This window comes from Sceloporus occidentalis, unplaced genomic scaffold (genome assembly GCF_023333645.1).
Source record: "Sceloporus occidentalis isolate IW3139 unplaced genomic scaffold, rSceOcc1.0.p SCAF_25, whole genome shotgun sequence".
Taxonomy (NCBI): domain Eukaryota; kingdom Metazoa; phylum Chordata; class Lepidosauria; order Squamata; family Phrynosomatidae; genus Sceloporus; species Sceloporus occidentalis.
This window is the reverse complement of record NW_028317005.1, coordinates 2,991,248-3,052,195: the sequence shown is the minus strand read 5'-3', so window position 1 is coordinate 3,052,195 and position 60,948 is coordinate 2,991,248. Positions and strand designations below refer to the sequence as shown.

Below are 60,948 nucleotides of genomic sequence, written 5' to 3'. Positions count from 1 at the left end.
CCCCTGGTACATGGAAAGAGAAAGCACTGAATCATACCTTCTCATCAACCTCTTCAGCATCCAGTCCTAATTTGACCTACAATTGCACCACAGATAACCTTTTCTTTGATTGTGTTATTACCTCTAATGGCAATATAATCAGAAAGGAAGACCTGGAGATCTGTGAACAAGCTTTACCGAAGAAGAAGAAATCATGTTAAGTACACCCTTCTGCTCAGTTTATTAAAGGCATACAGATTTTGTTCAGACTGTTCGCGTTCAGTGGCCACTCCTTGGGGAGGGGGTACTGTCAGGAACCACTTTTTCGCTGCCTGAACCATGGCTTTTTTTTATACCTGTGCCGTTTAAATCTGCTACCACTAGTAGCCTCCCTCCGCCCTCTGGAGCACTCAGAACTCAGGTGTGCCTTGTTACCTGGGTTGAGCCCTAGCCAATACATCCAGCTGATCCTTGTTACCTGGGATTACCCTGCCTTTATGAACCTGCCCTGCCCTTCAGTCAGGGCCTTTGTATTGAAGTCTATGGACCTTCCTGCTGTGGCTCTGCACCTGTACTGTTCCTGGTTCCCTGCTTTGGGTCCTTCCAAGCGGGCTCCCTGCCAAAAGACTTATTACCGGTATTTTATTTTGCCATACGTCCGGTTTCTTGCCTAGACTGTAATACCCTTATTTGCTGGTACTGTTATATACATAAAATACACTGCATTACCTGGACTTCTGCTTGTGGTGTCTTTGTTTGCATAATTATGCACCGTGGGTTACAGGCTGAACCCCAAGTATCCCCTGCGCATGGGCTCCTACCCGACCTGATCATCCTAGTCCTGACACATATACAATGTGCTAGACATGACATATGATACAGTATAAAGTTTTTATGTCTAGAAGACCTTCAGCTTCCTGCATTATAAACTGTATACACAAAGCAAGGATCATTGACAATGCATTCGACATTGTAAGAGAGCACGCATATGGATACAAATATAATACATATCACAATCTATGCACTTAGCAAGTACAATGTATGGGTCAAGAAATAAGTCTTTTTAATTTAGTTAGTTAACAGACATAAGGGAGTACTAACATTTGTGTAGTGTGTGCATGCTGTTCAGGCACTCTTGTAACTGCACTGAATAATAGGCCACACGTGAGTTAAGTTAGAAAGAGAGAGATGTATTTGTGTTGTGGGTGACTAAGTGTATGGTAGTAATGGATTGGGGCTCTGAAGAAATAAAGCACCCATGATTCAATAACCATAGGCTCACCCTTACTAGGACAATAGCGATGTTGGTGTTTCAGACAGCTTAAATGCCTTCTAGTAATGATGTCAAGCCAACAGGGGGTTTTAATAAAGACATAAGTTTACCTATCCCTTGAGTTACAACACATATATCAATGACATTGACTCCATGCATTTGCTTCTCAAACATCTTCAAAATTCTAAAAACAAATCTGACATAAAATTTCAATTAATTGGTCATTTTTTATTCATCAATGTCTTCAGAAAGCAGTCATCAAATCTGTACTTTAATCGCTTTTTTCGAAGAACATGAAATCCTGCAGTAAAAAAAAAATGCAATTGACATTTTAGAATGCAAAATCTAATCACAATAACCAATATATACAATCATTTGTCATATGTTTATAACATAACATAAAACCCATGTGGCATTCATTGGGTATAAACAAACAAGGAAAGATATAACATGAGTAACAGAAAAAGACACAGTGAGTGGATGGGATATGTCTACAATAACAAGATCAAATTTCCTGCAGACCTAAGATATAGAGAGGTAGTGCTAAATATGGTACATTGTACAGCTTCAGGAAAAACATGTGGACCATTTGGAATATATATTTGCCCCTTTCCCCAACCAATCACTAGATGCTAGGCAGGAGATCTCTTCAGCCAAACACATCTCCCGACAACATCTGTCAGCACCAGCACTAGTTTGGCAAGGATTGCAAGGAGGGTTCTCATGAGATGCCTCACAGAAAGTAAGCCCATTGATTTCACTGACTGGATGATTGTTAGACCTTGGAGGAGACAGGGAGCTGCAGCTTCTCTTTAGTAAGTAACTGTTTTTTTTTCTATTTCTACATTTTTAAAAATGCATATTAAAATATTCACAACTTACTTTAATATGCATTATTCTCTGGTCAAGCTGGCTATAGGACTTTAAAACTGTGCCTTTACTTTTAAACTTACAGACATCCAGAAAGTCATGCAGCACAATGAGTGGCAAAACTTAGAAGATCAACCTATCAATCTTGTTAAAGCAATACTTTTTCAGTTACTGTTAGAATTTTGATAAAAACATTTATATGGGATATACTGCTGGTGGTCAATTACATTTTCAAGATAAATATAACTTTATATCTGCAAACACATTCACTTAAACCTTTTAAAATGGAAACAGAAGAAACAATGCAAACATATTTACTTAATTTTAACAATGTACCCTATTAATGGGTCACTAAAAACTTACAATAAGGAAGCAGGCAGCAATCACGACTGCTTTGACTTTCACATCAAGGTCCATTGGAAACCGAACACCAAAGTTGTCTGCATCTGTTAAGGCTTCTTTTACAATACCTGTCCACTGTTTGGAAACGTGTCCAATTGTAGAGGTTTCATCTAAAGTCATCAGCTAAATATCAAAAATAAAATAAATAATCCAATATTTAAAAAATAAATATAGCTTAACAATGCACACTCATAATAATCGCAAGACAATTTATGAAATAAATTATAACATGATGTTAGAATTTATATATATATATTACCTCAAAGTTGATATCTGTGCAACATCTGCAAGGGACACATGGGCCACAGATTTTAAGTAAATTTTCCTCTCTCTCGTTCTGGATGGTAAACTTTGGCAGGTAAATATGCCATTCCTGTTTTACATAGCCAATTGTGACTCCTGGAGGAGCCTGTACTTCAAGCTGTATGAAAAAAAGAGAGATTAGTGTTCTGTATGAATATGGAACTGGATGGTTCCTCTGATGCATAATATTTTTTTTTTTAGCTTCCCCCCCCCCATATTATTTTTAAATATTTTACTAATCACATTGTGATTAGAAAGCTGGGCTCCATTGACTTGCATGCTTGCATGCAGTACCTGTATTCAACCTGCAAGTGGAGCCAGAGTTCATTGGTCTCTAGCAAACTTTTCCAACTTTGGTTTTTTTTTTTATAAAAAAATTACTCGCAGTGGCAGTTGTGACCGCTCACCAGAGCGGTCACGGCGCATCCTGAGGTGGGTGTTTGGTGTTGCTGAATGCATCGCTATCGAGGCATTTCAGCGAGACCATTGAAGTTTACGAGGTGATCGTTGAAATGAAATGTCATCGGTCATCACCGTTTTGGCGAACTTGCGAGTTAGACTTTTGTCCAATCTCACAAGCATTCGTACTTTAGTGAATAGACGCCTGTGAAAGTACTTTTCCTATTGAGATATAAAAGAGTTTTATAATTTTTGCACATTGATAATTAATGTTTATGGTTAAGCATTAACAACCTTTACGTAGTTCTACCAGGAAATATAGCATTTTTTTGTAATATAAAGGGATGTTTATAACATGAAAAGGTTGGCAACATTCAACTTGATGGGCAATTACACCACAGTGGCCCAGTGATAAAAGCCCAAAACACTTTGGCAGACAATATTAATCTCCCTACCTATTGTACAGCTCTGTGGAATATGTTGGAGCTATATAAAATGATATATGAATAATAATAATAATGCCTGATGAGTGAGTCCAAAGACATTTTTATATTACTTTCTTAGAAAGGGCCAACAGTGGCAATTGCCAATAAAATACACTGTTTGTATTAAGCCGCAATCCATCTACATTATACCCACTTTACCCTAATGCTCCTTGCCAAGACCATAATACACTACTATTAAATTGGTCATGCAAAATAATCAGTAGTGCAGGCAGTGATTAACCCTTGCCCCTACAGACGGCTTTATACTCACTTTCTGTAAGCAGCATGGACAACAGCATAAGGAACATCTGCACGGACGAATTCATTTCATGACTTCACAGCCTGTGTTGTCAGCAATGGTCATGATAAAGCAACGGGCTCCTCCAAAGCAATTACGATTACAGCAATCATTTTCCTCTGTGGCAGAGTATACCTTCTGCCCCATACTGTTTTTTATTTCAAACATACTGTTTGCTACACAACAAGTAATCACTGAAAAAAAGAGCACATTTAATACAAAAAATATCATAAAATAAATTACCGTAAGTAATCATGTGCCAATTAGCAACCTGGTAACCAAACTATGGCCAATCCTAAGAGAAACGCATTGGTCGTAATTGTGCATTCATCATGTTGCAAGGAGTGAAAGATAAGCCCTGATATATCTACTGCTCTACAAACGATGATGATTACACTATTGTATTGATTATGGACTGTCCCTATGCATGCGAAATAACATATGACCTACAGGGGGCCTAGTGAGCTCAGTGACGTCGAGTGCGTAAAGATGGCTGCCGCATACTCAATGAGACATGTGCTTTTGAGAAAGGAAATTGCCTAGTGAGAACTGTGACGTCGAGTGAGTAAAGATGGCTGCCGCATACTCAATGAGACATGTGCTTTTAGGAGGAAGTGAGGATCTTTGGGTCACTTCCTTACACAAATAACCACCTGTAGTGACCGCCTCCTAGAAATGACCATTCGGTATTGGCTGGCTTACTCCCGTGGGTGGATACTGGATTTAAGGCTATTTAAGGTTCTACCAGTTAGTTTAGAGGGAGTTTCATGACTGGGTCGGAAGAAGCCAGGTGTCTTAGTTGAGGAGCCCATTTACTTCAATTGAATATGCGGCAAGGAACTCTCCTCATTGTTTCAACTTTTATGCTGAGCCATTTATCCCGTGTAAGCTGCTGAGTCTACTAATAGAGCTAAGTATATTTGTATTGTTGTTTTTTGTGTATATCTATTATACTGTTTAGTTTTGGTTTTTTCTTATACATGATATATATATCTATATATATATATATCTATATATATATATATATATATAAATATATATATAGGGTTTCTTCAGCAATGTATGTCTAAAACATTTGATTGATGTTTGTTGTTTATTTTTAGTAAAGATTTTTGTTTATACTTTCATTGAGATTTTGCCTTGTCTGTTTATTCAAGATATTCACTGATATTTATGTGATTGACCAGTATACTTATCTATATTTAAATTTGGGTATTTGCATAACTGTATAAATTTACATATTCCCATAACAATTGGCGTAGTCAGCAGGATACTGCACAATCACTAAATATAGAATATTTGAGTGAAATACTGTGATATCTTTTTATTTGTTTTATATATATATTTAGTTTGTTGTGGTTGTTGTTGTTGGCTTGTCCCAAGAGTAGAGATGCATACTTTGTTTAGAAAAAGTAATAGAGCGGGAAGGAAGGAGGAATCTAAGTATGGGACAATTCCATTGTGGGCCAGTTTAGCAAACTGGAAACCCATTGCTGAAGAGCTAATAAAATATGCTGCTCCAGTCTATCCGGACCCTGGTACTGAACTTGGTACTCAGGCATTGCGATTAGACCTAGGAGTATACTCAAAAAAAGAGCGGAAAGCCGCTGCCACCACAGGGTGGTTAGTTGTGCAGGCCCTTAGCCGCGAGGTGCAGAGAAATGAAGCACTCGAGAAAGAGTTGCAGGATGTGAAAGATTTGTTAGTTATGACTAAAGAATGCAAGCGTACTAATGCTTGCCATGTAACTGCTTTAGAAGAGAAATATGCTAATTTAGCGATAAGCAAGGTTAACCGCAGGAGGTTACAGAAAGGCAGAAAGCCATTGCCTGTAAGTAAGGTGCGAGCGATGATTGCGAATCCAACATGGGATCCTGTATCATCAGATGAGTATGTATCCTCTTCCGAAGATGATAATGACGTGGACAGGCGACAAGCCCGTCCTATCATTACACAGCAGCGGAAAAGGAGACTGCACCGTGAACAAGATGGGGAGTATGGGTTGAGAGATGAGATGAATGAAGTGGTAAAGGGTTACACACAAACTGAGCTCATGGAACTGGCAAAGGTGTACAAACAGCAAGTTGGTGAAAGTGTAGGAGAGTGGCTGTTACGTATGTGGGATGGAGGAGCTGACAGTGTGCTGTTGAATGCGAGGGAAGCATTAAGTATGGGGCAGCTAACGCTGCATCCACAGCTAATGCAGGTATTGCGCAGGGTGAGGGAGATTGGAGGTAATTTTTCATTATTTGATATGGTGCGCCATGCAATACTTTTGGCATTCCCATCTAACAGTGACATTGAGCCAACTTCCCCCTGGTCAAAACTAAGAGATGCCATCACCCGCCTTAGAATTATGGGATGTGTGGCGGGATTGAACAAGGATAACTGGGAAGGCCCAGACATAGAGGAATTCACAGCTAATATGCGGTCTCGATTTTTGAAAACTGCACCGCAGGATATGAAGGCATCTCTGTTATCTTTGCTGGGCAGTTTGGGGAATGGTGGAAAGGTACACCAGCTCACCACATATTTAACTGAGATTGGGGAATTGGAGTTAGAATCTAAACCTAGGAAAGGTGTGTTTGCTGCTAACAGGATGAGGAAAGAGGAGGTGCAACCAGAGAAGGGGGAGAAACAGGGAAAGTTTAGGAATAAAACCAGACAAAGAGTAACACGCAAGCAAATGTGGAATGATTTAATTGATGCGGGTGTACCTGAAGACCAGATTGATGGGATTTCAACGTCTGCCATGTTTAAAAAATGGGTGGAGGTTGAAAAAAGGACTAATAAAAAGGTACAAGTGCATGTGGCGTGCAAGGATCAGGTAGACAATACCACTCTCTCTGCCCCATCTGTCCCAAAATCTCCTCCCCCTAGTTATTTAAAAGCCACTCCTCCCATGCCTACAGCCACACAACCATTGTCCACGCCTTTATTCCAAAATTATGCCCCCTATGCTGTGCCCCCATCATCATTTCCAGCCCCAGATAACACTCATCCACATTCATACTCGCACATGCCCCCACTTTTCCCGACACAATACGGTGCTTGGACATACTCTCATACTAATTCCAAACAGAAGCAAGCACCGCTAGAAAACAATGGTGAAGTTAGATCCTTGTATCCTTTAAAAGATCTGATGACACATGATTTGACTAATTGGGATACTGCCTCAATACAATGACAGATTGGTGGTCCTCCGGCGGTACATGTTTCCCCTTTAACCGCTGGAGACAGACGCCCTTATGTACCTTTGAATGTTTGGTGGGGGACAAGACCAGGACCGACAAAGATTTTAGCTTTAGTTGACACAGGAGCAGAAGTGACGGTACTACATGGTAATCCATCAAGGTTATCAGGACCCTGTATGAGGATAGAATGTTTAGGAGGTAGAATTACCAAAGCAGTCCAGGTTGTTGTTGCTATGTCAATTAATAAAGGACCGCGATTTAATGCTAAAGTGTTGATTTCAGAATTGCCAGACAATATTTTGGGAATCGATGTGTTACTAGGGCAGAGTATTGAGACGCAGTGGGCAAATGACTCAGGGATTAAGTGGATCTTCCACATCCCCTATCATCCTCAAGCCTCGGGGTTGATTGAAAGGTGCAATGGGCTTTTAAAAGAACAAATTCGGAAACTATCCCCAAGTAGGACATTGAAGGGGTGGGATCGAGTGCTCACGCAGGCAGTTATGATTCTAAATAGTAGACCAATAGGACAGTTTTCACCTTACGAAAGGTTGACCGGACAGGTAGAGACACCAACAGTGACAGTCCGTTTAAGGTTCAAGGAATCTTTTCCTCAACAGGTGGGAAAAAACAAATTTAAAGTGGTCATCCAGCATCTTGTTGAGATTAAAAAGGGGGGTGAATGGGTTACATACATCCTTCCCATGGGTGGGATATTGCCAGAAGGAGCTGAAGTGACATTTACCCTAACAGAGGAACTACAAGATGACGATTGGTTGACCACAGGGACGGTAAAAGTGTCATCAGATCTTTGGGAAATCCTGTTGACCAGGGGGTATGCAGGCCAGATATTACAAAAAACAGTACTAGGCGTGGTATCCATTTGGATCCCACGGAAAGTATTAGTGACGTGGGAGGAAGGTAATACCTTACAGACAGGCTCCAAAGTATGGGTGCTACCCCGAGCAGGTGAGCAGGTTAAACAGAAGGGAGAAATACTGTCAGATGGGCCTGGTGATACTAAAGCTGTATTGATAAGTGGAGGTACTCACCCTGTTTTCTTTCCTTCCAACAGATTGGTGGCTATATAGACAAGTCGGATCCCTGGTCCTCCAACTCATACCTGAATCTATTGGCCAGTTATTCGAGAGCGTCAAACAGCACGGAGTGCTGGATTTGTGGGGCCATATCATTCAGCGAGGAAAGCAGCTACCCGTATGTAGGAGTGCCCTGGACGTTGGAGGAGTTAAAACAATATAACAACACAGGATTCGGCTGGTACAGAGAAAGAGGAAAGCCAAAATCAATGGACAGATTGAACATTATTAACCGCCCCCAGGAGGGTGCCATTTGTATCAGCTCCCATAACAACGGAGCCATTGCCACTAAAATGGGATATTCTAACTGTACATCTGCCTGGGTAAATGCCTACGGTAATGACCAACACTGGGCAATGACTGTCAAAGACTCCAGCCCAGTGGTAAGAGTAATAAGTATGACCCCCCATGGTGCAATAAAAAGACTAAACTTTCCTTTTATTTCTATACTCTTAGACACTTCTTTTACTGGGGCCCCAGATAATAGTTGCAATGTCCTTCCCAGAGGTGTATATTTTCTATGCGGTAATTGGGCCTATAGGTGGTTGCCTAGCCAATGGGAAGGAGAATGTTACATCGGCTCAATCATCCCGGCAATAAGGAGTAAAAATAACTTTCCAGAAGGCATGATTAGGAATAAAAGATGGAGTCCATTTATCGGAGAACATGAAGCTAATTTGGGAGTTGTATTTCCTGGCTGGGGAGTATATTGGTCATTAAATCGACTAGAAGCCCTAAAGAAACTAGTGGATGAAGCCCTGGACGCAACAGTGGATTCTATTACCAAACTATCCCAAGAACAGGTGCAAATAAGAGCAGTGGTATTGCAAAACAGACTCGCATTAGATTACGTTTTGGCCGCTAAAGGAGGCGTTTGTGCGCTAGTGGGGACTGAGTGCTGCTCGTACATTGTCAATAACTCTGGTGCCATAACACATGATATTTCAAAGATAAATGATATCAGGAAGAAACTCCAGGATCCACCGGATAGTGGACCTTTTGGCTGGTTGGGTAATTTAGGGACAAAAGTGATGCAATGGATAGTGGTGGGTGTTGTTTTATGTGTAACAATATATTTTGTAGTAATTTTGATAACAGGTGTGACAAAGCGAGCTATGAAGAAAGTAAGACCGATACGGGAAATATATGAATTATAGTTATTACTTATGTAATGGGAACAACAGGTGGATTGTATTGATTATGGACTGTCCCCATGCATGCGAAATAACATATGACCTACAGGGGGCCTAGTGAGCTCAGTGACGTCGAGTGCGTAAAGATGGCTGCCGCATACTCAATGAGACATGTGCTTTTGAGAAAGGAAATTGCCTAGTGAGAACTGTGACGTCGAGTGCGTAAAGATGGCTGCCGCATACTCAATGAGACATGTGCTTTTAGGAGGAAGTGAGGATCTTTGGGTCACTTCCTTACACAAATAACCACCTGTAGTGACCGCCTCCTAGAAATGACCATTCGGTATTGGCTGGCTTACTCCCGTGGGTGGATACTGGATTTAAGGCTATTTAAGGTTCTACCAGTTAGTTTAGAGGGAGTTTCATGACTGGGTCGGAAGAAGCCAGGTGTCTTAGTTGAGGAGCCCATTTACTTCAATTGAATATGCGGCAAGGAACTCTCCTCATTGTTTCAACTTTTATGCTGAGCCATTTATCCCGTGTAAGCTGCTGAGTCTACTAATAGAGCTAAGTATATTTGTATTGTTGTTTTTTGTGTATATCTATTATACTGTTTAGTTTTGGTTTTTTCTTATACATGATATATATATATATATATATATATATATATATATATATATATATATATAAATATATATATATAAATATATATATAGGGTTTCTTCAGCAATGTATGTCTAAAACATTTGATTGATGTTTGTTGTTTATTTTTAGTAAAGATTTGTTTATACTTTCATTGAGATTTTGCCTTGTCTGTTTATTCAAGATATTCACTGATATTTATGTGATTGACCAGTATACTTATCTATATTTAAATTTGGGTATTTGCATAACTGTATAAATTTACATATTCCCATAACAACTATGTAGATACAGATGTTTTTTTTTTACAAATGTTATTGTCTGTAAAAGCAGATTTAGACCTTGTGGGTGGATACCATATCAGAGAAATGTATAGTAAAATGCGAAAACTCAATAAAGGTAATCACAATATCAATGCAATATATGGGATTAGCTCATGCAAGCTCACACTTTTGTGAATACATCGAGTCAAATGTTAAATGTATGTTTGGAAAGTGCAATTAAATATGAATTTCTTTGATACCAACTCGTTTTAAGTTTTTGGATATACCGTACTTAATTACTCATAAATTAGGCATGTTGACTAGATGTGTGAAAGTTTTTCCCTACATGCCCCTAGAAATGACTTGATGGCTTAATGAGGGGATTTAATGAGTTTAAACCCACCAAGACAATGTTACTTGGTAATTGAATATATCTAAGACAAAGGGTGAAATAGGGCTTTTATATGAATATGAGTTTGGAAAATGGTAGTTCTCTTTGACCTATGGGTTAACTATGGGCCATATTAACATTAATCCCTGAGTGTTATATGCAGGGCTGAAGAAAACAGGCTGTCTCTCCCATTGAGCATCCATTATCCTGGGTGAAAGTGGAAGACACAGAGCTGGTAAGAGTGCCAGACTTATTGTTAAAATGTTTTTTATGTTTGTATTGTTTGACTGGAAAGCAAATGTTTAGCCAGTTTCCTAAACAGGAGTAGGTTTTTTGGATTGACTCCTGTTGCCCAGTCACTTCTAAATCCACAGAATGGACAGTGTGCTAAGGTTACAATTCTTTAAATAAAAATGTAAAATCTCATCGGGTCTGAAAGCTTCACTGAACTATGATCTTAGATGTATCCCGACAAGTGCGATACCACTAGGGTCAGAACTAATGTAAAACCGTTTAGTCTCTTGCTGTTGCAATTTGCTTTGAAACTACCACTACTACTACTACTATCATGATTTGGAGTACTTAAACTGGTTTAGGTGATGGGGACCCCAGCACATTTGAGGAGAAAAGTGTATTCACTCGATGACAGCATGACAGAAAATACATTACTTACCTTCTACTAGATTAACTCCCTGGTGAATTAAAAGCTGGTCTATCTGGAAAATATGATATGTGTAATTAGTCAATTACCTGCCACACTGTACAATTTTAACTTATAAAATTGTTTTGTGCCCTACTATTAGTACAGGTTTTAAGCATGACCAGAATGTGTTACAAAGCAATAGAGTCCTGCAACTGTATGTTGTAACAAGCGCTCTCCTGTGGGAGGAACACTCCTAGTCTCTCTCTTCCTCAATAATAATAAGTAACCCTCGATAATAAGTAATATACAGTATGTTTTGTTTATCGGAACCAATTTCTGTTCTGAATTGATATTAGAAAACCCTCCTATTTTTTGTTGTTATATTTTCTGTTAAAAGTAGAATTCTAAACAAAACAAGAAAAAACACACTCCCAGTAATACTGGAGTTGGAATTAAATCCACTGATTATGTAATGAAAAACACTACTCTGAATACAATTTAAACTTAACATTTAATCATACACCTAAAAGCAGAGAAAGAAACAAAAAAAAGGAGTGGGGGATGGCACTGGTAAGTACATTTTTATGGTCATTTGAGGACTGTGACGGAAGCCTCCATCACTGGGACCACTGGAGAAGCCTGACTGCCAGCCTAATCCCTATTGACTATGGGCCCTGGGTTTGTAAAGGCTTCTGTGGCTACCCCCAGCAGTATCATCTCATCACTGGTTGAGGGGATTATCTCCAGCAGACAGCCAGGATCTGCCACCAGGGAGTGACCACCATTCTTTCAGTTTAATGTTGTATAAATCAGTCTCCCCCCCCACCTATTGTATTGTTAATCTCGTTACTGCCCCTGTTGTCTCTGGGAGGCAGATTAAGGGGGCGGTTTGTGTCCCAATATCTTGTTTTATGTAAATGTGTGTTTTGCTGGTTATATCCAGCTCTGTGTGTCCAAAATAAATCAGTCTTCGTTTGGTTTTACCCTACACTGAGTCTCGGCTAGTGACTGGGGAACCGGGGAAAGTGTGTTGTCCCAGGCTAAGGAAGCACAAGACAGCGGAGGTAGTCGGTCGGACTAGCCAGCTCTGTGACAAGGACCTTCTATTTGGGGAAATGAGGAGGGAGAAAACTGCATGATACCTAAGACTTGCATAAAGCAAAACAATTAGATTTTAGTCTTTGGTAATCTCTTGAAGCATTAAGTTTTAGAGAGATTTGGTATTCCAGATACCTGGCTGAGATACTCCAGACCTGGCGGAAAGCCAGGGATCATTGGAGGTGCTGGCATCAATTCACCTGTGGGGTCATTTGGCTGACCAGGAACAACAGGTACTCCTCCATAACCACTATTGGGGGGATTTCCAGGCAGACCTGTTTTGTGAAGAAGTCATTTTATGTGTAAAATCAAAATATTGATAAATTGAATAATTAAATTATTAATTGCAAAAGCATATATTGTATAAATTATATAATACTCAATGTTACCATAAGTTTAATGCATTGTATATAGAGGACGATCCTCTTCAAGGTTGCACATGTTATGGTACCTCAGGGATTGGTACTGGGACCCATCTAGGGATGCAACTAACGATTATTTTAATAATCGATTAGTTGGCCGATTATTTTTTCTATTAATCGATTAATCTGCTAAAAATGCAATTTTTTTTATTTAAAATAATTTAATAAAAAACGTACAATTTACACTTTCATCTCTTTATTGCAATGGCCTCTCGCTATTCACCTTCTTATTTTACTGACATAATAATAAAAGCTACAAGAACCCAAACACAGTGTTTCTCAAACTAGGTTTTAATACAAAGTTATTAGTAAATATGAATTCATATGTTAACTATTTTTCATATTTAATAAAAACTGAGAAAAAAGCCTTGTTTACATTTTCTTTTATTTACCAAACTGCCCCCAGTTATGCACATCTGACCCCCAGCTTGCCACTCTGCCCCATATATGCCTTATACCTCTTATATGCCAGAGATTCCACTGTGCCCCTGATATGCCACTGTGCCCCCGATATGCCTTATTCTCCTTATATGCCAGTGATATCCAACTGAGCCCCCTGATATACCTTTTACCCCCAGATATGTCTTATGCCCCCCTGATATGGCTTATAACTTGCAATATGCCACTCGCCCCCATTTATGCCTTATACCTCCCTATATGCCACTGTGCACCCTGATATGCCACTCCGCTCCCCATAAATGCCCTGCACCACCCTGAAATTCTCCCTGATTCACCACTCTGCCTCCCCCAGATATGCCACTCTGAAATTCATTATACCCTCCATACACCACTCTAACTCCCCCAGATATGCCACTCTAACTCCCCCAGATATGCCATTCTGCCTCCCTGAAATCCATTATACCCCCCATACACCACTATAACTCCCCCAGATATGCCACTCTAACTCCCCCAGATATGCCATTCTGCCTCCCCCCTCCCATACACCACTCTGCCTCCTCCCCCTCCCATACACCACTCTGCCTCCTCCCTCCTCCCATACACCACTCTGCCTACTCCCTCCTCCCATACACCACTCTGCCTTCTCCCCCTCCCATACACCACTCTGCCTCCTCCCCCTCCCATACTCCACTCTGCCTCCTCCCCCCTCCCATACACCACTTTGGCTCCTCCCCCTCCCATACACCACTCTGCCTCCTCCCCCCTCCCATACTCCACTCTGCCTCCTCCCATACTCCACTCTGCCTCCTCCCCCTCCCATACACCACTTTGGCTCCTCCCCCTCCCATACACCACTCTGGCTCCTCCCCCTCCCATACACCACTATGCCCCCCCCTCCCATACTCCACTCTGTGTCAGGCTGGTAGGAGCAAGGAGAGGAACCCAGTATGCAGGCTACCTTCCAGGAGATGAGGGAAGGTTTAGATGATAAGGTAAATCAGAGACGATCCAAAGGTCAGGGCGGGAGAGAGCAGCGAAGTCCGAAAGCCGAGCCAAAATTCAGGATTGGAGAGATCAGGACAAACAAAGTACAAAGCCAAGGGTCAAGCCAGAAATCACAAAAATCGGGAGCGCAAACTAAATAGCTCTGTCAAGGAAAATAACTGAGCACTGAATGAAACTCAGTGCCAGTTTTTAAATCCTCCACTAGATGTCGCCCCTCCTCCTTGCGTGATGCCGTTGACGTGCATTCCCCAGGCTACGTCGTGCAGGAAACTAGAAGAGGCAGGAGGGGGCGCGCCTAACACAGTCTGAAGGAGCTGGTTCCGGGAAGATGGAGGATGCGGCGTGGGAGACAGTACCTGCTATCGGCGGGTACTCAGGTGTGTTACTGCGGCGAGGATTCTCTCGCCGTGGACCCTGACACACTGCCTCCTCCCCCCTCCCATACTCCACTCTGCCTCCTGTCAGCAACGGAGGTTCACAAGACACAAGGGAGCCGGGTAGAGAGGCAGAGTGGCGTATGGGAGGGGGAGGAGCCAGAGTGGTGTATGGGAGGGTGGGAGGAGTCAGAGGGGTGTATGGGAGGGGGAGAGAGACGGAAGTGAGAGACCGGCCGACAGTGAGGGGAATCCAGGTCCCCTGCAGCGTTGCGGGGGATCTGGATTCTAGTGTTATAATCCAATCTCTGTTTGAGGTCGGATTATATAAGGATAAAATCGATAAAAATCGATTCGACTAATCAATAATGAAAATCGTTGACAACGATTTTCATTATCGATTATTATCAATTTTATCGATTCGTTGTTTCAGCCCTAGACCCATCCATCTGAATGTTTTTATTAGCTATATTAAAGACTGTTTAATTAGCTATATTACAAAAGGTCTCAAAGGTAAGGGTAGACATTCCTTAGCGAGTAAGTCAAAATCGAATCATTCAAGTAATTCACAAAAATTACAGAGTTTAATGTTGGTAAGTTTAATGTTGATAAATCTAAAAATGCACTTGGGACGTAAAACTCCAAAGTCAAAATATAGCACTGTCTATACTGTACTGGGGATTTAAAAGTAATTATTTCTGAGTTAAAAGGAAGTAGACAATGCAACAAACGATTACAAAGAGCAACCAGGGTGATGGGTTGTATAGCTAGAAGCATTAGTAGTGAAAAGGAAGAGGTGGTCTTGTCACTCCTCAGATATGTGGTCAGGCCTGAGGCTTTACCTAGAGTATTATGTACAGTTCTGGAGACCCCATCTCCAGAAGGATACTGAAATTCTAGAGACACTAATAAGTGATGAATGATTTGCCAGATAAAAAATATCAGGAAAGGCTAAGGGAAATCAACTGTATAGCTTTGAAAAGAGGTCCAGGGGACCTAACCTGTACACTTCATTGCACACTGTAAAAGACAGAGAGTTTTGCTTTCAATGTACTCATTTTTAATCATAAATGACCTTGGCAATCTCCAGGTGGGGCCTGATATCCATGAGTTTTCTGCACATTTGCAGCAGGGTATCCTCGTGCATGGTAACGAGGAGCAGGATACTCTGTTGGCGGATACCCATGACCTTGATTTTCTGGTGTAGGGTTATCAGCACTTGCAAATCCAGACCCAATTTTGTGGTCACATCTGTTGTTTTTATCTATTCATAAAAAAGAAACATTAACAGGTTAAACAAAACATTCAATAATTTTTTTATAGATTGAAATCACAGCTTTAGGGGATATGACCATCTCTTGTTGTTTACTTGGGAACAAATATGTAATATCCTTTGAGTTAATTATGTTTTTGTAATATTAACTGAGTAGTGACCAGTACCTTCAAAGCATCTTGTTATTTGAGTCAGTGACCCGCTGCCCAGCTGAGCCACCTTGCTGTCCTGCCTTTACAACTTGGTAAGGACTGAGTATGCAACAGGGTGTTCAAGGTTTGGAAACAGGTTGTGTCAAATGAGGGCAGACCTATCAAGCACCTCTACACAGGGTGAAGTGAGATGAAAAACAGTGCTTTGAGTGGCTGACATTTTGTTTTATTATTTTTTGCAGTCTGTAAGTTCAGCTAAAAAAAATAGCAAATGGCAACTGTACAATTAAATGTGCAGAAATGTGATTGATGGACAGGTCTGTTATCTCATTTTAACTTAGACATTCAAATGTATATAACTATCACAGGTACATACTTCTTTCTCTAGCATTAAAAAGAAGCTTTAGTGGCATTGTAATCAATTCATTAAATAGTGACTAAACAAACTATAATACATATATATATATATATATATATAGATATATATATATATATATATATATATATATACACAATCACCAAAATAATAATAGCACATGCTGGCCTGGCCTTCAAGTTCCATCAACTAAGAACAATTTCCACATTACCATTCATTTCCATAGTCTTGACGAGGACGAGAAATCCTGTGAAAATAAAAAATATATGAACATTCAACAATAAAATCTAGCGTCACTATGGTCAAGCTATTTGGCAGCGCAACACCTCCTTAATAGGCAAAGCCCTGGCATACAACATATGTGTTTGACGGCATGGGTAGGAGGTAGGGCCGGGGCAGGCCAAGAGCAGTAATAACAGCAGGTAAAGCACACACGTAGTTAAGACAGTCCAATGATCAAGTACCGTTAAAAAAGAAAAAATGGTTCAGCACTCAACTCCCAGGAAGCTGGGTGCTAGCAGGAAAAAAGGGACAGCATAAAACCTCTTGAAGAATACGAACACAGAAAAGAATCCCAGCACTCCAAACAGCTTCCAATCCTTAGGTTACTTTATTCAGAGAAAGCAAAACAAAAAAGCTTGACAAAGGCCCTGTTTGGCTGAAACGTTGCTTGAAAAACCAGGTTTTCAACATGTTCTGTAGTCAGGGCATTTACCTGACTAAGCTATCACACTTGCCTATGAAAAAATAACCTTTGGCACACGAGGTATTTCCCATGATGCTTAACATATCAGACTGGCTAAGAGTCGTGGGAAATGTAGACTCAGCAGCTGGAACTAACCGTAGCTGCAATACATGTTTAAAAACTACCTTGTGTCTGCAGCAAGCAGAGTTAAGGGGTGTAGATCACCTAGAGGGAAGGGGGAAGAGAGCACAAAAAACACAGCAGGGGTATACAGAAATAAAATCCCCTTTGCTGCACTCCCCTGACTATAGGGCATTTTTTCTGCTCTCTGTGTCAAGTAACCCTACTCTAAACAGCCTACTGTTTCTCCCTCCCCTGCTGCAGGTTGAACTAAAAAAGATCAAAAAATTATAATAAAGGCTTGTTGATGTCATCTATTTCCAAGAAAAAGTTGATGAATATTGAGTGAAGTGCAATACAAGTCCATTAATTGACCCCCACCCATTAGTCTAAATAGAAGCAGTAGTAGAAGCACTAGTAACAGCAAAGGTACGCCAGTTTATATATATAACTGCATCTGTGTTAAATACTAGCGGTTGAAAATAGACAGCTGTACTACAACTATATTGAGTTATTACCAGATCTGAAGGCTACTTATATGTGCATATAGGTAGGTCTATGGGATTAAAGATTAAACATCATATGGAACATAAATAGAAGATAATAGATACTCACCTTTATTATCTGGTCACGGGGCACAGGATTCAAATGAACTCCTTTAAAGCTTAACCTTAGTTGCAGAGAAACTGCTACCTCTATTGCACCTATTCCAATCTCTTATGCAACTTGTAGGATGATGAAAAAAAATAAAAACCCGCTTTTGTGGGACACAACTCCCATCACCCTTACCAGGTTGCGTCAATGATGTTGGAGGGGCTGTATGTGTGTATGTGCAGAGGCGGGCTGGTCGGGGGGGGGACAAACGCGTCTGTGTACGTATGTGCAAGTGTATGATGTTGGACTGGCTGTGTGTGTATGTATGTGCAGGGGCAGACTGGCCAGGTGAGCAAAGCTGCTCGGTCACAGAGTGCGAGCAGTACAAAATAAAGCTGCAAGTGAGGAAAGGGCACGAGTGAGAGGGTTAGGGAGGGAGTATATTTTCGTGTCTGATCATGAATGTGTATGTGTGTGTGTATGTTAAAGTATTTAAGCATTAATGTGTAAATGTGTGTGTGTGAGCATGGATTCATATGTCTAAGTATGTGTGAGCATGGATGTGTAAGTGTGTGAAAAGGGGCTATGTGTTAGCACAGGACTGTAAGTGTAAATATGAGCAAGCACGGGTGCATATGCGTGTTAGCTTGGGTGAGTGAGCTTGAGTAAATGTGAGAGTGTGGCCACTTGGCTTTACCTATGCCATGGGCCAGAAGGTGCCAGCCCTCCTCTGTGTAAAAGTTTCAAAAAGCTTGGGAACACTAAGCTGCTTTCATGGAAAAGGAGGAAATGTGTAGCTGTGCTAACATAGTTGCAAAAGGGTTTTCTAATGATCAATTAGCCTTTTAAACCTAAACTTGGAATACCTAAACCCAATACGCCATTGGAACACAGGAATGATGGGAGTGGTAAAGGGCCTCTGTACGCCTGTTAAGATTTTTCATTAAAAATCAGCCATTTCCAACTACAATAGTCATTTACTACTGCAACACTCTTCTGGTTGGCACTCCACTGTCTCGACTCTCTCCTTTACAGTCTATCCTAAATGCCGCTGCTAGGCTCATCTTCCTTGCACGTCGCTCCTCTTCTGCTTCCCCCCTCTGTGAAACCCTCCACTGGCTCCCAATTACCTTTAGAATTAAATTTAAGATCCTGGTACTGACATATAAGGCCATCCATAATACTGCTCCTCCGTACATTTCTGACCTCATTAGCAAATACTCTCCTACTCGATCCCTACGTTCCTCCCATGGGCTAAGGCTCTCCTCCTCACTCATCACCTCTTCCTTTTCCCGTCTACAAGATTTCACTCGAGCTGCCCCATATCTCTGGAATCTACTCCCAAGGAACCTTCAGCATTCTCCCTCCCTCCCAACTTTCAAGAAACATCTAAAAACCCACTTCTTCAGAGAAGCATACCATCTTAGCTGCTAGAACTTCCTTGTCATCGATACAACCCCAACAATACCTCTCACCCTTTCTCTATGCCTTATGTTTGTCACCCCATTTCCCTCTAGATTGTAAGCTTGCGAGCAGGGCTCTCTCCACCAAATGTATCGGTTTGTCTTAGTCTGTCAATTCTTGTCTTGTCATATCCCTTGAATTTATGTATTGTATTAAGCGCTGCGTAAACTGTTGGCGCTATATAAATAAAGGATAATAATAATAATAATAATTTACAATATTAACATATGGCTGCAAAACAAGCCCAAACCATCACCCCTCCACCACTCTGCTTGACAGTTGGTATGAGGTAGAGGACTGCATTGGGAGGCGGGTCCCGGTCTTGCTGGGGCTGCAGGCGGGAGCGGGCGGTCAGGCACTGTACCTGCGGGTCCCGGTAATCCCGCGCAGTCCCGCAAGGCTGTCTTCTCGCTGCTCCATAACAGTGTCTCCTATCTTGCTCCGCCCAGAAACAAGGCGGAGTCACGTGATGTGACATCACTTCCTGTGACTCCGCCTTGTTCCTGGGCGGAGCAAGAGAAGAGACGCTGTGAGGGAATAACTTGCGGGACTGCGCGGGAAATCAGGTAAGGAGGCGGGCGTGATTGGCCGCAAATGTGGCGGGAGCGGGCGGGATTGGCCACAAATGTGGCGGGAGCGGAACACCCACATTGCGGGAGGGGAACACCCACATTGCGGGATCGGGCGGGAGCGGGATTAAAAAAGCAGTCCCGCGCAGGGCTCTAGTATAAGTGATTGTGCTGACATGCTGCGTTTGGTTTTCACCAAACAGGGCGCTGTGCTTTATGGCCAAGCTTCTTCACTTTGGTCTCATCTGTCCAAAGGACATTGTTCCAGAAGTCTTGTGGTTTGTTCAGATAGAACTTTGCAAACCCAAGCCGTGCTACCATGTTGTTCTTTAACCCCTTTGTGACAAAGGCTGATTTTACTTTTTGTACCCTCCGTGACAATGGCCGTTTAACATTTCTGCACTGCTCGTGTTTAGCTGTAATTTTCTTCTTTCCCGTTTACTGAACCCACACAAGTTATATATTGGTTTTTTCAGGACAAGAAGGGCTTTCTTTAGATGACATTGTTTTGATTTTATCATATTATGTACTATTAAAAAAAGTAGAAAATATGGTGAAATATTTAGAAAAAAATGACTTTTTCTAACTTTTAGTTGAAAAATCTTTTACTCATCTATAAAAGGTAATGAAAAAACCTGCTAAATAGATTCTACTATTTGTCCTGAGTTTAGAAATACCCAATGTTTTTATGTTTTTTGCTACACGTTATGGGGCAATAAGTACAGGTAGCGTTTTGCTATTTCAAAGCCATTTTTTCCAAATCTGGTAATACTTCCCCCCATGTGCCATTTTGGGTATGGAAAATCATATATTTTTGAAAACTAGACACCCCAGGGTATTTCAAATGCTAGTATTTTAACTCTTTCCATGTACCATATCTACCACCAGTCTTTGTCAAACTTTGTGGTAGTCATTTTTTTGCATTTGTTTTTTCACACACATTTTACTTCAGGTATGAATAAACAGGTTCTAGTATATGTCACTATCATGAAACACCCCAATATGTGTTCAGCAACATCTCCTGAGTACAGCGATACCTCACATGAATGATTTTGCCTGGCTGTTTGGGGGGGACACATTTGGGGTATGCGCATTTTTCAATGTTGAACTTTGGTGTTTGGCGATCAACTGCCTATGCCCTACTTGTACCACATTTCAGTGTGCCCAATAAAACCATATATTTTTGAAAACCAGACACCCCAGGGTATTTCAAATGCTGGTATTTTAACTCTTTGCATGCACACATTTTACCACCAGCATTTTTTCAAAGTTTGCAGTAGTATTTTTGTGTGTGTATTTTTCCCCCATACAGTCGCTGGATGTCGTATATCTTGATTTTTCCAAAGCATTTGATACGGTGCCACATAAAAGGCTGGTACATAAAATGAGAATGCTTGGGCTAGGGGAGAATGTGTGTATGTGGGTAAGTAACTGGCTCAGTGATAGGAAACAGAGGGTGGTTATTAATGGTACATACTCTGAGTGGGTTACTGTTGCTAGTGGGGTACCACAGGGGTCAGTTTTGGGTCCTATTCTTTTTAATATATTTATTAATGACCTTGTAGAGGGATTGTATAGTAAAGTATCAATCTTTGCAGACGATACTAAGCTCTGTAACGTGGTTAACACAATAGAGGACAGTGCCCGATTACAAATGGATCTGCATAGGTTGGAGGCTTGGGCTGGGATGTGGCAGATGAGGTTCAACACAGATAAATGTAAGGTTATGCACATGGGGAAGAAAAATCCAGGCTGGGAATATGTATTAAATGGGAAAAGGACTTAGGAGTTTTAGTTAACAGTAAATTTACCTGTAGCGACCAGTGTCAGGCAGCTGCTGCTAAGGCAAATAAAATCATGGGGTGCATCAAAAGGGGCATAGATGCCCACGACAAGGAAATAATTCTACCACTGTACAAGTCACTAGTCAGACCACACATGGAATACTGTGTACAGTACTGGGCACCAGTGTACAAGAAAGATATAGTGGAGCTGGAGAGGGTTCAAAGATGGGCAACCAGAGTAATAAGGGGAATGGGAGGACTACAGTACCCAGAAAGATTATCAGAATTAGGGTTATTTAGTTTGGAAAAAAGACGGCTTAGGGGGGATTTAATAACTATGTATAAATATATAAGGGGACAGTACAGAGATCACTCCCAGGACCTATTTATACCCAGGACTGTATCTATAACAAGGGGACATCCTCTACGGTTGGAGGAAAGAAGGTTTCTACACCAGCACAGACGGGGGTTCTTTACAGTAAGAGCGGTGAGATTATGGAACTCTCTGCCAGAGGAAGTGGTAATGGTAAACTCAATAAAAGAGTTCAAAAGGAGCCTGGACGTGTTTCTTGAAAGCAATAATATTACAAGTTATGGATATTAGATTAATAGGGGCAGAACGTTGATCCAGGGATTTATTCTGATTGCCATATTTGGAGTCGGGAAGGAATTTTCCCCCTGGTATGGGGCAATTGGCATCTGCTTCATAAGGGTTTTTTTGCCTTCCTCTGGATCAACACAGTAGGGACACAATATGTATATAGGTTGAACTTGATGGACTTTGGTCTTTTTTCAGCCTTATGAACTATGTTACTATGTTACAGCTACTTTATGTATGAATTTACAGCTCCTGGTATATGCCGCTGTCACACGACACCCCAATATGTGTTCAGTAACATCTCCTCAGTATAGTGATACCCCACATGCATGGGTTTGTCATTTTTGGGGGGAACTAAAAGGCCACATGTGCATTTTTCTAATTGGAAATTAGATGTGTGGCCATCCTTCGTCCCGTGTTAATTGGTACATTGTTGAACCCGGCCAGTTCAATTTACCCCATCAAATCATAAATTTTTTAAAAGTAGACACCCCATGGGGCATTTAATATGCCAGTATTTTAACTCTTTCCATGCGAGAATTGATTTAAGTTAAGGTGCTAATTTTAGGACTTGCTCACAAAAATATATTTTTTATATATATATTTTATTTTTTTGCCTTTTTTAAAAAAAATGTTTTACATTTTTCTCAACTTGAAGGTTCCCCTGATAGTGACATCAGTGGGAAATAATTTTTAAATTTTACTGTTTCTTAACTATTTTTTTCTAATTATTATTAATTTTATTTTATAATTTATTTTTACTAATCACACTGTGATTAGAAAGCTGGTTGAATGCAGTATCTTTTTTCCCGGGCGGTCGCCATCTTGCGGATGGGGAAGATCACTTGCAGCAGCGGACGTGCCCGGACCGTCAATTGTCATTAAGTGGTTAAGAAAAGATTCTCTCTCGTGGCATCCCTTTTAAACAAAGTGAAAAGGAAAGAGTGATACTCAGCGCTTAAAATGAAAATGCCAGATATCTGGTGTAATGACACAACTTGAACAAGTATAATACCTTAGTGCTGCAGAACCAACACACTGACCACAAGTGTGTAAAGGATAATACACAAAACAAAGAAATAAAGTGCTGCGCAAAATTTACAAACGACACCACAATATGTGCGAAAATTAAATAATACTTAAATTAATTAAAATGGATTCTTCAATAGGTTCCTCTGTTGGGAAGCCCATAGAGCCCCTTCTGGGGAATGGAGTTTCTTATATAAGAACACTTTAACGCTCCCGTGGGAAGGACCGGAATAATGCTGTGTTGTAGCAGGAACAACTTGGTTCTCTCAGGATTCCTCTGTGTCCACTTCCTCAATGGGCGTATTCAGCACAACGCGTTTCACCAATCGGCTTCCTCAGGTGCATCCATGCATCCAGTGAGAAAGATTATTTAAAAGTGGAAAAGATTCAGGACTGTTGGCAATCTTCACCAGGAGTGGATATCCCAGCAAATTCACCCAAGGTTAGACAGTGCAGCCTGGGAATTTGCAAAAAGTTACACCAGTCTCTACAGGCCTCAGTTACAATGCTAAATGTTAAAGTTCATGACAGTACAATTAGCAAAAGTACATCCATGCACCTGAGGAAGCCGATTGGTGAAACGCGTTGTGCTGAATACGCCCATTGAGGAAGTGGACACAGAGGAATCCTGAGAGAACCAAGTTGTTCCTGCTACAACACAGCATTATTCCGGTCCTTCCCACGGGAGCGTTAAAGTATTCTTATATAAGAAACTCCATTCCCCAGAAGGGGCTCTATGGGCTTCCCAACAGAGGAACCTATTGAAGAATCCATTTTAATGAATTTAAGTATTATTTAATCCCTTTTAAACAAACCATACTTGTTCAGTCTTTTGCTAATTGTACTGTCATGAACTTTAACATTTAGCATTGTAACTGAGGCCTGTAGAGACTGGTGTAACTTTTTGCAAATTCCCAGGCTGCACTGTCTAACCTTGGGTGAATTTGCTGGTATATCCACTCCTGGTGAAGATTGCCAACAGTCCTGAATGTTTTCCACTTTTAAATAATCTTTCTCACTGTAGAATGATGGACTTCTCTAAGATCATTGCCCCAGTCCAGTAAACCGCTAAAACTTCTGCTTTCATAGAGGTCGTCACACTTGCTGATGATAAATTACCGTATTTGCTCGATTATACGACGACCCTGATTATAAGACGACCCCCCAAAATCTAAATATTAATTTAGGAAAAAACCAAAAAGCCTGAATATAAGACTACCCTATAGGAAAAAAGTTTTACTAGTAAATATTAATTCATGTAAGCAATTTTTTCATATTTAATAAAAGCTATGATTGAGAAAAATATATTTTTTTTATTTCCTTTTATTTGCCAACCTGCCCCCCCAGTTATGCACATCTGCCCCCAAGGTTGCCACTCTGCCCCCAGAAATGCCTTATACCCCCTATTTGCCACTCTGCCCCATGATGTGCCTTTTAACCCTCTATATGCCACTCTGCCTCCAGAAATGTCTTATACCCTCCTATATGCCACTCTGCCCCATGATATGCCTTTTAACCCCCTATATGCCAGAGTGGCATTTAGGGGTTAAAAGGCATTTCTGGAGGTTTATATATATATATATATAAATAAAACTGCTAACAGCAATCACACTCCTATCAAGCTAAGGCAGCCAGTACATGCTGGAACCTGGGGATGATAGGAGTGTGAGTACAGCCTCCCTATGCCATGCTACCCCCCCTTACACATCCATGCTATCACACACACACACTCATTCACAAACATTTAAATACTCATTCATTCCATTAATCACACATACTTCACACATTAATCACAAAAACCCTCCCCCACCCCCTTACCTGAACGGCAGATCTCTCACTCAAAGACTTCTGCAGGGGCCCGGCTGTGCGAGCAACTTCTCTGGCCCCGTCCCCAGAGGAAGGAGGGGGGAGGCAGAGTTATGTGACACTCTTCTAGCTTCCTGTTCTCCTGCTGCTCGCGACCAAAGCATGGCCCCAGCAGACATTTTTTTGAGGTCTAATTAGAAGACGACCTCGATTATAAGACGAGGGGTATTTTTCAGAGCATTTGCTCTGAAAAAAACCTCGTCTTATAATCGAGCAAATACGGTAATCAAGGGTATTTGATATAGCAGCTACTTAGCATCTTAATTTATATGCAATCAGCAAGGGTGGACTCAGTTTTTCCACACATGGCTTCTCCTTTTTGGCTTTATTTTTGTTGAATAAGACATGACATGCGGTAATATAGCATGTGCTGTTGTTCACCTGATGTTTTATCTAATCTTTAGACCTGCTAAGAAGGAACAAATGTTTGTTCTTATGTCCCGATATATAAAACCATATTTTTACTTTTTACATTTCTTTTGATGGGTGAGTTCTACATCCGGTGATCATCCTCCCTAAAAATCAGTGATTAGGAAGCTGTGCTCCACAGCCCTGCTTTCCTGATAGCACCTTCCGAGAGTCCCTGCATGATCTTTGTTACATTGTTCAGTACTTCCGTCTGTGTCTGCTGTAAAACCACATAAACAGAATGACCAAACTTCAGGCATTCAAACACATCAGGTGAGGGCCAGAGATGTTGGCTTTCTGACAGAAGAGAGGTTAAGCTTTTATCAAGCACTGTAATGGTGATTTTAACCCATAACATATTTGGTATGTCACTGATAATCAAGAGGTTAGTATTTACAGTAGCAGATGCAAAAAGGGTTAGACACTACCAAATCCAGCATATTGTCCGCAATGGAGAAATTACTGAAACATTGGAAATACAGTATGATACAAATAACTTTTAAACAATTTAAATTCCTTACCTTACACAACCTACAATTTTTATACATGTGCACGGGTCAGTGTGGCCTAACACGGATGGTCCAGTTAAAACATCCAGAGGTCACACGTGACTGTTTTTTTAAACCTAGCTCAATGTTTAATATGCATTCATTAAATTGTGACACAATGTAAGCACAAATTTCAGTATATTTGTTTTGAAATTGATAAAAATAAAATGATTTGTTCTGATTATATTGGCAACTCGGTCACTTAATGTTCAAGAGAGGTTTTGCTGCACACAATTACCGAAACAACTGAAAAAAATGTAAAATGTTAAAATATGTTTAGGTACTAACAAGAAAATGATTTTTAAAACAAATAGTATAGTTTTTTTTTATGGTCTCTACAGATGAATATCATAGCATAGCGGTAGAAATACTGAGAAACAAGTTAGCAAACAAGATAATTATTTGGGATGGTTTAGATAGGCTTTATCTTTTTGGGTAGTTTAGGAATTCTTTACATAGTTTTCCTACAAAATCAGTACCGACACATTAGGGAAGACCCTGTAAAGACCCTGGGGGTGTCTCTCATGATCCCCCTGTTGCTGATCACATGTACCTTGTGTTTAGCATGGACATCAAAGTGTCAATAGGGGCAAACATAGTCCTTTCCTCTTACAAAAATGAGATCTAGGGAGTGAAAAAAAATAAAATAAAAGTACAAAATATTATAAAAAGGACTCAGGGGTGTTTTGTGACCTCAAATCATATTCCACTTCTCTTAAAAAGAATGGTGAAAAACAAGTGGAGAAATTTGAAAAAGTAAAAAAAAAAAAAAAAGGTGTGAAATAATAAAACATTAAAAAGGTAAGTACAGTTTGCAGATTTCAGTCCACCAGCCATAAATAATATTTTATGATAAATGAGACAGAAGTTATGGTTGTGACAAACATATAAAAAAATGCTAGACGTTAAGTAAAATAGCCTTGGTCCTTAAAGCAGTAAACACTAAAACTGTAAAGGCAAAGAAATGACACATACCAGATTAGTGCTGATAAAGATAGTACATTTTATTTTACAGAGAACAAAAAAAGAATGCAACAGATTACACACACATTCACAGTCCATGTGATGAGCTGCAGGTAGGCAGCAGAGGTAGAAAAGGCATTTACATATATAGTAGGGGTACTGCTGTAGGTCTAATCCAGGGCAGCACTCAAATCAGCCATTTCCCTGCACGGTTTATCTTTGGGAAGCGATATCCCATTACCCCAGCACAGGGTGACTATGGGAGTCTGTCTTTAGCTGACCAGTTACAAGGGAGTGCATTTAAACCAGCACACAGAGCTGCTATCCCCATAAACCTGCATCGCTAGACAAAGATGGATATACGGTACTGCTGATCAGTTCTGACTAAGGCACAGGTGTCATACCTAATGGAATTATGTTACCAGTCACTAGTCTGATCACCATACCAGGGTGTATTCATGGAAATGGAGATTTCAAGTCTTGTAGTTTCCACTTCACATTGAATGGCATACCCTGTGTCATTTCCCCCGAGAAGGGATCAGAAGTTCAATCCGTCAGGCATCTTTTAAGAAATCTTATTGAGTTGGTTATGTATAATAAAGGACCAGCCGAGCCCTTATAACATTATTATTTTTGCAACATTTCGTGGAGAGAAAAAAAACACACACATTGCATTAGAACATGTCTTATTTTCAGGCACTACAGTTATACATATAAGTAGGATGGCAGTGATAATCTGCTTGGGGGAAAAGACACACAAGCTGTGTGGAGTAAAGGTGGCACTGTGGGACATGTTGCATCGAGAAATTGAGGGGGTCCCAGGGCAATTTTCATATCAGGGCCCTGTGGTTTCTAGTTACACCCCTGCTATGCTTCCAACTTTGTGGGAACATTTTTCTATTCCAGCATGACTGGCCCCAGTGCACAAAGCAAGGTCCATGAAGACATGGTTGGATGAGTTTGGTGTGGAATGGCTTGATTGGCCCAGACAGAGCCCTGACCTTAACCCCATCAAACACCTTTGGGAGGAACTGGAGCGGCGTTTGCGAGCCAGGCTTTTTCATACATTGCCTGACCTCACTATACAGGATGAATAGGCAAAAATTCTCTACACACACACACACACACACACACAATTCTGCTGCCACAATGTGTGTGACGTGACCCATATATAGGTCTTACACTTGCAGTCAACGTTGTCATCCACACCACCATACCATCAGGTTAAGAATATTAAGAATTAAGTTTCAAAAATAGCGTGTTTTTTTTTTTATCATTTCTAGTTTTTGTTGTGTTTTCAGACAGCTGTATAGATACATAGCTATTTTATGTGTTGTAGCTCTGTTATGTAATTCAGTCTACTACTCTAATTCCTTATCACAATGCCAGAGGTATAAAATAGAATGACTAAGCACATTTTTTTTCCCCACAGGACTTCCCCTTTAACAGAAAAAAAAAGTTGAACATTTGCGGTAGTGTATGAGTCGGAAAACACAAAATAAGGTACAGAATAGCATAACGTATGATGGTTATTAGGTCACAGAGTAAAGAGCGTAGAAGGAAAAAGCAAACAAAAAAACTAAAACTAGAATGAATCACAAGCTATCATATGTAAAGTTTTGGTAACACGGCTGAAACATTATGTCCATTTAATTTGCCACCAAAGTGGTTAGTTGCTTTGCTTTCTTCCTTGGCTACCTTTGAAGTTTCCTTTCATGATGAGGTTCCGAATGGAGTGATATGTATATCTCTAGATCGGGTTGTATGTAGCCATTAGATGAAAAGAAATACGATTTAATGACATATAAGAACCATTTGGTCAATCAAGTCTGCGTGTTTGCCTCGAAAGGACCCAGACCGTAATCAGTCTAGGGCTGCAACAACTAATCGATATAACTGATAATAAAAATCATTGAATCGATTTTATCGATTATAAGATATGGGTTTTTTCAGAGCAAATGCTCTGAAACATACCCCTCATTTTATAATCCGACCTCAAATAGAGGGCGGATAATAACACTAAGATCCAGATCTCCCGCATCCTCCCCTCTGACAGCCAGTGGGGGGTGTTTGTGCGATGCGCGCAGATAACCTCCACTACTGTCCTCCACTTCCGCCATGGGTTCTATGAAGGCACCGGAAAGTTACGTCATGCTGGTGTCTGGGAGGGCATATCAAGGGCACAGCGGTATATAGGGAGTACAAGGCATATCAGGGGGGCAGAGTGGCATATTTGGAGTGCAGAGTGGCATATTTTGGGGGGCACACTGGCATATCTGGGGTATAAGGCACATCAGGGGGAATAAGGCATGTGTGGGAAGGGCACAGTGGCATATCAGGGGGTATGTGGCATATGTGGGAAGGGCAGAGTGGCATATGTGGGGATATGTGGCATAGCTGGGCTCAAATGTGCATAAGTGGGGGGAGCAGTTTGGGAAATAAAACAAGAAATGCATTTTTCTCTATTTTTTTATTTTTTTTCTGCTGTTTGTTTTTAAATTATTTTAAATAAATTAAACATTCACATTTATTTATTTGATTAATCGAAAAAAAAAATAATCGGCCAACTAATCGATTATGAAAATATTGCAGCCCTAAATCAGTCCTTGGTCTATTAGATCCAGGGTATCTTTATGCCTGTCCCACGCATGTGTAAATTCCCTCACTGTATTAGCCTTTACCAATTATACTGGTAGATGGTTCCACTTATCCACCATCTGCTCAGTGAAGTAAAACTTTCTTAAATTACAGCTAAGTCTCTGACGCCAGTTTTAGATTATGACCACTTGGTTTTCTCCTTTTTCTTTGTTCTCCTCCTTTGAAATAAACATCCTTCCTGGACTTTGTTAAACCCCCTCATGTATTTAAATGGTTCTACCATATCTCCTCTTATCTCTTTGTGCGTAGTGGCTTCCATTACTCTGTATTGAAGTTATGGGCTCAGTTCTAGTGTTTCATTATCAAACGCTTTTTGTTTAAGTGCGGTTAATGGCTTTTCAGATGCTTACTGCAATATTTTCACAAATCTTTTAACTAGTTCTGTCCACCAATTATGTACACAAACAATAACGATCGCTAATGAGAAACTACATTCATTCACAATTTTACTCTGTCAGCGTATTCACTCACCGACTCATTCTTGCCCTGCAGTCTCACAAGCCTGTACTATACAATCTACCGTCTGCTTTCTCTCAGTACTTAACCTCTCAATCAACAGTTCACTTGCCCATGGTGTTACACCAGGAACTCTGTTATAAACTTCAATTAATTGCTTTTTTTCTACACAGGGGAGAGTCCAGTTCGCAGACTTCTCTCCCCCTCTTCTTTAACAATATATAGGCAAAAAAAAAGTCAGTTAGCATAAAAAACTAGATATCTGATGATGCAGATTACCAAAAATAAACACATAAATCCTACAGATACATAAATCCTGTTTAACATTAAGACCAGATATAAAGTCACATATAGTCAGGAGGTATGGTGAAAAGAGTTGCCATTATAGTCATAAATCCTTTCTAACTCGGCCTGCAAGTTCCTGCTATGTATTATTTCTACAGAGGTCAGGATAGGGACAACTCTCCAGGTGTGGAAAACTCTGGATTCTTTTGTAACAAGGCACCTAGAGCAATAACATACCACACATACACATTTAATCATACAAATGTGTATGTTGCTATTTAATGATAGCTGCAAATCACAAAAATCTTCAACTGCCACACCACACACACACACACACACTAATATACCCACACACATACTAATATACCCAAGCAAACCCAGGCAGGCACACAAACATACCCAGTTAGACACACAAACCTACCCAGACATGCACACTAACATACCCACTCGGATACTAACATACCAAGACACCAACATACTGTACCCAGACGGACACACTTACATACCCAATGACACGTTCGCACATTAATATACCCAGGTATACACTCTTTCACCAAAATACCCAGGCACATATGCTAACATACCCAAAGACATTTTCACACACTAAAATACCCAGAAACAAACTACCATACCCAGACACACGCTAACATACCTACACAGACACATGTTCACATACCCAGACTGAAATGCTTACATACACAGATACACGCTTACATACCCAAAGAAACATGTTCACGCACTAACATACCCAGACACACAGACTAACACCTAAGGGCCAGCCCTTCTTCTGGAGCGCCGCCAGATAGAGGGAGATCAATGATCTCCCCAACCGGCTATGCTCCTCCAGCAGTGGGTGGGCTATCCCACCATGAAAGAGGCACCCCCAGGTTAAGTGTTCTCTAGGCCAGCACCTAACTTGCCTATAAGTAGAGTCAGCCCTGTGTATATTAGTACAGTAAGTTCAGACAAAGGACAGTTTTAGTGATTTTACTTAGCAAAAGGAGAAAACAGGAAAGCAGTATGCGTATGACATCAATACTCCTGTTGGCTGAATTCATAGGTTAGAGTATTAACCCCCGAGTCCATGCATTTGATTTAATTAAATCAGTGAGAAATACTTCTCAATATGATGCCCAATTGTAGCAGCAAGATAAAACTATTGCTACTTTTAAAATAGGTGGCAGTACTCAAAAGATTTGTCTCTGTTATGGTATGTTCATTGCTTTTAATTAAAACTAATAAAGAGCTGCATTTAATCAACTTTAATTCTTCTGGATATTTACTGCAATTGGTGCATTTTGTTGAGATTGTAGATCTTGTCATGGATCTGGGTGTTGAGATCCTTATTTTCTAATAGTTTATTACTGCACTTAAAAAAGTGCTGCCCTGCATGTGACATTTTGCAGGATCATCTTGGGTAAGAGAGCCATATGATCATATCTGGAAACTTCCCAGGGCTACCTGGTACTCTCCTTCTTCTGACAGATATGCTTTGTGAGGGGGCAGACAAGCCACAAACAAGGCCATGCCTAGTTTTGCAAGGGGAGTGATTAATCATGAGCAGGGCTGCAACCAACAATCATTTTCATAATCGATTAGTTGGCCAATAATATATTTTTTAATAATTTAATAAACAAACTGGATGTTAAAAACAAACACCAGAATAAAAAATGTCCTAACCTGCACCCCCCCCCCAGTTATGCACATCTGAGCCTGGGCTTCCCACTCTGCCTCCCAGATAAGCCACTCTACCCTCCCCAGATATGCCTTATATCCCCTATATGCCATAGTGCCCTCTGATCTGCCTTATACCCACCCTGATTTTTTCCTGTGCCCTGATATGCCTCATACCGCAGATATGCCACTCTGACCCCAGATATGCCTTATAACCCCCTATATGCCACTGATATGCCTTATACCCTCTGATATGCCACTCTGCCCCCTCCCCCCAGACTTTTCCCTCCAAACTCCTTGGTGTCTAGTAGGGGCAGCCGGTGAACATCTGCACGATGCGCGTAGACAACTTCTGATGCTGGCCTGCACTTCTGCTGGGGCCTTTATGACCGAGCACCGGAAGGTCGTGTGACGCCGATGCTCCATCATAGAAGCCCCAGTGGAAGTGCCGGCAGTAGCGGAGGTCCCCTGCATCTCTGCCTCTTTTCCTGTTCCACAGCTCCTTGACTTCCTGGTGATTTTTTCAACTAAAAACATTTCCTCTAATGTGATATACTCACTGCTTTCTAATGTTCTAATGAGACCCCAGTGCACATGCACAGAGAGCACGCCCATTGATTTTAAGCAGTCAATCGGTGTGAAAATAGGACCATCAAGCAGGTGTTGTGCTGCATCTCTGGGACTGCAGCTTCTATTATTTTCAATACAGGTTTCAAAAATGCATATTAAATTACATGTAAGGTACCTTAATATGCATTCTTTGTTGGTAAGGCTGACGTGACAATAGACTGTCCGTTTAAAAAAAGAACATCTTTTCCCTTAATAGGTTGAGTCATTCTATGCTAAATAAAAACATCACAGTTGAACATTTAAAGTTTAAAGAGTAATTTCATCTACTGTGAAGTGCCTCTCTCTATGTAATCCAGCATTCTACTGGCTTTTTGAGGTGCTTCATTGCATTGTCTGCTTACCTTTAAGTCACCAGCAATAATTACGCCCAAGTCCCTCTCTTCCATTGTTACCGACAGTACAGTACCACCATTCTATATGATGCCTTGGGCTTTGTACATCCCAAGTTTGCCATTTCAGTTGTTACATCCGGAATGTCTACCGTGTTGCAGACCTTTGTATCATCTGGAAAAAGACATATCATACCAATAAGGCCTTCTGTAATATTATTAATAAAGATATTAAAACGTACAGGTGCCAATACTGATCCCTTAGGTACCCCACTAGTGAAAAGTCCTTCTGCCTCCTATCACTCAACCACTGGCTTATCCATTCAACTATTATCCATACCCACAGACTGCAATTTATTTATAAGTCTTCTATGATAGACAGTGTCAAATGCTTTACTAAAATCTAGACAGACTATATACAACAGCTCCTGCCTCACCTATTATTTAGTTACCCAGTCAAAAAATAGATTTTAAGTTTGACAAGATCTCCCTGTAGTAAACCAGTGCTGTTTCTGATCATGCAAACCATTTACTTCCATATACTTAAAAATCAATGTTTTCATATTGCTGACCAGCCCAGATAAAAGCTCTGCTCTGCAGTACGGAGGATGTATAACTTGCATGAATCTATACATCCCACATACTGCAGGGCAGCACTTTACCTCAGGTTATCAATGTGAAAAAATTATATGTGCCCAGGAAAACATGGCTGGTGTTGTGATCTTACTTGTCCAGCCCCTTGATTGCACTCAATGGAGTGCCATTTCTAACGCTAAGTGCCAGGAGGCCCTCAGCAGTGATTTCTGGACAGAGTCAGCCCAAGACATTGCATGAAATGCTGCCCGACAAACACCAAAACCACGCTCATACTCTCTCACTCACTTAACGTCTTCCTGCCAACTGCTTCAGTGTCCTGTATACTTCCTCACAGCTCCGCCTTTTCTCTTGCCTCTTCTGTCTTCTTACTTCCTCTTCATAGACTCACATTCATACCCAGACATACCTACATACCCAGATGCACACTCTAGCATACACAAAGACATGTTTACACACTAAAATATCCAGACACAAACTAACACACCCAAACAATGTTCACACACTAAAATACCCAGTTACTCACTGACATACCCAGACAATGTTTACACACTAAAATACCCAGACCGACACTAACATACCAAGACAATGTTCACACATAAAATAACCACTCCAGTTACTCACTGACATACCCAGACAATGTTCACGCACTAAAATACCCAGACACACGCTAAGATACCCTAACAATGTTCACACAACAATATGCCCAGACACACACTGACATACCCAATCACTCACACTAACCCAGCCACAAAGACATATGTTCACGCACTAACATACCCAGACACACATACTAACAAACATACCCAAAGACACACTTTCACATCCTGACATAATCAGACACACTTTCTCTAACAAACCAAGAAACAAAAGCGAACATACCAAGAAACACACTAAGAAACATGTTTTCACACTGACACCCACAAACATACCCAAAGAAATGTGTTCACACACCAGCATAACCAAAAACACATGTTCATTATACCCACATACAGTACAATACCCAAATACACACATACCAAAAGACAAATGTAAACACACTGACATATCCACACATACGCACTGATATAGCCACACACATACCAATATACCCAAGCAGACACACACCATCAAAAATACCCCCTCACACACACAAACATACCCACTCAGGCACACTAACACACCCAGACATGGACGCTTACATAAACGATGTAATGGGGACGCTTACATAAACACGTTTGCACACTAATATACTCAGGCACACACACTTTTACTAAAATACCTGCTAACATACCGAAAGACATTTTCACACACTAAAATACCTGGACACATACCAACATACAAAGTCACTCACGTTAACCTACCCACACAAAGACACATGTTCACGCACTGACATCCCCGGGCACACATACTAATATACCCAAAAACACATTTTCATTAAAGCACCCACGTACAATAGCATACCCAGACACACATAACCGAAGACACATGCTCGCACACTTATATATCCACACACTCATTATAATATACCCAATCACAAGACAGACACACTAACAAACCAAAACACACACTCAAACAGCTTACACACTTTACTCACCACGTTGCCTCAGCAGGCGCTAACTGCAGCTCCCTTGACTCTTGACTCAATGACGCTGCGTGACCCCGCCTTCTCCCAAAAATTAAAGAGACAAGACCGGAAAATTAAAGAGGATGCCGGACCTTACCGCTTTATCTCTTCCGGATCCGCCAATGACTTTGGGGCAACATTGCGACGGCTGGGTCTCATGGACGGTCGGTCCTGCTTCTTGAGCGCCGCCTGTTAGAAGGAGATCATTTATCTCCCCAAAAGGCTCTTCTCCTCCAGCAGTGGGCGGGCTAGCCTGCCGCGGAGATCAATGATCTCCCCAATCGGCTCTTCTCCTCCAGCAGTGGGCGGGCTCGCCTCCCGTGGAGATCAATGATTTCCCCAATCGGCTCTTCTCCTCCAGTTGGAATCCCTGTGTAGAAGAGGGATCGGGCTTAGCGCTCGGCTGGAGGCAGACAGGTTTTCCTCTGTTGAGTTGCAGACGGCTGTCTGCTGCAACCTTGGGCTTTCTCTTTGGCCTCATCTGATTAGCATACCTGGGAACTTCTGGGCTTCCGGCTACCTGGAGCCTTCCCTTGTGGGACGTGGCCCCGCTGACGTCGGGGGCGTTCTCACTGACCGCAGCAGGAAACACTCCCATTTAAAGGAAAAATGGGCGGGGAGCAGGGCGTGTCAAGAATCGGAGGATTCGGGTCTTGACCAGGAGAACTGGAGGAGCAGCGCTCACCCGACAATCTCCGGGTCAAACCCGGAGAGTTCCCAGGTATGCTGATTAGGCGATGGGGGAGGGGGGTGCCTGCAACCATACTTCTTCAACTTAAGTCAGAAATATGATAATCATTCGTAACAGAAAATATTTTAGCATTTCATGTTTCAAGATATGGCTGTTAGTGCAAGATACTTATTGCCAGACCTCCTTTTTGAAGTCATAAGAATTTTATCCAGTTTATTGCAGGCTGTTTTAATGGGCTGTCAGTGAGGGATGTTCTGCCTTTGCATTTAATTTCTATTTCAGTAAAACCATCAGGGAAAGTGGTACACATTTTAGTATTGAAGAATTAGGTTCCATTTGCTGCAAACGTTAACCATTACCAACAGTTTTGTTTGTCAGCGCTTTTAACAGAATACAAATTCAACATCAATGTAGTTAAGATGTACTCAACCTTTGAACTCCTTTTTTTACCATTCAGGCCATAGCCATAGCCATATCCAGCTGCAATTAATGTTTCTCAACATTACTTGTGTATCTTTAATGTTTGGTGGACACCATTAGCAAGGACCAAAGCGCATGTGAAGCAATAGTGCTATTCATACTGTTTGCAACCCATACGTCCTGTCAATAGACCAATGCACTAAAAGCAGCGTAGAAGCAAATTTTCATAATTGATTAGTTGGCCAATTTTTTTTCCATTAATCGGATATAAAAATAAATGTAAATTTTTCATTTATTTAAAATAATTTAATAAACAAACAGGATGTTAAAAACAAACAGCAGAATAAAAAAAACTTTAATAAAAATGCATTTCCCAACCTGCCCCCCTAGTTATGCACATTTGAGCCCAGGCTTGCCACACTGCCTCCCACATATGCAACATACCCCAGATATGCCACTCCACCCTCCCCACATATGCCACTCTGCCCCCCACAAAGACTTACCCCCCGTGCTCCAGACTCCTTGGTGTCTAGTAGGGGCAGCTGGTGAACGTCTGTGCGATGTGCGTAGACAACCTCTGCTTCTGGTTGGCACTTTTGCTGGAGCTTCTAGGACTGAGCACAGGAAGTTCATGTAACACCGGTGCTCCATCATAGAAGCCCCAGTAGAAGTGCCGGCAGTAACGGAGATTGTCTCCACGCTATATATACCCTATATGCCTTATACTCCCTGATATGCCACTGTGCCCCCTGATATGCCTTATACCCCCAGATATGTCAACCCGTCCTCCCCAGATATGCCATATACCCCCCCAGATATGCCATAGTGCCTTCATAGATTCACAGACTCGTTCACAGCACACCAACACCATACTTTTATAAATACATTAATAATCTTCACTGCCCCCAGGATTTAGCTTCCCCTTAGTTTGCCCCCCCCTTTACCTCTAACTGCACCTTAAGTTAACCTTATTAAATTAATTAAATTAACCCTCAGTCCTCAGCATTAAATTAACCCGAACAACCCCATCAACAATAACTGCCCCTAAATTAACCCTAAACACCCCATCAACCATAACTGCCCCTAAATTAACCCCCACTTCCCCTAACTTTCTGTAACCCAAATATTAATTTTATACTCACAATTAGATGAATTCATGGGCCACGTGGACGCTATAGGAAATGGGCGGGGCCAATATTCAGAGTGACTGGTAAGTAGTAACTGCTGTGAGTCACACTGAGTGAAATGGATTATAAAACAAGGGGGTTTTTTTCAGAGCATTTGCTCTGAAAAAAACCCTAATTTTATAATCGATAAAAATCTATTCAACTATTCGATAATGAAATTCGTTGGCAACTAATTTAATTATCGATTATTATAGATTAGTTGTTGCAGCCCTAATATATATATATATATGCAATGTATAGAGAAGATGCCAATTGCTCTCCGGTAGTGTGCACAAAGGGCAATATTTGCAATCTTGGGGCAAAGTTTAAAGAAAGCAGCAATAGCATATTTAAGCTCCATGCCCAGCATTTTTCTTAATATGGCTCTATGGGAGCTATTTATAAAAAGAGTTTGAAAAGTGGTTTTAACATCAAAAAGTGTTTTTTTCACCCAGTAGCCAATCTTTCGTTAAAATAAATGGGTCATAACTTGTCTATGACGGGGGGCGTGGCCAACCGAGTTCCAAAATGGACGCGTGAGCTCTGAGCTCCGTCTACCCTCGTCCTTTATACTCACCGAACGGATAATTTTCGCCGATGATGGGCAAATCTAACAGGGCTGCGGCCACCCCGAAGACACACGGCATGAGGGAGACGCAACCACTCACCTCTGTCTGTTCCTACTTTCACGGAGCCGTCGATCAGGACTCGAGGGACTCCCTCCCTAGGCCTCTCTCTCCTCCTGGCAGCCCGCAGAGCGGTGTTTCGGAGGATGTGGTCTCCACACTCCCTCCTGATGATCGGGGGATGCCTACCCTGGACTCTTCTTGGCAGAATGCTCTCAAGCTTCTGCCCACGAAAGCGGACCTCATGTCAGTTGTTGATCGTGCGACACGTGGCATCCACGAGGTCCTTACTGAGATCAAATCGGACATGAAACACATCGGGGACTGCGTGGCAACGCTTGAGGCAGACACCACTAAAATCTCATCGACGGTGGACCTTCTCTCTGCCCAACTTCAAGATCAGGCAGGTACCATTGTGGGCATTACCCGGCGCCTCGACGATATTGATAATAGGGGCCGTAGAAACAATCTACGAGTCCGTGGTGTCCCAGAGACGATCGAGCTACCCGATATCATACCTACTTTGTGTACGATCTTTAATTCGTTGCTGCAGAGGCCCTTGGATGCTCCGATTAAATTTGACCGTGCACATAGGGCACCGAGGCCTCGATCGGCTGACACCCAACCACCTCGTGATATTATCTGTCGGATACACGACTACTCTACCAAGGAGGCTATTTTGGCGCGCTATCGCCCGACGAATTCGGTCGCTTGGGAGGGCCACAAGATCTTGCTCTTCCCCGATCTCTCGCCGGACTTTGCGGTTTCGGCGCTCTCTTCGTCCCATCACGGAACTCTTACGCCATTCCACGATCCCCTATCAGTGGGGTTTTCCAGCGGCTTTACTGGTCAGGCAAGACGGATGTACCTTTTCGATTCGTCAAGTGTCCGATATTCCGGACTTTCTTGATCGTCTTGATCTCCCTAAGGTACACGTTGACGACTGGGAATACAATTTCACTGCACCACCGCGACTTTCTGATCCTGCCCTGGCTTGGACTCCGGGTCAGCAGCGCCGCAAACGTCAACGCAATACGAAGGATCTGCCTGCCGCTTAGGCAACGCACTCTACCTGTCCATCATCCCATATCTGAGGTTCCTCCTGTATACATCTACACCGTCTCTTTGCTCACCTTCCTCCGGGATATTGTGGTTTACGCCTGGATCGCCCTTCTCTCTGCGTACTCACCTTGCTGGGTTTCCTACACGGGTCTCCTTCGCGGCTTTCGGGCTTGGATTGGATGCTCCTCTGACTGACTGTTCGTCTTCGCCTGTTCGTCGGAGGATAAGTTGTGGGCATTGTTGTACTGATGTTTCTCCTCTCCTTCTTCTCCCCCCCCCCTTTTTTTTTTCTCTTTTTCTTTTTCTCACCTTTTTGATGTCTTTCCTTTCCTCTGTCTCTATCTGCGGCATGGTGGGTTGGAGTTCCTTTTTGGGACCTACTTTTCTGCACCACACATTTGTTTTCTATTGTCCCGGGGGGAGTCTCCCTATGCGACGCTCCCATTCACATTTTCTATTCTCTATCCCCCCCTCTTCTACTTCTGTTTTGTTCGGTGACCTTTATCCCCTTTTCTTATACTTTAAACATCGAGGGTATACTTGTTCTGCCTGATGTCTATTGATTCACTGTTTCCTGTTGGCCTATGCTGCCCTGCCAGAGCCTGCCGCCTCCATGCGCTTTGCTTGGTGGTCCTGGTCTTAGATCGTCTTCTCGATCTGCTGGCTCACCTTTCAATGCTTTGGCATTTGACGATTGCTTCGTCTTGGTTTTGTGTTTTATTGTTATGGTTTTTGTTCTTTTTCATTTTATTGAGCGGTATCATTTGTGCTCCTAAGGGGTTACTGCCATCCTCTCGATGTCTCCTGATGTGATCCATTTTACCTCTCTCAACGTTAGGGGACTTAATAAACCCCAGCGACGCTCCAAATTGCTGTATGTTTTGCGCTCTTTGAAAGCTAAGATTGCATACATTCAAGAAACGCACTTTCTGGCTACTAGACAGTTTAGTTTGTCTGATAGATACTTTCATACTGTGTATTGTGCCAGTTGTTCAGATTCTAAAACCAAGGGGGTTGCTATTTTGATTCAAAAGGACATCCCCTTTAAGGAGCTTGAGATATGGCGGGACCCTGAGGGACGTTACCTCTTTCTTAAATGTTATATTGGTCAACAGAAGGTCACTATGGTTAATCTCTATGCCCCCAATAGGAACCAAGTTCCTTTTTTGGTGCGTGTTCTGGCTAAGTTATCAGTCTTTCAGGAAGGCCTTACGGTCTTGGGGGGAGACTTTAACATGGTTCTAAACCCCACCTTGGACTGTTCTGCCTCGTCCTCACATATCTCTTATTCCAATATCAACAGAGTGAAAAGGCAATTACACCTTAATCAGTTAGTTGATGTGTGGAGGGCGCAGCACCCTAGGGACAGGGACTATACATACTTCTCGTCTCTCCATAACAGGTACACTAGAATTGATATGTTCTTTCTCTCCCATCACCACTTACCTTTCCTTCTCAAAACTGATATAGGTGTCCAAACTTTCAGTGATCACGCCCCTGTACACCTCTCCCTCGCCCTCCCTGATCTCCCTGCCCGGCTGTGGTCCTGGCGCTTAAATGAGAATCTTTTGGGTAACCCCCAAAACGTGGAAGCCCTGTCTGGTTGCCTCCGTACTTACTTTCAGGAGAATTCATCTCCGGAGACCCCGTTTCCCACCGTGTGGGAAGCCCACAAATCAGTCATTCGGGGACACCTGATTCAACTGGGCTCTCAGAACAAAAAATTGGAATTGTCCGCTATTGTTAATCTCACCCAACGGATTGCTCAGTTGGAACTGCGGCATAAGCATACTGGAGATGGAACTGTCCTTCTCCAGTTGCAGACTCTTAGGGACCAGTTGGCTTCCCTTTTGGATGCGAAGGTGAAACGCAATTTCCTGCTCCTTAGAAAACATTTTTACGAACTGGGTGATAAACCCGGTAAGTCTTTGGCCAGGGATCTTTGTCATAAACGTTCGGCTACGTACATTCCTAAAATACGAGATGCACAGGGTTCTTTACACCATCGCTCTGAACACATTGCACATTGTTTCCAGTCTTTTTATCAAAATTTGTACAATTTACCTTTCTCGTCGGGCGATTCTATGCGGACCGCTGTAGACGCTTCCTTATCTAAATACCAAAAGGCTAGTATCTCCAGGGTGGATAGGGATGCGCTGGACGCTCCCGTCACCATGGACGAAATTGATCAGGCCCTGAAACTTCTCCCTTGGGGCAAATGCCCGGGCCCGGATGGGTTCACTCCGCTCTATTATACGAGGTTCTTTCCAGTTCTGGGCCCCCAATTACTGACACTTTTTGGTGCCCTCTCCTGTGGTACCCCACTCCACCCTTCCTCCAATTCCGCTGTGATTACTGTAGTCCCCAAACCTGGTAGGGACGCTGAAAGCTGTGGTAGTTATCGGCCTATCTCGCTGATAAACACGGACTTGAAGCTCCTAGCTAAAATTCTAGGGCTCAGGTTACAACCGCTGATTCCTTCCCTTGTCCACCCGGATCAGGTGGGCTTTGTCCCTGGCCGGGAGGCAAGGGATAACACGATTCGTCTCCTTGATTTGATTAATTACTCTCAGTTTCATAAACTCCCCTCGGTGCTGTTGTCAATGGATGCCGAGAAGGCTTTCGACAGGGTGTCCTGGCCCTTCATGTTCTCGGTCCTGTCGCGGGTGGGATTGGGTCCTGCTTATGTTTCTCTTGTCCAATCCTTGTATTCCGGCCCGTCTGCTCAGATCCGGGTGAATGGGATACTATCGGGTCGGGTTGCCCTGTCGAATGGCACCCGTCAGGGCTGTCCCCTCTCCCCTTTATTGTTTATTTTGTCCCTGGAGCCGTTCCTTAATGCCGTCCGCCTCAATCCTTCCATCACAGGTTTACGAGTCGGGGACACGGACCACAAGGTATTGGCTTATGCTGATGATGTGCTCTGCGTTTTGCAGAACCCGATAGATTCCATCTCTCATTTACTTCGAGAACTCCGTGCATTTCAGGTCATTTCCAACTATAAAATTAATCTCCAAAAGTCGGAGGTCCTTGGGCTTGGCATAGCTGACTCGCTCCGTGTTCAGTGTGCTAATTTTATATTTTCTTATATTTCTCCCTGCCTGTCTGAGCTCGCCAACCTCAATTTCACCAGGCTCCTCCGCTCCATTGATTCTGATTTGAAAAAATGGTCCTTCCCCCATCTCTCCTGGTTTGGGAGGATGAAATGAACATCCTCCCCAGACTGTTATATCCCATTCAGACCCTCCCTATTTTCTTACCGAAGGCCTTTTTTAAGTCCTGTCATAGGACCTTCACGCGCTACGTTTGGGGAGGTAGGAAGCCTAGGCTCTCTTACTCCCATTTAACTAGGCTGAAATTGAAGGGGGGTATGGGGCTTCCTGACATCGAGCTTTATTGGATGGCCTCTCATCTTAGGCGCCTGGTGGAATGGTCCCTCTTTGTTCCCAAGCAGTGGGTTCATATTGAACACTCGTTATTCTCTCACCATATCTCTACTGTCCCATGGGTCCCTGAATAGCGGCGACTTCCGCTTATCCCACGCCATCCGACTATTTCGCCTACCCTGAGGGTTCTTAAGCGGGTCTTATCTAGGGGGCACCTCCTCTCTCACCCTAGCCCTCTTACGCCCATTTCACGCAACCCCGCTTTTGGTCCAGGCCTGTCCTCTGCATTGTCTGGCCTTCTGCTGCCAGCTGGTGCCCACGTACTCCGTCTCCATCATGTGCTTCAAGGTTCCTCTGTGCGTCCCCTCCAGGATCTCTGTAAACTTCGTCCCATTCCTAAGCATTTCACCTTCTTTCATTTTCAACTTCAACACTTTGTTTCTGACCTCCTCAGGGATTCCTGGGTACTGTGCCCTCTTACGCCCTTTGAATCCTTATGTGCTGCAGGTAGGGAGACCCCGCATCTTCTATCTCTCCTTTATTCAGCTCTTTTGGACGCCACTTGTAAGCTTAAACCCTACTACTATAGTTTATGGGAACATGAATTAGGGGTACTATTCTCGGATCAGGAGTGGAGCGATATCGCCTACCTGACTCATAGAGGGGTCATCTCCAGCAGGGCTCAGGAGTTAGCTTTTAAGATACTCACCCGCTGGTACAGGGTTCCGGCGGAACTACACAGGTTCCTTCCTCAGGTATCTCCACTATGTTGGCGCTGTGAATCCCATACGGGCTCCTACGTCCATGTATGGTGGGACTGTCCACTGGTGCGTCCCTTTTGGTCCAAGGTGACGGCGGTGATCAGGGAGGTTTGCGACCCTGACTATCAATTGTCGCCCCAATTGGTTTTATTACAAGCCCCCCCTGTCCCGATAGGCGGTTATAAACGTTCTCTTGTTGTGCACTTTCTTAATGCAGCCAGGGCCTTAATTCCTCAATTTTGGAAATCTCATTCCACTCCTCCGATTCAGGTTTGGTTTCAGAAGCTAGTTTTCATTTGTCACATGGAATATCTGGTGATGTCCTCCAAGGGCCTGGCGCATAAGCATGATTTGCGCTGGTTCCACTGGAAGGTTTTCCTTCTCTCCTCGCGTTTTTCCTCCATTGTGGGTGTTGATGCTCCCCCATCCATTTCATGATTTTGTACTGCCCCCCCCTTTTTTTTTTTTTTTGTGAGCCTATCGGACCTCTGTGGCAAGTGACTTTGACTTTTATTTTGTTTTCTCTTTATTATTTTTCATCATGTCGTTGATACCGCTCATGTGCTGTTTTGTTGTGTTTGGTCGTATTCTGATCTCTGTGACTCTACATACTGAGGCAGTAAGCATACATTCACTGCCGGTACTTACCTGATCTTTACGTACCTTCATACTTGCAATTTTTGTATCTTTCTTGAACCATGCTCTGTTACACTTACCTGTGTGTGATGGCTGTTGTGATTCTGCATATCTGTGTATTTGGAGTTTTGTCTCCTTCTGTCGCGCGGCCGTGTCTTCCACATTACATGTATTGTATTCATTGCATATGTTTCCAGTGACATTTACTATCTACCATTCATTCCTGTATTTACTGTTTGGTTCTCTGTCATTGTGGTACGTTTCACAATAAACAGAATTGATAAAAAAACAAAATAACTTGTCTATGACTAGGTAAACGGCCATCACTAGTCTTCTACGTAATTCAACTTCACAGTTAGCTATTTTTTGTTCTTAAAATTATGAGATTTGTAAGTGCACATAAACCTATAATTGACATGATGTAAACTCATCTTATCCCAGTTTATCCCAGTCCTTCTGGGAAATTAATTTCTGTGTCAAGCAGATTGATGTTCTGCCATTAACGTAATCAGATAGCTATGTCTCCCTATTATCCACATATACCGCTCTCCTTCATAGCCACATAATAGATGTGAGATTAAGTACTTTTTTGTGAGCAACACCCAAGGAGATATTAACCCCTTCAATCCCAGGGGTTTTTGGTACCTCAAGTCCCAGAGCAATTTTGCGCTATGCCGGTTCAGCGATTATTTTCCTTTCCTGCGAATAGTGTACCCATGTAAACTATATATTGTTTTTTCAAGGAGAGATAGAGCTTTCTTTTGATACCATTGTTGGATGATTAGGTGAAAATTTAGAATGAGAAATTTAGTAAAAACTAGCAAAATTAGAAAAAAAAAAACTTTTTTTTTTTTACATTTCCCCTCTGAATCCTCACAAAATTAGGTAAAAGTGATGGAAAATCCCCTCCAAATTTATCAATTCAGGTGTCCTGATTTCAGAAATGCCTAATTTATATAGATTTTCCATACCTTCCCAGCACTTATAGGGAACATACTAGAAGGTGTACATGATTCGTAGAATTTTTATGCTTATGGCTTAACGGGTTTGGGGGTTGTGAATGGGGGCAGGAGGGTTATACTGGGTAGATGTTAGGACAATAGGTTTTTTTTTATTATTATTATATTTTATATATATAAAAATGGTTAGAGATCCTCTTAGGGACCTCTTGAACATGTTATTAATGCCAGTGATGTCACAATGACATCACTTAGCTCACTTGGCTTTTGCAGTTGCATTTAGCTTGGACACACAAGCGAATCCTGAGCTGGGGCGAATCTCCTAAGTGACATCTCTAAGTGAGGAGTTACAAGCAAAGAAGGAGAGTATATTCATTACTATTGCAAGGGGGAGCACTGTGTTTGTTTGTGTTGTGTTCAGTGTAAAGTTTTGTTGAAAAAAGCAAAAAAAAGGGGTAAGGGCTATTTCAGGTGTGTTGCTAATTAAGTAATTAAGTCTCTGAGTTCTGCTTGGCTTTTGCAGTTGCATTTAGCTTGGACACACAAGCGAATCCTGAGCTGGGGCGAATCTCCTAAGTGACATCTCTAAGTGAGGAGTTACAAGCAAAGAAGGAGTTAAAAAGCAAGAAGGAGGGTAAAGTATAAATCCTTGTGATTCCATATATATATATATATATATATATATATATATATATATATATTGCACCTTACTGTCTGTTTTTGCCAGTTATTTGAGCTATCCCCATTGCCAAGATGTCCTCCATGTTTGACAATGCGGTCAGGTGTACATCTTGCTCAATGTATGCAATCCTTGATCAGCGCTTCGAGGGTGCATATTGCTGTGCGAGATGTGTGCGGGTTGCTCATTTGGAAGCACAAATCCTGAGTCTAGAGGAGCAACTGGCAACACAGATCTATTGACAACTTGGAGAGGAGTCTGCTGCTCACTGAGCAAGCTCTCTCGGGGGTAGAGGTGGGGGAGGATAGCGGGATGGAGGTACAGGACAGTCAGGCAGCTAGCTGGGTTACAGTTAGAAGGCGAGGTAGGGGGAAAAGCGCCAGGGAAGCTAGTCCTGATCTAGCACACCCCAACAAGTTTGCCCGGTTGGCAGATGAGGGGGATGTTAGTTCAGAGTTAGCAGTACTGCAGCAAGTCACTGCCTCTGACCACCAGAGGGGTGTCTGCTCCAGTAAGGAGGGAAGGAGGAGCGCAGGGCAGGCCAGACAGGTGCTGGTAGTGGGGGACTCAATTATTAGGGGGACAGACAGGGCGATCTGTCACAAAGACCGGGATCGCCGAACAGTGTGTTGTCTGCCTGGCGTTCGGCACATCGCGGATCGGGTTGACAGATTACTGGGGGGGGGCTGGAGAAGACCCAGCAGTCATGGTGCACATTGGCACCATTGACAAAGTGAGAGGTAGGCGGAGTGTCCTTAAAAATGATTTCAGGGACTTAGGTAGCAAGCTTAAGGCAAGGACCTCCAAGGTAGTATTTTCTGAAATATTACCTGTACCACGTGCCACACCAGAGAGGCAGCGGGAGATTAGGGAGCTAAACAAGTGGCTCAGAAGCTGGTGTAGGAAGGAGGGGTTTGGGATCATGGAGAACTGGGCCGACTTCTCTGTCGGATACAGGCTCTACTGTAGGGACGGGCTGCACCTCAATGGGGAGGGTGCAGCTGTGCTCGGGGAGAAGATGGCCAGAAGGGTGGAGGAGTGTTTAAACTAGGTAAAGGGGGGAGGGAAACTACAATATAGAAGGGGAAGATAGTGTAGATAGAAAGCTGGGGCTTATAAATGTACCTGGGGGTGGAGCGGAGGGAGGGGTTAGAATAGTCAATAGGGATAGGCTTCATAGGGAAAAAACCATACACCTCTAAATTGTATGCTTACTAATGCCAGAAGTCTGACCAATAAAACTGAAGAACTGGAGTTAATAATGTCTGAAGAAAACTATGACATAGTGGGTATAACAGAGACATGGTTGGATGATAGCTATGACTGGGCAGTTAACATACAGGGTTATAGTCTATTCAGGAAGGATCGAAAAAAATGAAAAGGGGGAGGAGTTTGCCTTTATGTAAAGTCCAGCCTAAAGGCCACACTGCGGGAGAATATATGTGAGGGAAATGATAATGTGGAGTCATTATGGGTAGAAATATATGGAAAGAAAAATAATAAAATACTGATCGGGGTTTGCTATAAGCCACCAAATATAATGGAAGCAGCAGAAGATCAATTATTAAAGCAAATAAACAAGGCAGCAAATAACAATGAGGTGGTTATTATGGGGGACTTTAACTATCCCGACATAAACTGGGAAACAGAGACCTGTGAATCTCATAAAGGAAACCGGTTTCTGACTATAAGTAAGGATAATTATCTGTCCCAAATGGTACAGGACCCGACCAGAGGGGGCGCCCTACTGGACTTAATATTAACCAACAGACCTGACAGAGTAACTAATGTGCAGGTCAGGGGGCATCTAGGAAATAGTGATCACAATATGATACATTATAACTTGTCCTTCAATAAGGGAACTCTTAGAGGAGCCACAAGAACCATGAACTTTAGGAAGGCAAAGTTTGATCAACTAAGAGAAGCCCTTAACACTGTAAATTGGGAAAATGTCCTCAAAAACAAGAGTACAGACACTCAATGGGAGATTTTTAAGGATATCTTAAATTCTCACTGTGAAAGGTACATACCGTATGGGAATAAAAGAGTCAGGAACAAGAGAAAACCAATGTGGATAAATAAAAATGTAAAGGGGGTAATAAATGGCAAAAAAAGGCATTTAAGCTACTAAAACAGGAAGGCAGTGAGGAAGCACTAAAAAGCTATCGTGAAAAAAATAAAATATGTAAAAATCAGAAAGACTCATTGCCAAAGAGAGTAAGACAAACCCCAAAATGTTCTTTAACTATATAAATAGTAAAAAGGTTAAAAATGAAAGCGTTGGCCCCTTAAAAAGTAATGAGGGAGAAGTTATAGACGGGGATCAGGAAAAAGCTAATCTATTAAATATATTCTTCTCTGCTGTATTCACAGAGGAAAATGAAATGCCAGGTAATATACAGCAGGATGAGATAACTGCCCCAGTACATTGCAGTGCCGCCTAAAAAAAATCAAAATAGACAAATCACCAGGTCCAGATGGCATTCACCCCCGCGTTCTAAGGGAGTTAAGTAATGTAATAGACAGACCCCTATTTCTAATATTCAAGGACTCTATAGTGACAGGGTCTGTTCCCCAGGACTGGTGCATAGCAAATGTTGTGCCAATATTCAAAAAGGGGACAAAAAGTGACCCGGGGAATTATAGGCCTGTTAGTTTAACTTCTGTTGTGTGTAAACTGTTTGAGGGTTTCCTAAGAGATGCTATTTTGGAGTATCTCAATGAAAATAAGTGTATGACTCCATATCAGCATGGGTTTACAAGGGATCGGTCCTGTCAAACTAACCTGATCAGCTTTTATGAGGAGGTGAGCTCAAGACTGGATCGGGGTGAATCGCTGGATGTCGTATATCTTGATTTTTCCAAAGCATTTGATACGGTGCCACATAAAAGGCTGGTACATAAAATGAGAATGCTTGGGCTGGGGGAGAATGTGTGTATGTGGGTAAGTAACTGGCTCAGTGATAGGAAACAGAGGGTGGTTATTAATGGTACATACTCTGAGTGGGTTACTGTTGCTAGTGGGGTACCACAGGGGTCAGTTTTGGGTCCTATTCTTTTTAATATATTTATTAATGACCTTGTAGAGGGATTGTATAGTAAAGTATCAATCTTTGCAGACGATACTAAGCTCTGTAACGTGGTTAACACAATAGAGGACAGTGCACGATTACAAATGGATCTGCATAGGTTGGAGGCTTGGGCTGGGATGTGGCAGATGAGGTTCAACACAGATAAATGTAAGGTTATGCACATGGGGAAGAAAAATCCAGGCTGGGAATATGTATTAAATGGGAAAACACTGGGGACCACTGACATGGAAAAGGACTTAGGAGTTTTAGTTAACAGTAAATTTACCTGTAGCGACCAGTGTCAGGCAGTTGCTGCTAAGGCAAATAAAATCATGGGGTGCATCAAAAGGGGCATAGATGCCCACGACAAGGAAATAATTCTACCACTGTACAAGTCACTAGTCAGACCACACATGGAATACTGTGTACAGTACTGGGCACCAGTGTACAAGAAAGATATAGTGGAGCTGGAGAGGGTTCAAAGACGGGCAACCAGAGTAATAAGGGGAATGGGAGGACTACAGTACCCAGAAAGATTATCAGAATTAGGGTTATTTAGTTTGGAAAAAAGACGGCTTAGGGGGGATTTAATAACTATGTATAAATATATAAGGGGACAGTACAGAGATCACTCCCAGGACCTATTTATACCCAGGACTGTATCTATAACAAGGGGACATCCTCTACGGTTGGAGGAAAGAAGGTTTCTACACCAGCACAGACGGGGGTTCTTTACAGTAAGAGTGGTGAGATTATGGAACTCTCTGCCAGAGGAAGTGGTTATGGCAAACTCAATAAAAGAGTTCAAAAGGAGCCTGGACGTGTTTCTTGAAAGCAATAATATTACAAGTTATGGATATTAGATTAATAGGGACAGAACGTTGATCCAGGGATTTATTCTGATTGCCATATTTGGAGTCGGGAAGGAATTTTCCCCCTGGTATGGGGCAATTGGCATCTGCTTCATAGGGGTTTTTTTGCCTTCCTCTGGATCAACACAGTAGGGACACAATATGTATATAGGTTGAACTTGATGGACTTTGGTCTTTTTTCAACCTTATGAACTATGTTACTATGTTACTATTATTTTTTTATTGTATTATTTTGGTGATTTATTTATGGGTTTTTTTCTTCAATCACTAACTTTTTTCCCTTAGTTGTCTGTTTGAGCATGGGAGAAGAGTGAGAAACATGGTTTCTCACTCTCCTCTCTGCGATCCCCCTGCACCGATCACACTGTGATCTCTATGCAAGTCCCCACAGAGTCTGTGCCTCATCGGAGGACAGGATATCCCCTGCAGGGTCTGCGACCCGGAAGGGAATGCCTGATCGTGCGATCAGCGTTTAAAAATGTAACAGTTTTCCGGCTTTTGTGCCGGAACCTATTACATCAGATTGGACAGCAGAAAGCTGGCGATGCCTGATCTCCCGTGCAGGGACACATCCCTGCCGCTGCAAGGGCAGGATGTACCGGTACGTTGATAGGGGATTCTTGGGATGCATTCTTTAGACATACCGGTACGTCCATAGGGGACTGAAGGGGTTTAAAGAAGATCTGTCACTTTTCCAAAAATCTACATGTTGTAGTTCTATACTCTAGCGGTGTTTACAGATTATATATAGTTCAGAAATCCCTTTTTTGTGGGAGCAAAACCTTAACTAACTGTAATTTGGATTTGCATGATTGAATCCATTATATTATGTTATCTCACCGCTATGGTTAAGTAAAATCCAAAAGAGTGGGGTGAGGAGAAGGAAGATAATTTTGGGACAGAAAATTATTAATATCTCTCAGGGAAATCTGATAGCTATCCTCAAAACAATTACACTACTTGATAAGCAAAACACTTATTGGTAGTTTTAATAAGTGGGTTAAAAGTGACAATTCCACTTCTAGACCATATTTTCTTTTTGATCCCGTGCACTAGAATATTGAGCCTACAAAAGAAAAAACCTTATATATGTGTTAGGGTACTCTAGGGACTTTTTGTAAATGCTAAATTATGGTTAAACAAACATATATGCTTAAAACCATAAAAAGGTGTTGCCTTTTACTCACTACATGTATTAGGCATGTTTTCAGAGCACAAATTATTTATAACATAACTATACACATCCAACAACCCATTGTTAATTTTATATATATCTCCTTTTTAAGACCCACAATCACTCTAAGCCTGGAAAAAACAAGAAAAAACAAGAGGATTGATATCCAAAATACATACCCTTCCCCGACAGCAGCAACATAGGCAGCAGAACGGTCAGTTTTGCATATGAAGTCAGCCCAGAGAGCTACAGGATGATTTAAACAAAGAGTACAACATCCTCTGAGTATACTGTAATGAAATGTGGTTAAATGTAGGTTTTATAAACATGTACTAAAATTCGGTAATGCAAGTTAAGTATCTTATTCTTATCTGAGAACCCCTTATCTGAAATCACATATTTTTTTTTTGCAGATAAAGGCAGTTCAGCTTGAGAGGAAAGCTCCTGTTGCTGGTGTCTAACCACTCCTGTACTTGGTAGAGCCTCCTCTTCAGCTTCTCTGCCGCGATGCTGTACACAACTGGCCAGAGAGCGGAGAACGGGAGTAATACATTCCCACCCAAAATCATGTGTGTGCAAAGCGGTTTCAAAGCAAAAATTAATGGCCTGCAGAGATGAATCAAAAAGTATACCTACTGATAATCTCAGAACACCCCATTTCCATTTCTAAATTGCCAAAAGAAAACCCCACAAATCTCTGTGGGGACCGAAGGTGGCCGTGATTGCAAAGTAACACTTAATGCACACTAGCTCTTACAGAGGTCTCATGTAGCAGGGAGCGGTCAGGGTTGGGGACTCTACATTAGGAGCGTAACTAGAAAACACAGAGCCCTGGTGTGAAAATTGTCTTGCCCCCCCCATCAGCCGGTCTCTGCTTTTTTGGCACCTGATGAGGGTTGTGTATTAGAGTGTATTGACTGGTCCTCATTCGTATTGCACACATAAGGACTTGCGCAAGCAACCAGATTACACGTAGACAGGACACTTGCCCAGGCTGCATCCACTAGAATTACCCAGCATCTATATTGCACGCAGAGTGAACCCACACAAGTTATATATTTTTTATATATATTTTTTTTTTTCTTTAGATGACATTGTTTTGATTGTATCATATTATATACTATTTAAAAAAGTATAAAATATATTCGTATTTTTAGTATTATGAATTTTTAATACGGGACTACGAACCCAAATAAAGGAATTATTATATTTCAGCAACACACAGTTTGGCTCTAATCTTCATTGAGTGCCAGTGTTTCACTTTTTGTCTTTGTATATGCATACATACATACATACATATATATATATATTCAGACTCACAAACAAACCTTTCTTCACCCCCCCCCCCTTTCCTTCCATCTTTAGCAGCAGTCTGCAGACCTTTTTGGCTGGCCGCACACTTCACGGGTATCCTCACGTTTAACCGCGAGGTCACTCACAACTACACACACTACTATTATTATACCCACACACTACTACTACTACTACTAATGTACCCACACACTACTACTACTACTGTACCCACACACTACTAATACTACTACTATACCCACACACTACTACTACTACTATACCCACACACTACTACTACTAATGTACCCACATACTACTACTACTACTACTACTACTACTACTGTACCCACAAACTACTACTAATGTACCCAAGCACATGTTGTATGTTAGTGTTTCTGATTTAGTATCTTAGCGTGTCTAATTTACCAAATGAGACACACTGACGCACACCCACGCGGACACACTGACGCACGTAAACATACCCGCGCGGACACACAACCAAAGCAAAACACACTGAACCAGCTCACACACTTAACTCACCGTGTTGACCTAGCAGGCGCTTACTGCAGCTCCCTCGGGGTCACGCAATGACGCTGCGTGACCCGATAGACCCCGCCTCCTCCAGAAAATTAAAGCGGTAAAACCGAGTATCGGGACTTACCTCTTTATTTTTACCGGATCCATCAGTGACTTTGGGGCGGCATAGTGCTGCCTGCGTCCCATAGATGCTTCTGGAGCACTGCCAACCGGCTCTTCTCCTCCAGCAGTGGGCGGGCTAGCCCGCCGCGGAGGAGCCCCTCCCCCAGGCTGAGTGCTCTGTAGGCCGGCGGCCATCTTGCGTGTCTGTTGTGCCGGACCTGTTCGCCACTGATTTTAATGTCTGCGATCCATCCCGGACGCCATGAAGTCATCACGAAGAATTATGGCAATAATTAGCATGTCTTTGTTTGTGTGTGATTTTGTGGTGATTTTTATATTCATATTCACATTAGCTTCTGCGTAATGGGATGGTTAAGATGAGTTCTCTAGTTGCCCCAACTGGCTGTTTACAATATGGAAAACAGAGCATCCATGGGCCAATTATATATATATAAGTTTCAGAGTCCGGTAGCTTGCTCCATGTATGGATATGCAGCCGTTTTAATATGGTTTGATAAGCAGAGCGGTAGTATAACCCAAAATCCACAAACATAATGATGAATTGGTGAATGGTTTATTCAAAATATTATTAATCTCAGCAGCAACCAAGCAGTATAGCTCAACAAATTATCGGCCATCAGGAAAATCCTCTAGATATATGTTTTAAGCCTTGATTTTCTAAAGTCTTGTACTCTCTGATAAAGTGTATGGACTTCCCATCTACTCAGATTATTCAAGCAGAATCTCTAACATTGGAAGTAAATTATCTCTGTCTAGAATAGATAAAGAATATAGTTTGATTTAAATAGCTGTGTTAAACATCATTTTCAGATGCTGAGAACAGTGAATGGTGTCATAGACACTGATGATGTCAGTGCGATGCAACAATAGGCACTTGCATTCTGAAAATCTTCTCTGCACAGTCAGCTCCCTCAGATGCGTCTGGATGGAGACATAGATGTTGCTAGCTACCTGGCAGTGTATCAGGATTCCAGTTGGTATACGCGAAGGTCGCTTCTTCTACAGGATGAAGAACTGGTGGTCTCAAACAAATACAGGTATGACATTTTATTTTCTTCATGGGAACTTTCTGTTTTAACGGGATAACAGCAATGGAGACTGTCAGCCACGCGGGTGCTGGCTCAGGTTCGACTCCCTGTGTAGGAGCAGGATTGGGCTTAGCACTAAGCTGGAGGCAGACAGGTTTTGCTCTGTTGAGTTGCAGAAGGCTGTCTGCTGTAACCTTGGACTTTCTCTTTGGGCTCATCTGATTAGGCGATGGGGGGGTGTTTCTGTGCAACAATACTTTAAGTCAGAAATATGATAATCATTTGAAACAGAAACTATTTTAGCATTTCATGTTTCTAGATATGGCTGTTAGTGCAAGATACCGTATTTGCTCGATTATAAGACAAGGTTTTTTTCAGAGCAAAAAATCGGGGTTGTCTTATAATCAGACCTCAACTAGGTCTGACTATGAGACTAAGATCCAGATCCCCCGCAGCGATGCAGGGGACCTGGATCCTCCTGTCTACACCCCCCCAACTTACCGGTACTTCTGAGTCCCCGGTGCTTAGTCCGGGCAGCGTGTAGAGCTCTACGCGATTCGCGTACACAACTTCCGCTGCAGCGGGGGGTTTTCTGCGTCCATCGCGCAGACCTTCAGTGGCTGTCAGAGATCAGAGTTCCCCGTGAACCCTGACAGCCGGGGAAGGTTTGCGCGATGGATGCAGACAACCCCCGGTGCTAACCGCACCTCCTCCCGGCTGCAGCGGAAGTTGTCTACGCGAATTGCGTAGAGCTCTACACGCTGCCCGGACTACGCACCGGGGACTCAGAAGCACCGGTGAGTTTGGAGGAGGGAGGGAGTGTTAAATGGGGGGGCATAAGGCATTTCTGGAGGCAGAGTGCTCTGTGAAATGCCTTTTAACCCCCTTAATGCCACTCTGCCTCCAGAAATGCATTTTAACCCTCTATACGCCACTCTGCCCCATAATATGCCTTTTAATGCGAGAGTGGCATATAGGGGTATAAGGCAGTTCTGGAGGCAGAGTGGCAAATAGGGGGTCAAAAGGTATATCATGGGGCAGAGTGGCAAGCCAAGGGGCACATGTGCATAACTAGGGTGGCAGGTTGAAAAAAAGGAAATAAAAACAAAATATTTTTCTCAATCATAGCTTTTATTTTAAAAAAAAATTGTTCACATAGTTTACATGAATTAACATTTACTGGTAAATCTTTTTTCCTATAGTGTCATCTTATATTCAGGCTTTTTCTTTTTTTCATAAATTAATATTCAGATTTTTATTCAAGGTCTTCTTATAATCGTGCCAATACGGTACTTATTGCTAGACCTGCTTTTTGAAGCAATAAGGATTTTATCCAGTTTATTGCAGTATGTTTTAATGGGCTGTCAGTAAGGGATTCTCTGCCTTCACATTTAATTTCTGTTTCAGTAAAACTAACAGAGAAAGTGGTACACATTTTAGTATTGAAGAATCAGGTGGCAACAGTTTTGTTTGTCAGCGCTTTTAACAGAATACAAATCTAACGTCAATGTGGTTAAGATGTACCCAACCTTTTGAACTCCTTTTTTGAAGTCCAATAGCCATAGCCATATCCAGCTGCAATTAATGTTTCTGAACGTTACTTGTGTATCTTTAATGTTTGTTGGGCACCATTTGCAAGAATTGAAGCTCATGTGAAGCACTAACGCTGTTCATACTGTTTGTAACCCATACATCCTGCCAATAGTCTTTGACAGACAGTGTAGAAGCAATTGGTTAATGGTTAACTTTTCTTTAGGTCATGGAAAGAAACTAAGGCTATTTTTTGGATAAATAGACAAGCCTTAGTTTCTTTGCATGACCTAAGGCTTGTCTATTTATCATTTTTGATGTGTACTCTCACTTGATGGTTAAAGTTTATTATCTTTTATTGGTGATTTAAAGGGTTTTTATGGCACAAGGGGGGGATTTGCTGTGCTGTTATGTACACAACTTCTTTTGTGCAAATAAGTGCCAATTATCATGCACTGTAATTATTAATGTATTAGAAAATGTGCATTTGTATATATATATACAAATATATATGTATGTATATATATATGTATATTTCTGAGTCGGGTAACCTACTTGATGTAAAGATGTGCGCAATATTAATATAGTCTGGTAATCGGTGCAGTAGTGTAACACAAAATTCTGGAACTCTTAAGCTCTGAAATACCATATTTATCCTGTTTTGTATACAAATGTCTTTGTATTGGAACATGTTATTTTACAGTGTGTGAAAGTTTTGCAAAATTATTGTAAGAGTTGGTGTGTAGCCTTAGACTAAGGCAATTGTGATATGGGTGTATGTGAGACTGGGTGAAGGCGACAGTGGTGTCTGTTGGCGCAACCGGCCTAAGGCGATCAAGGCAGGGGTGTATGTGAGACTAGCCGCACACAACAGTGCTATCTGTTGGCACATTTGGCCTAAGGCGACCGTGATATGTGTTTATGTGAGATTGTCTGTTGAAACATCTGGCCTAAGAGTACGGTAATATGGATGTATGATTGGCGATTGGTGACATTGGTGTCTTTTGGCACAACCGGCCTTAGGCGAACTGGGTTTAGGTGTGTGTGAGATTGGCTGAAGGCGACAGTTGAGTCTTTTGGCACAACCGGCCTGAACTCAACGTGGTTTGACTGTATGTGAGATTGGCCGATGACGGCGGTGGTGTCTTATGGTGCAACCAGCTTGAGGCGGTCAGATGGTAGTGGTGGATGTGAGACTGGCCAAAGGCGACAGTGGAGTCTTTTGGCACAACCGGTCTGAACTGAACGTGGTTTTGGTGTATGTGAGATTGGCTAAAGATATGAGTGTATTTGTGATTGGACGAATGCGACGGTGGTGTCTTCTGGCACAACCGGCCTGAACCGAACGTGGTTTGGGTGTATGTGAGACTGGTCGAATGCGACGGTGGTGTCTTTTGGCATAACCGGCCTGAACCGAACGTGGTTTGGGTGTATGTGTGATTGGCTGAAGATATGAGTGTATGTGAGACTGGCCAAATGCGACGGTGGTGTCTTTAGGCATAACCATCCTGAACCGAACGTGGTTTGGGTGTATGTGAGATTGGCTGAAGATATGAGTGTATGTGAGACTGGCCAAATGCGACGGTGGTGTCTTTTGGCACCACCGGCCTGAACCGAACGTGGTTTGGGTGTATGTGAGACTGGTAGAATGCAACGGTGGTGTCTTTTGGCACAACCGGCCTGAACCGAAAGTGGTTTGGGTGTATGTGAGACTGGCCAAATGCGACGGTGGTGTCTTTTGGCACCACCGGCCTGAACCGAACGTGGTTTGGGTGTATGTGAGACTGGTAGAATGCAACGGTGGTGTCTTTTGGCACAACCGGCCTGAACCAAACGTGGTTTGGGTGTATGTGAGAATGGCTGAAGATTGAGTGTTTGGGTGTGTGTGAGATTGGCTGAAGATATGAGTGTATTTGAGATTGGACGAATGCGACGGTGGTGTCTTTTGGCATAACCGGCCTGAACCGAACGTGATTTGGGTTATGTGAGACTGGACAAATGCGACGGTGGTGTCTTTTGGCACAACCGGCCTGAACCGAACGTGGTTTGGGTGTATGTGAGATTGGCTGAAGATATGAGTGTATTTGAGACTGGACGAATGTGACGGTGGTGTCTTTTGGCATAACCGGCCTGAACCGAACGTCATTTGGATGTATGTGAGACTGGTCGAATGCGACGGTCGTGTCTTTTGGCAATACCGGCCTGAACCGAACGTGGTTTGGGTGTATGTGAGACTGGACAAATGCGACGGTGGTGTCTTTTGGCATAACCGGCCTGAACCGAACGTGGTTTGGGTGTATGTGAGACTGGTCGAATGCGACAGTGGTGTCTTTTGGCATAACCGGCCTGAACCGAACGTGGTTTGGGTGTATGTGAGATTGGCTGAAGATATGAGTGTATTTGAGACTGGACGAATGCGACGGTGGTGTCTTTTGGCACAACCGGCCTGAACCGAACGTGGTTTGGGTGTATGTGAGATTGGCTGAAGATATGAGTGTATGTGAGACTGGTAGAATGCGACGGTGGTGTCTTTTGGCACAACCGGCCTGAACCAAACGTGGTTTGGGTGTGTGTGAGAATGGCTGAATGCGACGGTGGTGTTTGTTAGTACAAATGGCCTGAACCGAACGTGGTTTGAGTGTATGTGAGATTGGCCGATGACGGCGGTGGTGTCTTATGGTGCAACCAGCTTGAGGCGGTCAGATGGTAGTGGTGGATGTGAGACTGGCCAAAGGCGACAGTGGAGTCTTTTGGCACAACCGGTCTGAACTGAACGTGGTTTTGGTGTATGTGAGACTGGACAAATGCGACGGTGGTGTCTTTAGGCATAACCATCCTGAACCAAACGTAGTTTGAGTGTATGTGAGATTGGCTGAAGGCAATGGTGGTGTCTTTTGGTGCGACTGTGATATGGGTGCAGATTGGCTACTGTGATATGGGTGCATGTGAGAGTGGCCGAAGGCGACGGTGGTGTCTGTTGGCTCATCCTGCCTGAAGCGAACGTGGTTTGGGTGTATGTGATACTGGACGAATGCAACGGTGGTGTCTTTTGGCATAACCGGCCTGAACCGATCGTGGTTTGGGTGTATGTGAGATTGGCTGAATATATGAGTGCATTTGAGACTGGACGAATGCAACGGTGGTGTCTTTTGGCATAACCGGCCTGAACCGAACGTGGTTTGGATGTATGTGAGACTGGTCGAATGCGACGGTGGTGTCTTTTGGCATAACCGGCCTGAACCGAACGTGGTTTGGGTGTATGTGAGACTGGACGAATGCGACGGTGGTGTCTTTTGGCATAACCGGCCTGAACCGAACGTGGTTTGGGTGTATGTGAGACTGGTAGAATGCAACGGTGGTGTCTTTTGGCACAACCGGCCTGAACCGAACGTGGTTTGGGTGTATGTGAGACTGGTCGAATGCGACGGTGGTGTCTTTTGGCATAACCGGCCTTAACCGAACGTGGCTTGGGTGTTTCTATGACTGGTCGAATGCGACGGTGGTGTCTTTTGGCATAACCGGCCTGAACCGATCGTGGTTTGGGTGTATGTGAGATTGGCTGAATATATGAGTGCATTTGAGACTGGACGAATGCAACGGTGGTGTCTTTTGGCATAACCGGCCTGAACCGAACGTGATTTGGGTTATGTGAGACTGGCCGATGACGGTGGTGGTGCCTGTTGGTGCAACCAGTTTGAGGCAGTCACGGTAGTGGTGGATGTCAGACTGGCCGAAGGCGACGTCCTTTGGCACCACCGGGCTAAGGCGACCGTGTTATGGGTGTATGTATGTATGATTGGCTGAATGCGACGGTGGTGTTTGTTAGTACAACTGGCCTGAATCGAACTTGGTTTGAGTGTATGTGAGATTGGCCGATGGCGGTGGTGTCTTATGGTGCAACCAGTTTGAGGCGGTCAGATGGTAGTGGTGGATGTGAGACTGGCCAAAGGCGACAGTGGAGTCTTTTGGCACAACCGGTCTGAACTGAACGTGGTTTTGGTGTATGTGAGACTGGACAAATGCGACGGTGGTGTCTTTAGGCATAACCATCCTGAGCCGAACTTAGTTTGAGTGTATGTGAGATTGGCTGAAGGCAATGGTGGTGTCTTTTGGTGCGACTGTGATATGGGTGCAGATTGGCTACTGTGATATGGGTGCATGTGAGAGTGGCCGAAGGCGACGGTGGTGACTGTTGGCTCATCCTGCCTGAAGCGAACGTGGTTTGGGTGTATGTGAGATTGGCTGAAGATATGAGTGTATTTGATACTGGACGAATGCAACGGTGGTGTCTTTTGGCATAACCGGCCTGAACCGATCGTGGTTTGGGTGTATGTGAGATTGGCTGAATATATGAGTGCATTTGAGACTGGACGAATGCGACGGTGGTGTCTTTTGGCATAACCGGCCTGAACCGAACGTGGTTTGGGTGTATGTGAGACTGGTCGAATGCGACGGTGGTGTCTTTTGGCATGACCGGCCTGAACCGAAAGTGTTTTGGGTGTATGTGAGACTGGCCAAATGCGACGGTGGTGTCTTTTGGCATAACCGGCCTGAACCGAACGTGGTTTGGGTGTATGTGAGACTGGTAGAATGCAACGGTGGTGTCTTTTGGCACAACCGGCCTGAACCGAACGTGGTTTGGGTGTATGTGAGACTGGTAGAATGCAACGGTGGTGTCTTTTGGCACAACCGGCCTGAACCGAACGTGGTTTGAGTGTATGTGAGATTGGCCGATGACGGCGGTGGTGTCTTATGGTGCAACCAGCTTGAGGCGGCCAGATGGTAGTGGTGGATGTGAGACTGGCCAAAGGCGACAGTGGAGTCTTTTGGCACAACCGGTCTGAACTGAACGTGGTTTTGGTGTATGTGAGACTGGACAAATGCGACGGTGGTGTCTTTAGGCATAACCATCCTGAACCGAACGTAGTTTGAGTGTATGTGAGATTGGCTGAAGGCAATGGTGGTGTCTTTTGGTGCGACTGTGATATGGGTGCAGATTGGCTACTGTGATATGGGTGCATGTGAGAGTGGCCGAAGGCAACGGTGGTGTCTGTTGGCTCATCCTGCCTGAACCGATCGTGGTTTGGGTGTATGTGAGATTGGCTGAATATATGAGTGCATTTGAGACTGGACGAATGCGACGGTGGTGTCTTTTGGCATAACCGGCCTGAACCGAACGTGGTTTGGATGTATGTGAGACTGGTCGAATGCGACGGTGGTGTCTTTTGGCATAACCGGCCTGAACCGAACGTGGTTTGGGTGTATGTGAGACTGGTCGAATGCGACGGTGGTGTCTTTTGGCATAACCGTCCTGAACCGAAAGTGGTTTGGGTGTATGTGAGAGTGGCCAAATGCGACGGTGGTGTCTTTTGGCATAACCGGCCTGAACCGAACGTGGTTTGGGTGTATGTGAGACTGGACGAATGCGACGGTGGTGTCTTTTGGCATAACCGGCCTGAACCGAACGTGGTTTGGGTGTATGTGAGACTGGTAGAATGCAACGGTGGTGTCTTTTGGCACAACCGGCCTGAACCGAACGTGGTTTGAGTGTATGTGAGATTGGCCGATGACGGCGGTGGTGTCTTATGGTGCAACCAGCTTGA

At 42.7% G+C, this 60,948-nt stretch overlaps 1 pseudogene; it reads right to left on the bottom strand.

Moving 5' to 3' along the window:
* Positions 1 to 1,523: 1,523 nt before the first annotated feature.
* On the bottom strand, positions 1,524 to 12,662 carry LOC149300266 (phospholipid scramblase 1-like; annotated as a pseudogene).
* Between the last annotated feature and the right edge of the window lie 48,286 nt (positions 12,663 to 60,948).